The sequence below is a fragment of the Carex rostrata genome, chromosome 21 (assembly GCF_964058835.1).
Source record: "Carex rostrata chromosome 21, lpCarRost1.2, whole genome shotgun sequence".
NCBI lineage: Eukaryota > Viridiplantae > Streptophyta > Magnoliopsida > Poales > Cyperaceae > Carex > Carex rostrata.
The window spans coordinates 811047-883135 of NC_135938.1; the positions used below are offsets into that span (position 1 = coordinate 811047).

Below are 72089 nucleotides of genomic sequence, written 5' to 3' on the forward strand. Positions count from 1 at the left end.
TATGGCTGAGGATCTGTATGAATATAGAGCTGTTTTGAAGCCCAAAATGTGTGATATGTTGGCCCAAACTGCCAGGAATTTTGTCATAGATGCCTAACCAGCCCTTGTCGTACCAGTTGAGATAACACAATAGCCAGCAATTGCGGTTATGACTAAATTTGCCTCCACTTTGTTCAATGCAGAAATAGATAGTTTAGGTTTCTTACGCTTCCTGCATATTTCTGACGTTTTTGGAAAACCTAAAATTCGAATTGATATACTAAATATAGTGAAGAAGAGAGCGAACTCTGTAATGCTGGTACTGTTGCTTCTAAGTTTAAAGCATAAAAGCAGCACTGTAAAAGGTAGCTGATCTAGTGAGTTTATCATTGGCAAAAAAACCGTCATTAAACAAGTATTCATATGGTGGTCAATCTTAAAGGAAAAAAAAAACCTACAAGCACCAACACAAAAGGAATGTCCAATGCAGAAAGCAGCTCACTAGCTAAGCTGCCTATGGACCGTTTAATACATATTAAATAAAAATAAAAAGTTACTATGTACTGCCTGTTATTCATATACTCACACTACTCTAATAGTAAATGTATACAAATCAACTGATGTTAAGTTTGAAAGATGCGTCCGGACTCTCAGTTCCTTTCATAGAGTTTGTTTCAATATTGCTATGCTTCATTTGCATCTCCATTACCCAAATTGCTTGCATTCTCATTATGTTTTTGACCCAATTTTTCCTGCAACATTAAGAACAAAATAACAAAAGGATAATTCATCTATGCTGATAGGACACTAAAAGGTCATGCATATCACTACAAAATGATCTCACATGCCATTCGAAGTAGTTGGTAGTGTCTACACCCCTCTCCTAAAGTATGGTTCAAATCCAAGGAAGGTCCTACTATACTGAAGTATGTTTTGTTTTTCAAAAGAACTCTATAATAAAAAAGAAAAAGAAAAACCATTATTAAGTAATAATTCCAAAAACGATTTTTCTCTCCACAACAGAAGCAGAAGGGAAAATCACAGATCAACTGAGACTAAGCTAGCAAGCAAAGCAGGATCAGAAGGATCTAAGGCAATCTTTTTGGATACACAAGGTCTCCACCCAGTTATCAGCTTCTCGAGATTTTTTGGAATTCGAAACAATGTGATGGGCAAACAAGGGGAAGGTGGGAACAACACGTCTAGTGACGCCAAAAAAAGAATATGAGACTAGGCTTTATCTGATTACGTGGGGATTAAGCCATAAGATTAACTCACTGATTATCCTACGTTAAATAGTTTTAGGGACTGGACATCCCTGCCAACCATAAAACCTTCCCGCTGTAGTCCTGATTATCTGTTGGGATAGGCTTCTTAAAATGGTACATATTTCCTGTCTTATACTGTGGTATCAACATGCATTTTTTATAGGGATAGTCACCGGGTCATCACTAGTACATTGAAAGTCCAAGCAAGCTCACTAGGACAGAGAAAGAAATAGCTCAATACATTATAGCACATTGTTCTTGGGCATATAGCAGGCAAATCAGCCATTTCTACTCCACTACTACTGTATCATCCTCTTCCTGGTTTAGTCCTTTATCAATGCCGAGCCATGAAATCCTTACAGGGTTCAATGAAATTGGCCAGTGGTAGAAAGGGAATGACAAGAAATAGCTAGTTTTGCCAGTGTGAGGACTTTGCCGTGCTTTTTTCTATTTTTCCAAAAAAGTATTTAGAGCACCTCTTTTCTTACTCACAGATGAGGAGAGAAACAAGAATAGTATTTACAGACATCTTCTGAACTATAAGCATGAAAGTTCCTAAGATCATTTTCACGTCTTCCATGAGCATGATGTTTTCTATTTTAGTACAATTTTCATGATTTTTCTTCACTCTACATGTTATTTGACATTTTGCAGGGCACATGGTAATGCCAGCTAAAATTGAACTGGGTTCCCACTTGCAGCAGTACCTTCATTTAAATGTCCCATGTAAAGGGTGTAGGGAAATTAAAGGGTTTTATGTGACATAATGTTAAACAATGTTAGGTTCGGTAAGAAATAGTTTGATATTAGCTCGCCTTTATGCCCAAACCAAGTTGATGTTCAGCAGGTAAAAGGCTACTTCACAATTATTATCAACTGTCCTCTTTGAAGGGTGCCAAAAAGAAGTGCAATGTTGATGGGCTCATGAACTTGTTAAGATTGTTTCATTACTAACTAGCAAGTACAATAAATTAAATACCTTAAGAGCCTTGTTTTGTGCAAGTAATTCCTTTTGTTTCTTCTTGACCTTCTCAACCTCCTCTCTTAGACTTGCATTCTCCTCTCTTAAAGCATCTGCTCTTTGTGCAAGCTCTTCACACTCCACCTTATATATAGATATATAAAATAAACCATTGTGAAATATAGATGCAATCGCCATTGTCAAACAGGGTTAAAAATAAAGAATTATCCCATTCTTTTTTTCTTTTCTTTTTTAATTTACATCTCTCCTAAAGAGAAAAGGTACCTGTTTGCGCAACCTGGATCTTCGTGCAGACTCTCTGTTTGATTGCTTTCTCCTTTGCCTTTTTAGCTCTCTCTCATCCTAAAAATCATTTGGATTATTAATCATTTTAAACATGAATAATCCACCTCTCATTTTTCCTCAAAATAACAACAGAACTGTTCCAAGACCTGGATTGGAACGACAGTTGCTGAAGTTGCAGTTGTCGGCAATTTGGCTTGCACAGAAGTGGGAAAGGAACCTGCTGCATGAGTTCCAGACCAATAGTCCAGACCAATGTTTAAGTTTGTTGGAGGTATTGGTACAATTGTCCCTGCCACCTGATTGGCACCATTCTGAGTTGCATGTGATCGGCTTCCACTTTTAGAGGTCTCTGTGATAGAATTTCAATGCAATAGTTAAGTTAATTGCATAACTATACAAATTGTATTATTATTAGTGCTTGATACAGTCGCAAGAACATATTCATTATTTTTGTTATAGAACATAAAAAGGCTGTTTAGCCTACCTTCATTTGATTCTTGTCTTGCACTTGCTTTTGGTTGTGAATCCTGGAAATGTTCACAGTAGTTATTTTTAAAAGCTCGCTAACAATTATTTTTTGTTGGGGTTTTACAAAATGAACCTAAAGAGAAGGAGAACCTAAGTATCACACAATACAAAGTAGGATAAAAAAAAATGCAAATATGGGATAAGTTGATGCTGACATTATCAGAATTAGCATCGCTTCCTTCGCTTGAACTCTCACTTCCACTTTCACCACTGCAGAAAAAGGCAAAAAGAGGAAGAAAAAAAATACTTGTTACCTGACGCTGAGAGACAACCATGTAGGGTATACCAGAAACAAAATATTGCTTTCTAGCAATAAAATGATATCATATTAAAAAGAACTTGCTAAAATCCTTCTTATGTTCCAAAAAACACACAATTCCAAAAAAACATACTCTTTTAACTTTACCAGGCTAGACTCCTATAACCATGGAGAAAAACATTCATGGTATTAAAACCAGACTGGAAAGTATTATTCTCTCTTCTTATATTCTTTTCCCAACCATGATCTCCCCTCCACCCAAAATGTTGAGATATTGATGCATTTTTGCAAATAGCTAAATGCTCAAAACAATAAACTTTTTTATAATACATCAACCAGTTAGCTACCTATGCTCAATGACACCATTGCCAGAAGCTCCTGATGCTTTACCCGGTTCATTACTGTTCTTACCTATTATTTAGCAAAAACAACAAGAAAAATAATGCTAGAACTTTAATAGTAAACGTAGCACTAGAATTATAACAATAAGAGTATCTTAACAGTCTCCAAGTCGAGAAACTGAAATCCGTACAACTTACCATCAGCATCAGAACCACCAGGTGCAGCTGCAGCTCCCTACTCACATTTTTAAAAGGAAAATATTATTTATTTTATTTTCATAGGTGGCCTGCTTATTAACCTATTTCAAATGCTCGGTTTCTGCTGCAAGCTGTATCCGAGAATAAATGAAACAAAGGAACTATTCTTTCGTCCCGACCAGTAAATCCTAGAAAGGTTAATTAAGACTTACATTGCCATTTGTGTTTCCATTGGAAGGAGGCACAAAGGGGCTATAAGGACCTGTTCCCTGTAAAAGAAATGTTCTTTTACATATGCTGATGCAAAAATTAGGGAATGTCTCTGTTTATGTGTTTGGGTGTACTGTGTACATTTGCGTACCGGTGGCATGGATGGATGGGGGTACATCCCTCCCGGTGGATACATCATATATGGCGGTGGAGTCCCATATGGTGTCATCATAGGCTGGTAATAAAATTAATAAATCAAACCAGAAAATACATACACAAGAACCTATGAACAACCTATGACCACATTTAGAGATTTAATGAAGGAAAATTTGGTATCTGCACTCCAAACGAGCAATGAAACTGGAGAGTGACCTTGCTGTCCTTCTGAATGAGAAAAAGATCCATATGGTCCACCTTTTGATTGCGGAAACATATATTGTGGTTTTATCAACCCCGCAATAAACTTAGGGAATTTTTTATATACATCTCACAATATAAATAAGAAATTGAAATAAGTAATTCTTCTTTATCAAGCCCAATCAGATATGTTTCTTTCTGAAAGACGATTTATGTGTACAAAATATATAAAATTATTAAGTAGGTTAATGTAAATTGACAATAGTACTGTATAATGAACAAAAAGAGAGTTGAAGGAGCACAAACCTGAGCACCCCACATGTAAGGCACTGGGGAGTAGCCCTAACAATGTAAGAATAATAGCAAAAGTTAATTTATTCCACATCAATAAATGAAAAAGATAAATACATGTATACAACAATTGATAGGAAAAAGGTAGCTGATTTTTGTGAAAACCTGGAAGCTCGACCAATCAGGATAGACTGGTGTTGCAGGGGTGGATGCACTGGTTGCCTGAACAGGAGAAAAGGAAACAATTGCAACCTTACTATTGGGAATTGGGATTTTAAATATGAACATCAGATAAAATAAGACAACCTTTTTTTTTACTTTATAAAGGTTAAAGACGTGATGTTTGGTATCAATTTCTTAAACAAGGCCTCAAGTTCTCGTTACCTCCCGTGTTTTCATGGAAAAATAAAGATATAATGGGGGTAAAATTGATCTTCCCGCCATAAAAAAAAAACAATTTACTCATGAAGTGAATGAAACTTCAAATCAAGTCCACAATATTTTTTCACTTCCTTCTCTGGATATTCATAGGTTCTCAGGCAAGCAATCGAGCTCAAATTATGACTTTTATTATAAAAACAACATTCCTGAAGGCCTTATTTTGTGCTGAATCCTTGCCAAAACAAAGCTTTGTCTAATAATGAATAAACCACAGTGGTTATTCTTCAAATATTACCTAAGGATGGTTCAAATATACTTCTCAAGTAAGCTTTAAATCCATATGAACAGGTCCCAATGATCCTATCCTTTTAAACTTAGAACTGCTGGTACACAGTTTGTTTAGCAATTGAAGCAATTTCTAGGGTTGAATGCAATAAACTATAAATAAATAGGAAAAACAAAGCAGCTGAAGCTACTTACCTGAGATTGCGATGCCTTTGGGACCTTCGACTGATTTCCGGCCTCGCTGCTTCCCATAGAAAGAAGCCGCTCAAAAACCGATTAAATTTGAACCAAATTTCGAAAATTTTGGCGAGAAATTAGTGATGCGAGGGAAGGGAAGGGTTTTGCTATAACCTTTCTTTTTTGTGTGTCTGGGGGAACAACAGGCTGTAATAGATCGAACCAGTGAGTGAGAAATGAGAGAGGAAGCCGACCAAATGTTCGAGAGGGGAAAAGCTGTGGGGCCATGTTGTCATCGGCTTGATCTTGGTAGACCTTGTTCATTCAAACGAACCAGAGAGAGAGAAATAGAGAGGAAGCCGACGAAAGGTTCGAGAGGGGAATATATGTGGGGCCGTATTGTCATCGACTTGATCTTGCTAGACCTTGTTCATTCAAGTATTCAATACATACTTCAAAAAGTAACTTCCGAGTCCATTACTTAAATATTGCATAATAAGAGAGCTGAGCTGAGGAGGGTTGAAATTTCTATTCTTAAAATTTTAATAATTAAAATTTTAAAATTTAAAATTTATGTCATTTCATCTGCACACATAAAATATTTTATGATATTTAAATTTTATTTTAATTAGTATCTAGAGTTTGTACAAATTTATTGATGCAAGTACTTTATAAATGTTGATTTGAATTCTTGATTTTCGCTAAAATAAAATCAAAATGACACAAAATAATTTGCATATAAAAAAAAAACTATACATATTAGAGCATTTTCATTCCTGTAATTAAAAAAAATTGAATTTTTTTCAGATTAGAAATTTGACAAATCTTACGCATTAATTTCAGAATATTTCTGCTCTTGTAATTACAGTTTCACTGATATGGAAAAAAAATAATAATTTATGAAAATAGCAAAGATATCAATCTTTTCTAATTGTAAGAATGAAGATGCTCATACCACTTGTAAAACAATTATAAAGCTTGTGAATCATTGAGACAAATTACTAATTTAACAATCAATGCTCAATATTTCTAAAATCGAAATTGCAACTGCCACATCAGCATTTCTAATCTCATTGCAACAGGGATGGAGATGCTATGATAATTAGGGGTGTAAACAGATACGGATAATCCGCTCCGCATCCGGAAATTATTCTAATTTAGATTAAATGGATACAGATACATATATTTTTTGCATATGGTGAAATAATAGTGGATATGGATACAGATAATTTCATGAATGTGAATATAGAGTGAGTCTATGGTAATATACATATCACGATTTGGCACTGTGCTACGGTTCTATATTCGAGTTTTCAAATCCTAACGGTCGATCCGAACCGTTCATCTTGTTCTCCATATTAATATGTGTTTGGAGACGAAATTTTACATTTTTTGAAATTTTTTTACTATTTTTTTAGATTTATTGAAAATCACTGTTTTTGGATGGTCCAGAATTTTCAGATCAAGTGATTTTCTAAATATCTAAAAAAATAGTAAAAAAAATTCAAAAAATGTAAAATTTGGTCTCCAAACACATATTAATATGGAGAACAAGATGAACGGTTCGGATCGACCGTTAAGATTTGAAAACTCTAATATAGAGCCGTAGCACGGTAACAACCCGTGATATGCATATTACCATAGACTCACTCGTGAATATATATATCTGTATCCGCAATTATCCGAAATTGCTCCCAACCGGCTTCGACTTTACTGCTTAGGGTAGAAGTTGTTATATAATTATCATATATTCATTTCAGTCTTGTTTGTGAGATAAATGATAATACAATCCGGTTTCCAATTTAATCTATTTTTCACTGATGATGGTGATACAATAACGCTATTTTCTTTCCTTTTTACTCCCATTTCTTCACTCTTTATTATTTTCCATTCAAGACTTTAGCCCATGAATATAGTATGCTTTTAGTCTTTGTTAAATTAGTCTTAGCTAATGTTTCAAAGCACTTTGTGTCTTAAAGTATATAAAGCGCTATTGGAATCCACATTCGTAGATTATTTGCTCTGTATCCGTTTAAGGCGGATTTGATTTTAAATTTTGATATCATATCCATTTACTATTCGTATTCGTATTTGCTCATTGAAAGACGGATACGGATATGGTATTAGCATTATTTGCTCCGATCCACTCTGTTTACACCTCTATATGATATCTTACCATTTTATACTATTATTAATTTTTCGAACTTTTATTATAAAAATAATAAAAATAAAGGCATCCATGATAAATGGCCATACTTAAGCCATCTTCTCGAAATAATATAAAACTATACTAATGGTAACACATTGTTAATTATTTAATTTAAAGTTTTTTTCACGATCATTAGAAACAGAATATAATTTTAAAAACTCAAGTTTCTGACATGATCCTTATAGTTCATACTTTATGGTAAACAAAAATAATGTTTAATATATTTTTATTGTACATTGATATGATTACGATTCTTACTAAACGGATAATAATAATTCTCATCACATTATCAAATACTGCTTAGATTTCTATTAAACTTAATATTTATTATATAAATATGTCCAAAAAAAGTTATTTATTATATAACTTTTTTTTATAAATAACTTTTTGATAAATTATCTTTGAAAAAGTTATAAAAATATATCCAACAAAAAGTTATTTATTATATTAATTTTTTTAATCTTTGAAACCTAATATACATGAATTAAGAAATAAAAGTTATTTTTTATCTTTAGGTTAATATCTATGAGGAGGGATTACTTGACAATGATTATTTTGTCAATTTTGACAATATATATTTTTTTAATAAAGTTCAAATAAAACTGTAAACTAAAGGTAAATTTATAAGTATAATATTGGACATATAGATAATCTAGCAATCAAAATTTATATAATTTAAATATCATTTGATGATGCATCAAGGACCGTTAATTTGTATCATGGAAATTTTTTTCACTTGATGTACAATACAATATACATCGAATTTCACCAGTTTTTATAAACATGATATGCTGATAATATAAATGATGATTATAATATTAGATTTCAAATTTAAATTTAATTTTTAAAAATTATCAAAATAAAAAGTTGTTAAGTAAATCTCCTCAATATCTATTTGTCTATATAACGTCATGATTGATAGAAAATAACTATAGACTAGTTGTTCTCGCATAGCCCTTTGATTTAAATTATAATTGTTTTCTTCGTTTCGAAAAAATAATAATAATATCTATTTCAGAGTCAATTAATTTTTTATAATGATATTTTTTATAAAATAATTTTACTGTTAAGTAAATTTTGAATATAAATAAATAACTTTTTTAAATCTCAACATTCTTTATAATAGGAACGGATTTTTTTTAATGCCCACAATTAAAAAAAAATAACAAATATGCCTTCAATTTTCTGAAAATTCGAAAACTGCCCCAACCACTCCATAGTAGGGCGGCTCTCTCTCTCTCTCTTGAAAAATCTCAAAATCAAAACAATATCTTATTTTTTTTTATAAAACACTAAACTAAATCTCATCGATTGTCTTTTTTTAATAACATATTCTAGATTTGAATACCAAAAACATTAAACTAAATTTCAAAATGAAAATATTTATATGAATACATTTAAACTAAAAAAAAATGAAAATATAACAAAAAAACTCTAAATTTGATACTTTATACACTTAAATGAACAATGTCTAAGAAAAAGTATCACATATTATTAGTTACATAAATAACATTCTAAGTAAAAAATGGAAAAAAATAATAATAAAAAAGGCTCTAGATCTGAGACTTCATAGAGTTATATGAACAATGCCTAAAGAAGTACGGTAAAGGACAAAAAAAAAAAATTGAAAATTAGAAATGAAAAACTTGCTCAGAAACTGTAACTCAAGTTTTAAGGCTCTTCCCTTTATTTTATTTTTTGCAATTTTGAATTTCGAAAATAGCGTAGCGATCACCAACGCATGTATCTTCTCGCAAGTTTTCCGAAATGTGGCATTTGCTGAAATTGGACACTCAGTGCCGTTTTATAGTTGTTTGAAGTTTCATCGTCATTTTTCGCATTCTTAGTGAAGATATCGTCTTCTTACCTTATCCCTTGCACCTAGTCTCACCTGTTTACGAGATATGCCTTAGATAAATATATGTACAACATACATGTGCTTTAGGAATGAGAGAAATGACTTACAAAAAATAGATAAAGATGTATTATAATAGGAAGACAGCTTGATGACGTGGAAAATTATTATATTTCTTTTATCACACACATTATTCAATAAAACTATGTAATAATTGTTGGAGCATTCATATACATTCGTCTAAAAGAAGGATGTTCCTCATTTTTTTTAATTGAACTAATACAATATTTATGTTTTGTTTTGTCATTTAGTAAGAGTTTTACATTATCAATTTGATATTAATTATTAAAAAAATTAATTAATGAACAATTTCACTACTCAATTACTCCTAAATTTTAGTACAAAAGAAAAAAGAACCGCCCCACTGTGTGGTGGTCCTCTAGTAGGGCAGTTGGGACATTTTTTTTTGTAAATTTTAAAGTTAGAGGGCATTTTTGTTATTTTTTTAGGGCATTAAAAAAATCGGTAATAGGAAACAACAGTAAATCTTATGAAATTTCTATAAAAAACAAACATATATTTTATCTTAAATGAAAAAAGAGAGTGTGAGAAAATAAGCACTTGAATAACACTTACACTTATTGATGATTAAAATGGATGAGAATGTTGATGATTTACAATTAAAAAGGATGAGAATATTAATGATTTGATATAATTGAAAGTTTCTAAAATTAAATCCTTACATATAGATCAAGATATACACAAGTTAAGACTCGAAATCCGTCGTGTTTCTCACATACTCTGATTTGAATTATAATTTCCAGAGGTTAATATTTTGCGGTACAGAGTTCGGAGTACCAAAAGTACTTTGACATTCAGAAGTATATACATTCTCAACAGAATATCAATTCTAAAACTGAAACAAATCAACAAAGAGAAGAGAAAAAGAAAACAATCTCTAAATTTAGATTTATTTTATGCGAATTGAGATGGAGGCTCATGGAAAGCTGAAGGGACCGCCAATTTCCCCGTTGGCTCCTGCCGGCGGATTGATGGCTACCAATAGCAATGCAAGTGTTCCCGACAAAAGCCCTGCCCAGATAAAAACGATGCCCGGAGTTTTCCCTCGTTTTCCTGTGAGCCCTTTCATGAAAGGGTAAAAATGAGCTAGCACCCAACAACCGAGTGCTGATCCGCCGAGTATCTTCCCCCAACTCGGGTTCTTCTCATAGATTCCGTGGCTAATGCCAACAACTATTGCAGATGCATTCGCTGCTATAATGATGATCGGCACGATCAAGAGCGGAGTCCATTTTATGATATAAAACTCATATAGCTCGTCACTGTCGTCATCGTTTATGTTTTTTTGGTGGATCAGTTTGTTGCGAATTTCTATACCGAAGAATACTTTCAGCAATCCTTGAAACACCGCGGCAAAATGAGAGCTAGTACCTGTAATCATCCATAATTGCTCGTTTCGCCACCATTCATCTATGCTAATTCCTGACCATTTGATCTCAAGCCCCCCGAGTGCTGCTACAGTCAGTGCGAGGACTAGGAGGTATACCACAAGGGTGAGATTTATGCTCTTTATTATGAATTGGTTTGTAAATAGTGATAGAGCAGGGACAAAACAATATAACACAAGGAATATGGAGGTGAAAGGATAGATGCTTGCATTTATGTACGCAATCCGTTGGAGAAAATTCAGTCGAGGTCCAGCAACGAGTGCATTATTTCTTGAGAAGAATATCTCGATTGATCCAATTGCCCATTGGAGAAGCTGTATGCGCGCGTAAAGAAGTTGAATTATTTGTAGTTCTTTAGTATGAATACAAAAAATTTAGAATAGCTAGTCAATTGAAAATTTAATTACCTGGTGCAACTTATCAGTGAGGTTTAGAGGTGCAGTGCCCTGGAAGGCATTTGGTTTGGTCATATGATACACTGATCGCCAACCACGCGTATGCATCCGATACCCTGTGATAAGGTCTTGTGCAATTTTGTCGTACACCCAGCCAACACCTCGACCCCAGTCTGTATTTTCTTCAAACCAGCAAGAAATAACATCCATTGCTTCAGCAACTTTGGTTGTGGTTAGTGGCTCATAAAGAATGGTTACTAGACTTGATTCTGATCGCCTACTATTGTTTGATTGTTCACCACCAAACGGTATACTGTTCAGCTCGGTTTTTCTGATCGAATCACAGAAGCTAAATGAAGTTCCAAACATCCCTCTCCATGCCACACTGTTTAGAAATTCACCAGATGGCCGAAGAAGTTGTTGGCTTTCGCTCACTTGATTTTGGACAATACTTCTTCTGGGTAAGCAAAAACCACAAAAGGAACGGTTCTTTCTATATCGAGGAGGGTCAAAACCATATAAGGCAATGCGACGAAACATGCAACCAGAACCAACACATAGTGGCCCTTGATGACCATCTAAACCGCGCATGTTGATATCAAAGAAAACCTTGTTTTGGTTGTTGTAGCGGTCAGAAGGGTCAACCCCCTCGAACCGATGTGGAAATTGAACGAAAGCAATGCGATCACCTCGCCGATCCAACATGAAGCACACAGCCTCACGCAAGGCCTTGGAGTTGTAAACATAATGAGCGCAATCTAAATCTAGTATGAAAGTGCCGTTAGTCATGATGGCTGAGGAACGAAGGAGGGCATTCATTGCACCGGCTTTTTTGTTGTGGTCATAAAGTGGTCGCATCTCACGGGACACATAAACCAGCATAGGTAACCGCACATCTACCTCACTAAAATTGATTTGAACTCCACAATAACTACCATTTGCAGTTCCTTTTTGCGCCTTATTGCTTGGAGGCCTTATCATCACCTATTTTCCCAATTTATGAAGCCAATTAATTCGCTTGTCCACTTCATCAGAAACATGAAGATTGGTTAGAAAATAAAATAAGACCGACCTGTATGATGCCAGCATGGTCGTTTCGTGCCTGCTCCTTTGTTGGCTTAATCCACGTCCCGGCCCATTGAGTGTTATCTGCCATCCATGTCGCTTTTGATTTCATAATTTGGATTTCCACTTCATGTTCACCTAAATTTAACCGTCGTTCCATGTCTATGTGATCCATGAGAGCATTCAATTTTTTTGACCGTTTTTTTATTGCAGTGGATAGGCCATTGATCCGCACTTTGAACTCATCATACTCTCTCTTCACTCGCCGTCTATCTACCACAAAATCTCGGCGCAACTGAAAACAAGTACAATTTTGAGACATTAGATTATTGGAGCACCAATATAAAAAAAAAATGCATTTAACATAGTCCTTTTGTTCAGAGAAATAATTAAATTACCTTATCTTTGTATGGATCTCTCTTTAAATTGAAGTAGCTCTCAGGGTTTCTGGGCTCAATGTTGTGCTTTTTACAAAATGGTACCCATAATGTTGCAAAGTTTGCAGTCTCCGCCATTGCTTCATACGTCATAAGTGCACCGGCATCATCAGCGAGATAGCATGTAAGCTTCTCGGCAGGGTAGTCTGCAGCGAGTACTGAGAGGACACTGTTTGCAACAATTAGTGGTGGTTCTTTTTCTGGGTCAGCTGTGGAGAGGAACACATCAATACCAGGAAGTTTTGATCTCCCTGTAGGATTTCCCTGAGACTTTTTTTCATACTTTTCTTTTAGCGCAACAGTATCTGCCGTTCGATTTACTGGTGATAACTTTGTCAACTGATCAAGCAACCATGTGATTGAGAACCAAATCTCACAGATGACAGAAATACCCCACAACCATACAGCGTCAGTATTTACGTGCATGATTCGCCACATAATGAATAGAACCACCACGGCTATCCGGATAAGCACGATCAAACTAGTAAATACAAAGGTATCATTATTATTATTATTTTATGAAAGAAGGAAATTAATTTGTTGCCATCTGTATGTATAAAAATGAATCTGGCCAAGAAAATTCTATCACTTCCCCTTAAGTTCTTAATCAAAATTTAGCCCCAATTTTACCGTTACCTTAATTGTGAAATCTTAGATTTTGAAAGCTTTTGAGAGACATCAATTTACTCTTCCATCCTTAATCTATTCATAGTATACAGGCCAAAGAGGTGTGCACTGTGCTTCAAAATAATAATTATAAAAAATGCACTTCTATTCGGTTTTCCTTTTTTTTTTCTAAGAAAATCAGAACGTGCTTTGAAACATTAGTCATCAACCGAATTTTTGTAAGTTATATAAAAGAGAAATTAAATAGTGTCAGTGAAGGTAGAAAAGGCATAAATTATTTTCCCTTTGACAAGTTCCAATGAATTATATATATATATATATATTTTTTTTTTGGTTTTGTGTTATCACCTATTTAATATGAGAGCTACTATTTATTTTTATTTATTGTTTTTGTTTTGTTGGGTTTCTTGTTTCACTACATTCTAGCAATCTTTTTTTTTTTTATTACCAAACGGGTACTCCAAAAATCAAATATAAAAAAGGAAGTTTTAATTTTGGTTGAATTGTGCTATGCAATGCAAGAAATCAGAACCTCATTTCTTAATCAGAGCTCGTGTATTATAACTGCATGATAATATTATACGTTCAGATAAAATGCAAACTCTAAACCATAGGCTTTTGTGCAAGTTTTTTACGCAGATAATGAAAACCAGTAGTATATATGATAACATATATTATACCTGTATGCGCCTAGAACAGTGGCATCAACTTTTGATTTGCGAGTTAGCGGCCTATTGGATTTGTGACCGATCCACACTTCACTAGCCTCACTGACGCTGACTCCATCAGTTTGAGAAACCGATGCGCTGCTTGCTCTTGCTTTCTCCCTGACACTCGTCTGCTCAGACATGACACTCGCATTTCCTATCCCGCGATTTCTTTTATAACCTGCACGCGAATACAAAGACTCTGAATCGGTCTCTGTCACCTCAAAAGCATGTATCATAGAGGGCAACTCAGGTCGAGGATACCAAGCAGTTGTCTGCTCCATCACCTCCTCGGGATCTTTGAATTCGTAAGGCATGTTGCAACCAGGGCAAAGACAACATCCAGTGGGCCCGTTTGCTTCCTTCAAGCACGAGTTACAAATCTTGAATCCACACTCACACGGTACCTGTGGCATGGTGTTATTGCAACCTGGCATATAACACAGATTTGTGGTTATCTTTAGCCTTTCTTCCACCTTGCGTGGTAAGCCGTGTGCAACTGTGGCCTTTGTGAAACCACCAGTGATTATGGTGTTAGTAAGGAGCTCGCCATTGAGTCTTTGTTGGTCATCGAAAGGGACGGGTTCATTTAATGTTATGTTCATGTAGTGTGCATCATGAGGGGTTTCGCTGGGAGAGAAATCTTCGACTTGTATGAACCGCCTGCTAGACAAATAATCCAATCGGGCGGCATAGCCAATCGGACTGCTGGGTACACTTCTATCATCTATTGTTGATGACGATGCCATGAGTGAATGAATCTATCATGCACTGCAGTGCTCAATCTGCACACATTAGTTTGATTTCATGTTAACTGCCTTGTTAACTTGCGCAAGGATTTTATTATATTCTCTGCGCGGAAGGTCACGGGTTTTAAATTCCATATGAATTTTTCTGTGGATCTTTAAAAATTGGGAGGTTTGATCCCGTTTTACAAAAAAAAAAAAAAAAAAAAATCTTTGAAATTTTGGAACACCTTGATTTTGAAGTAACTAGTTGCATCTTAATATTTCTAATGATCCAACAAAACAGTTGAAAAAAATTTAGGATGAAATCACAAACAGGGTTTGGAAATTCAAGCTCTGTTCCAGTGAGCAGGGAATGTTGAATTTCCCTGGGATTGAATGTATGAAATTTGCATGAGGCAAATAAAAGGTGCATGAATGAAAGTTTTATTTGAATAAAAGATTGGAAAGCACTTACATTCAGAGGAAGAAAAAGAAATGAGGTGCCATGTAATTGAAAGGGAAACAAAGTTATATATAGTGTGCAACCTTCCAGTACATTGAATTAGAAAGGGTCATAGCCTATAGCTTATAGGTAAGGCCTTATAATTAAATTAATGAAGGAAGTAAAATTAATAAATTGCACAAAATGAGGTCAGTTGAGTATGAGAAGCACTAACACGGCACAAGACAGACAAATTCATGATAGTTAGTTTTAACTAAATTTCAATTTGTATATTACTTGTTCTTTTAGAATAATGATACAATACATATCCATACTGTTAAATAGCTGCTTAGGTATTTGGTCAAACCAGTGTTGTAAAATGCGGCCGCATGACCCGTATATATTTATGCAGTGGTCTTCCACATATAAAATCTCATGCAGTCAAGTTCATATAGTTTTGAATCTACGGACACATATAAGGTCTATGCGGACTTGAAAAAAGCCTAAAAATTATTTTGCGTTAGAGAAAATTAGAATCTATTATCTTTATAATATGATAAAGAGTACAAACTATTAGACTAAACAAGTCTTTAGATATAAATTAATTTTATTTTATCTATATTTATTTAACAAAGCATAGTAAAACGGTATATGTACTTCCACATACAAATCTACATATGTGGCCGCATACCGCACATGCAGTATGCAGTGGCCTTCCGCATGCATGAACAAAACCACATTTTACAACACTGGGTCAAACAAAGGAAATTGTGTGTGTGTGGGTGGGGGGGGGGGGGGGGGGGGTGGGGGTGGTGTAAATAACACTATTATTTTTCAAAGTCATGTTTAAGCAAGTATGCTATGTATTTCTACTGTTCTACATACATATAATCAAAAGGAAACTAATTGCCAGTTAATAAAGCAGTACATGGATCAGGTTGCAAATGTGAGAGAGATTGGATATATGTTGAATATACATAACAAAATCTTTTTACTTCATGGCAATAAAGTGGTATTTTTTTTTCCTTTCTTTTTTCTTGAAAAGAAAAAAAGACTATAGGCCTGTTTCCTAAAAAAAAACATTAAGATACATCAAGTTATTATTTTCATTTTCCTTATTTAGGCTATATATTCTTAACAGCTCTTATAAGCCTTGTACTGTATATATAAATCTTGTTGTATGGTATGTAAGGTTATTGAACAAATCATTCAATAAAGCTTTAATCAATTCAATTCAATAAATTTATTAATTTTGTAAATTTGATGAAATACTGTGTACAATCTACTAAGCATCGAATAGAAAATTTGGTTTTGATTTATCATTACACACGCCTATGAAATATTTGCATTTATTTTTCTTTTGCTTTAATAAAATGCAAGCAAATTGTCATATTTAAAAAAAAGAGAGAATAGAAATTGTCATATTCCAAAGAAATTTTGACAAATTCTGTAAAACAAAAATCCTTGTTTTAAAGCGTGGGGATCAGGTGCCAAGTCAATTTAACTGTCACAATCAGAACAGGAAGGTCGTTTAACAAGTAACCAAAGATAAGAAATTAAAAAAACAAAACAATGAGAAAATCGTAACTGTTTATAATGAAAAACAGCTTACGTTATATTTTCCTAAAAAAAAAAGATAAATCAGGTACATTTGAAGAATGAATTCTATACAAATTTTAAAATGAAGAAAATTAATCTGTACTTAATGAGACATGAATGATTTGCTCTAAACAATAATTAGCAATCTTAATTAACTGAAGTTGTCATATCTTGAGATAATTTGATTATTTAAATTTAAAAATGGGTGCGTTGTTTATGTCACTTCATTCTCAAGCCCTTCAGAACTGGTTTTCTAAGTGGTGTAAAAAATATTGAAAAAAAAAATGAATTTAATGTTTTGTACTTCATCGACGGTTTTAATATAGAATCCAAAGGTATTAAGAAATAATTAATTATGCTACATAGATAATGTTTTATAAAATATTTGTTTCCTTGGTCTATGCTCTATAGCTAAAATATATAAGATACAAGTAACATAAAATATTTCGTTGACGTGTCTACAAAGAAAGGGAATAGGTAAAATATAATATCACTTCTTTATAATAAAAAAAAGCAGGGTAAATGCCGTTTAATCCTAATTATCTAAACAATTACAATAGAAGTGATATGCTTAAAAGCACTTTTCTAAATTACTTAACAACCATTCAGAGCCAAACATGTATATTTTACCAAGATAATTGCAATACTAAATTACTCTCTACAAGATAAAAAATTAAGAAAGAGAATAGATAATCATTCCAACCAAAGTCACCTATTAAGCAAATTTAATAATTTGTTTTGGATAAAAGGAATATCGATAGTTATGTTGTACAAATATGCAGAATACACACAACCTTGAATGAATCCATTAACTAATGCAAATTAAAAATATAGTATATGAGCAATGAAGCAATTACCTTCAAGGAACCAATGATAATAAATCAATTAAATAATTGCTGAAATAGGTAAACTTACAAAAGTTTCACAAGTACAATAAATTCTTGACCTTCTCCATAAGATAAAATAGGTATTCTGGAGATCAGCAACAAAGATCTAATTTTTGGGTAGTTGCTGATCATCATTCTATACAAACATACTAAAACAAAGAAGAGATAACAACATCCTTGAGGAAAAGGAAATGAAAGAGAAATATATATATATATATATATCATATAAATAATCAATTGTAACCTCAAGTTAAGCTGAAGGGACCGCCGATTTGTGATTTGAAGTTCGGTGGGGGATCGATGGCAATGATAAGAAGCGCAATTGTGATTGATATAAGTCCTGCCCAGATATAAACAAGTGCCGGCGTTCTTCCTCTCCTCCCCATGAGACCTTTTATGAAAGGAAGATAATGTGACAAGACCCAAAAGCTGAGTAAGACACCACACAGTACCTGTCCCCAATTGGTGTGGCTCCCGTAAATTGCACGGCTGACACCAACTGCTATTGCAATCACATTTACTAACATGATGATGATTGGAGGAATCATGAGAGGTGTCAATTTCACGTGGTAGAGATCCGCAAACTCCTCCTCGTCATCTGCTGGTAATTCTTGCTTCACTGGTAGTTTTATCTCTATACCAAGAATGACCTTAAGCATCCCTTGAAAGACAGCAAATAAATGAGCACTGGTCCCACCAATCAACCACATTTGCTCAGTTTGCCACCATTCCTTGAGGGTGATACCTGACCACTTGATCTCTAGTCCGGCCACTGTGCAAAGAGTTATTGAGAGGGCAAGGAGGTAGACAAGGAATGGGAGGCTAAGTTTTTCAACTATAAATTGGTGAGTGAGAAGGGACAGGGCAGGCACCAAACAATACAAGAAAAGAAATATGGAGGTAAAAGGATAGATGGCGACATTCAAGTACGCAATGCGTTGAAGAAACTTCATCCTCGGGCCTGATAAAAGTGCATTACTACCTGAAAAGAATATCTCGATGGATCCAGCAGCCCATTGACGAAGCTATGCCAACAAAAAAAATAAAAAAAAATGTCAAAAGCTGGCAAAGTACTATAGAGTAATTTCACAAAAATTATACTGACAAATTTACAAACCTGGTGGAGACGATCAGTGAGGTTAATTGGTGTAGTACCACGGAAGCTGTCTGGTTTCGTGCTACAATAGACCGAGAACCATCCACGGTTATGCATGTTGTATCCAGTAATAACAGTGTAAGAAATTGAGCCATAAATCCATCCAACATTATTACCCCAATCTGTCTTGTTCTCGTACCAACACGACAAAACCTCAATTGCCTCAGCAAGCCTGTGTGCTGTCAGTGGCTCATAAGGAACAACTAGCAGTTCTGATCCACGACCACTCATAATAGGTGTGTACTCAGAGAGTGGTCGCCCATTTAATTCAGCTTCTTTGATGGAAGTAAGGAATACATTTGAGCTCCCAAATTTCCTTTGCCATGCTGGATCGTTTAGAACTTCCTCAGATGGCTGAAGAGGTTGTTCAGATTCACCAACCTCGTGCACAATTACGCGCCTTTTAGGGAAGCAACAATCAAGGAAGCTTGCCTTCTTTTTATGCCGAGGAGGGTCAAAGCCATACAAGGAAATGCGGCGAAACATGCAGCAGGTGCCAAGGTACTCAGGTCCTTGAATGCCATCTAGTGCATGCATGTTGATATCGAAGAAGACTCTATTAAGGTTGGCATAGCGATCAGAAGGATCGACACCCTCAAAGCGATGAGGGAACTGCACGAATGCCACATTGTCAGCACCACGATCCATCATAAAGCACATCCCCTCACGAAAGGCTTGGGAGTTGTAGATATAGTGATCACAATCCAAATCTACAACAAAAGGGCCATTAGATATGACGGCTGAACAGCGAAGCAGTGCGTTCATGGCACCAGCCTTTTTGTTGTGGTCGTAACCTGGGCGCATCTCCCGAGACAAATATATTAGCATTGGTAGTCGCACGTCAACTTCAGTGAAATCGAGCTGAACCCCACAGCCACCATCTGTGCTTCCATGTTGCGGCTCATTGCTTGGGGGCCTAACCATCACCTATAGTTTGTTTTAAGGAGGTTTTGTTAGTTTGTTAAGGATTAGATCATATCTCTCATTTAACTGGAATGGAGCTTTGTGCTTCCTAAAAAGAAACAACTAATTAAGATAATCAAGGAGCATTCTTGTATATCTACAATGTTCTATTCATATTCAGATTTTACCAGTTCAAAAAAACAAATTGTATCTAGACAAACCTGTATGATGCCGGGATGGTCACTCCTTGCATGTTCCTTTGTGGGTTTAATCCAAGTTCCAGACCAAGGAGTCTCATCGGCCATCCAAGTCGCCTTTAGTTTCTTTACTAGTCTCCCGACCTCAGTGTCTTCGCCTGGCTGTATCTGTTGTTGCATTATTGTTTGCTTAAGAGAATTTAATTTGTTTGATCGTTTTTTTATCACTTCAGGTAGTCCGTTGATCCGCACTTTGAACTCATCATACTCTCTTTTGACCAATCTACGGTCTCCCACAAAATCAGGCTTCACCTGCACATTCAAAAATATTACTCTTCTCATGTATAATCAACAAAAGGCATTCAAAAATTAAAGGTTCTCTGTATTTTTTGTCTTTGAGGAAGATGGCCCCAGCCAAAAGGTTCTCTAAGATATAAAAATTACCTTGTCTTTGTAAGGATCTCTTTTCAAGTTGAAGTAACTTTCTGGATTCCTTGGTTCAATTCCGTGCTTTCGGCAAAATGGAACCCACAATGTTGCAAAATTAGCTGTCTCTGCCAACATCTCATAAGTTAAAAGTGCACCGGCATCATCAGAAAGGTAGCATGTGAGCTTATCGGCAGGGTAGTCCGCAGCAAGTACAGAGAGGATTGTATTTGCAGTTACAAGTGGCGGTTCCTTTGATGGGTCAGCAGAATTCACAAACACATCAATGCCGGGGAGCTTGCACTGCCCGGCTGGATTAAAGTCACTCTTTGATTCAAATTTCTCCTTGAGTACGTAAGTATTAGCCACTCGATTAATTGGCGATAGTTTCGTAATCTGGTCAAGCAACCAAACAAATGAAAACCAAATCTCACATACGACAGATATAGCCCACAACCAGACAGCATCATTGTTGATGTGAAGAACTCTCCACATGATGAAGAAGGCAACTGCAGCTATTCGGACAAGCACGAGCAACCTGAAAAGCAAAACAATATTTGAGCGCGCATCTATTTTATGTCATAAGATAGACATAAGATTATAACATAAAAATATTGACAATCTGTTTATCTAAGAGTGCTTGCAATAAATAATTGATGACAAACTTGTTATGAATAGTCATTCAGACATTTCACCGAACATATTTCACCGAACATCTTGTGTGCACTACAGAACACACCGAAGTACATACAAAAGAAAGGGTACAGCACACCAGATTGTTCAATGAGGAACCTTTTCGCACTAACAGAAATTACATGTAGGACAACTTTTTCTGAAACTATTTCTTTTAATAAAATATAAATATTATGGGACAAGACAATTTGATCGTTTTTCCTCGGCCATGTTATTAATTGTGCATGGTTGATCATGGCAGAAGACAAAAAAAAACATTGGTGCATGTAATGGTCTCTTTCACAACCAAAATATACGATGCAAAATTGCAAATGTTATAGTCAGTAGTTACCTATATGCACTCAGAGTTGTCGAAGAGACTTTCGTCTTGCGAGCAAGGGGTCTCCATCTCTTGCCCCCGAGTCGTCCTTCGGGACCACCATAATGACTGGGAGTGTCGTCGATGCTATCCACAGAAACTGCACGAACTCTGACATTATTCTCCTTATCTTCCAGTACGACCCTCGCATTCCCCATCGCACGGTTCCTCCTATATCCCGCAACCGAGTACATCGACTCATTATCAAAGTCCATCGAAGTCGCAATGCTCGGAGTCGGTCTCCGGATTTTGTCAGGCCTCCTTTCATTTGTCCCCAGAAAGTCATTCAGGTTAGTGTTTCCATATGGCATCTGGCACCCCGGACACAGCTTTCCTCGCTCATGATTGATTGCATCAATGAAGCACGGTGCGCAAATTTTTAGTCTACATTGGCACGTATCCTTAGCCAAGGCCTTGTTGTTGCAGCCAGGTAGGTGACAAAGGTCAGGGGCATGCACAGGCCGCTCTTCCACCTTACGTGGCATACCATGCGCGCGAGTCTTTGTTGCAAAGCCACCAGTGAGCATGGTGTTCATGAGGTAGAGACCCTCGAGCCGCGCATGGTCATCCAGAGAGACCGGCGCGGGTACTTGTATGTTCACATACTCGCCATTGGAATTAGCCGAGTCTTCCACTGGTATAAATAGACCTGATTGTGGGTCCCGTCGGGCAATGTAGCCTGTCGAGTAGCTGGACTCGCTCCTGCTCCCGGTTTCTCCCGGCGGTGATGCCATGAGTCCAATCTAGGCTGCTCCTACGACAATCATTCCAAGTAAACAGTAATTAACTCACCGCTACACAAAATACTTTCAAAATTTTATGATATAAAAAAACGACATTAGACTCATGAGATTGCAGAATACTTACAAAATTATTTCACAAGTTTCAGAAAATATCCCTATTAGACGAATTGAAGAAGTTGTGATCGCAGGTATATATAGACAGGTACAAAATTCTCCGTGCAGACCATGAAAATACGTACTAATTATATTTCCCTTATGATAATTATGATAAAAAAAAAATAATCACAGGAGAAATAAAATATCGAACATGCAACTTCTGTTGATACATTATTAAGCAATGCTGTACAATTGCTGGCAGAGGTTATAAATTATTAATTGTTGTATTTACACTTGAACAACAGAAAACTATTAAATAAATATAAACTCCGGCCTGGCTTCTCATTTTGTGGCGCTATGATCTTTTAGACGTGCAAAGCATTAATTATAACTAGTTCAGTCTAAAGTTTGTCATTATTGTCTTTATTATTTTCTTTTCTTTTATTTCTTTTCTTCAGAGAGATGGTTCTTAGAAGCTCCAATTAAAGAACCGCTATTTTTTTTTTTTAATAAAGCACAATTTAATATTCACAAGAATTTTAATTTGAATTTTGACAAGCAAAGAAAAAGATAGAGCTTCCGTACTTGCTCCCCATTGAACCGATTCTGTATTCTACGAGATAACTGAAAGTTTCAATTTATCTTAAAACCGGGCCATATTTAATTCGGAGAATATTTGTAATGCACAGAAAATATTAATTGGAAATTCATTGTTTTTAGAGTAGTGCATCTTCAAAACTTTGAACGGTTATTTTTTTTTTTTCAACAATCAATTTCTTTTTTTTGAGAATCTTAGAGGATGTAAATTTCATTAAGAGTAAAGATTTTAGTCCCCTATTAGTCCCCCTAACAATCTAACTGTTCATACATAACTCTTCTTCCTTTTTTGTTCCCCACGTGGCCACCTACTTTTAAAAGAAATTGACTAGGCTCCCAGTTCAATCTTCTCTTAGAAAGAAAAATAAATAAAAAATTTAGCACAGCTCAAAATCCACCATATTCTTCTCTTCTACTGCTCGCCACCAGCTACCCACGCCGACGGTTGTGATGGCAACGAAGACCCACTCGCCTCACTCATCACTCTTCACGGCCCCCGCCTCTTCTCCGCCTTCACGGCCTTCCCATGGTGCACCGTCGAGATCCGGCGAGGAGATCCGGTGTGATCCGGCACAATCTTACATCGTCTCCGATGAGATCTGGCGGGAAGAGTGTGGTGCACCGTCGGAGGGGGTCCATGCTAGCCCAGTGAAAGTTGTCAGTGTAACATATGAATACTTCATTAGTTACATATGAATATTTTATTAGTTAGATATAAATGCTTCATTTGTTAGATATGAATATTTCATTTTGTTAGATATAAATGTTTTATTTGTACATTAATTAGATATGAATACTTCATTTGTCAGATATGAATACTTCACACCTTCAAGTATGAACAGTGTTAGTGTCATGTATGAATATTTACTATAAAAAAGACTTTAAGTGAATTGAAGAGGTCTTAGAATAGAGGTCCCAGAAGAGGTGTCTGATTTTGAATTGTATAAATTATTTCGTACATGTATGAATACTTCATTAGTTAGATATGAAAATGTCAACATATGAATACTTCATTTGTTAGATATAAATATTTCATTATTTAGATATGAATACTTCATTTTATATATATGAACACTTCATTGTATAAATTCACTGTAGTAGTTTTCAATCTTGGCAAATGTCGCTTTCAGACTGTCGCGGTCCCCAATCTAGGCTGTCAAACGTCGTTACTGGTCCCCAAGATTAATGGTCCCCTCAAGTTTGTGTTTACATATGACGAATATTATAGATAATAAGTATGAATACTATAAATTCGTAGGTATGAATACTATACATTTTGACGATGAATAAAATCGCATTAACCCTACTCATTGGCAGTAGTTACCACATGCGCGTCAATTAGTGGTCCCCCATTGTACTTTTTTTTTGTCTTTTAGCGTGAAGAACAGATAGAGGACTGAATAGGGGATACCGTTAGTCGTTCCCTTTCATTAAACCCACCACAAAGCTGACTATGTGTTGTATTGAAAATTCTTTTGAGTATAAAGGTACTTTGGCAAAAATATAGATATATAAAACAATAGTATTAAATTAAAAAAAAAATACTGGTACATCATGAGACACATAATCAAGAGGATCTGAAACGAATCTGAGTATTGCATTTTAATCGGTGATCGATGCTTAGCAATTTAGTCTTGCTAGCCAATATCACCTTGTTTGGATGGAGAGTAGAGGGGAGGGAATGGAAAAAAAAAAAAAAAATATCAAATCGTGTTTGGTTGACAAAATTATGTCGGAGGTGAAGGGTACAAGAGGTGGAAGGTTTAATCTTGTATCATTGTAATCAATAGAATCGGTTTCTCTCTCAATTTAAAGTGTCACTGATAGAAATAAATTTTGTCTCAATTTTTTTAGAAAAAATAATACAAATGTCCAACTATATATTTTACCTATATAAATCTCATACAAGTTTTTTTGCCACAAACCTACAACAGTCACCAAGTTTCTTATCAATCTTCTAAATTTTAATCAACCAAACAAGAAATAAAACAAAATTGAAAGTTAAATTTATTTTTTCTCATTAATAATTTAAATACGAAGAAGTTGAATATGTTAATATTCCTTTCTATCTATTCCATTCTCTTCTATTCTTCACCTCCTCTTCCTTCCTCTACTCTCCATCCAAACAAGGTGTTAAAGTATATATTACTTGTATAATTAATAAGAGGTGCAGTTCTGTGGTCTGTTTGGAAAAAGAAATAACATTATTTTCAATAGTACCAATCCATTATCGGTTAAAGCTTTAGGTATCAAGATTATAGCACTTGTTTTCTTTTTTGTGTCAGACTAGATATAGCAACTCTTTAACTTAACATTAATTCTACTTTTTGATATTAAGGATATACCAGAACAGATAACTCTGAAACAGGAAATTATGGTGATTTTTCTGGAGTTTGGCCTTTTCTTGGCCATGGCAGAGTCAATACTACCCTTGGTCTAATGTATGAAAAAGAGATTCCAAGAATTAATAATAACTCTGACTGACAAGCTTCTTTTGAGTTCTATATATAGTTTCAGTATTTTGGATTTGTTATTGAACTTGTATGTCTGATTGAACTGCTTAATTTGTTTTGTATTCTGTACTTCAGCTTTGCTAGAGTCTTATAAGTAAATGTTCATTGTAAGTGGTTGCTGGTACAATGTAAGAATTTAGCTGTAGGAGTCGATACCACTTTCTGGTATCTCTTTCCAGCTTGTGATTTTAATATGAAATCAGTGGTTATGTCCACTTTTATTTATTTTTAAAAAAAGAAAAAATTGTTGTGGTACAAATAAAATTTAGTAACGATATGAGAATTACGTACAAGTTAAATTCATTATTCAGACAAAGTATTTGGTTTAGTGATAAAAAAACAATACCTTTCGTGTGAAAAATAGTAAAATTAAAATTTGAATGCAAAATATTTTATGAATATTAAATAAAAGTTTGTACACTTCACCTCCACCTTTTAATAAAATATATAGTAAATTATATTAAAACGGAGATAAAAGACTTTTAATTCTCAACATGTGCTAAAAAGTTTCATAAAAAAATGTACAAATATTTTTTCCCACAAAAAAAGGGCAAGAAGTATATATATGTCGGTTGTGACATGTTGCCACGATACTTTAGATTTGATTCTGGTGGCAATTGAATCAAAAGACAAGCCAAAATTAATTCGGACCAGTTAGCACGATCGATGCTCTCAGCTACCAACAATCCTACATAATTTAGTAGGACAAAAATATAATGCACATTGTAATCATAATGTAAAGTCAAAATGACCAAACTTTTAAATTTAATTGTACGAGATCTGCCGTTTTCTTTTTCTTTTCTTTTTTTTCTTTTTTCTGTTCGGCAACAAGGGAACAAGCTTTCTTAAGCCTTAATCTGTTTTCTTTAGCTTCTTTAATCACTTAATCTTGCCAAGCACTAGTTCCTTAGTGCGGATTAAGATTACTTTCTTTAATCTCATTTTGTCCGGATCTTAAGGCATCTCTACCCCTTCCTTTAGCATTCTTAGTTTTCATCTATAAATTAAAACAACCAAACATCAATTAGTGCTCCTTAAGCTCTTAATCCTTCAATCCCTTGTCGCCGAACGGCCTGAATAATACTTGTACATATATTTTTTAGAACTATAAATTTAAAGAACTGTTTCTTATTGTTTTGTGAGACTCAATAATGTTTTTCTTAGTAGATGTTGCAAGTCAAACCGTCAAACTATTTAATATTAATAGGAGATTTTATCGATATTTTAAATTTGTAATTTTTTACATAAAAGATATTGTCTTTATCACTGTATTAAAATTGATTATGACACAACTTAGTTATCTACAATGTACATTTGAAGAGTTGATTATGAACAGAATTTGACTCAATTTATAGTGAAATAGTTTGGTGTTTAAATATACATGGTGACTCAATTGCTTCAATAACCAAATTTTTTTTATTTAATATTATGCACAAATATTTTTTGTTATTTATATCTAATATCATACACAAATGTTTAAACTAGCATAATATATATTTATTTAGTCTTGCATCAAGTATTTGTGTATGACAATAGATATAAATATCCAGTACTGTAAATAATAATAATAATTAATAGTAATAATAATAATAATAATAATAGTAATAAATAAATAAATAATAGAATGGAACATGGATACTGCAACTCAATTAACAGAAAGTTCGAAACAAAACACTTATTAATATTCATTTGATTGGTCAAAATTTCTTTAACTATTTCATTATTATAAATAACGAAGCAAAACATGAATAATAAAATAAAATAATCAAAGTGAATAATAGAAAGTTAGAAACACTTAATATGATTAATGAAACAACATGAATAATAATAAATGCCAAGTTTTATAATTACTTTGTTTTATATATTATTCACGTTGATTATCTTTTATTCTTATTATTTAATTTGTGTGTTTTATTATTCACATTGTATGTCTCTAGGTGCAAACGGATCGGATATGGATCGGATAGTGGTAAAATCATACTTGTATTCGATTTTATTTTTCGGATACAGATATGGATCGGATATTAGACGGATATGGGTACGAATCGGATATTAAACACATATGGATATAATAGTGAATAACATAATTTTTTTTCATAATATATATATATATATATATATTATTCGGATACGGATAATTAAAATTTAAAATCATATCCGTATCGTCATGGATATTTGGATATCAGATATCCGTATCTAATTTTCGGATACGGTTTTGGATACAGTCGGATAATATCCAACCCGTTTGTACCCCTATATGTCTCTGTCGAAGTTCGACGGAGCTTTGACTTATTAATTATTCAATTTGATTGCATTATTTGATTAATTCATGTTAATTACTTTGTTGTTCACATTGTGTGGTTTATTGTGTTATTTGATTAATTACTTTGATTTCATTATTTGATTATTCAATGCAGTTGTTAATATATGGAGTTGGAAATGTTCAAATTTAAACTGAAAAAACTATTTTAATTTAAGGTATCAAGTTTCTTACAGTTATTAATATGGAGTTGGATCATATCAGATATACTATGGATTCTGATTTCAATGAAATCAGTGGTATATACACTATTTTTCAAAAAAAATATATATATATATATGGAGTTGGAAATGCTTTATACATAGTAATAGATTCATTCAAACACATTAATAAATAAAGGGCATTAATTTAATGGATTTCTCTGTATACATCAAGCAATATAACGTCAGCCAATATTTTTTAATAATGTAGCTTGTGTTATAGGAACACTGACCAAATCAATATGGCTGATTTTAATTGTAATAAAAAAAATGATATGAGAAAAGAAAAACTCAGTCAAACCAAGTTTTAAAAATAAAAATACTAACTAACAAATTAAGATGTTCCTTGCAAATGCGCATGCACGATGTTCGTTGCATATATATTTTTTCATGTCATTTATAATTAATTATTTTAATTGAAGAAAATATTTGAAAAAGCAAAAATGTGGATTGCTACTAATGAGCTTGAACGTCCCCACTAAGTTTGAATTATTCTCTTTCCTACTTTTGTTGTTATTATTATATACAAATAAATTATTTGGTCTGTGAACTGTGATAGAAGAAAATCAAATTATTACTTTGTGAAAATACGGGCTATTAAGAAACTACTATAATTATTACTTTGTGAAAATTAACCAGTAATAGGCTGGTACATTGTAGACATGAAATTCATAAATAGGAATGTCAATTCTATTGTGTTGTGATTTAGATTACTTGTCGTGTTGTCATTAAAATCATCAATATTGTCATGGTACACGAGTGATCACAACACATTATATAATTACGTTGTGATCAAATGTGTAACTATCTTTTTTTAACTTTAAGTTAGTTTAAGTAAGAAAAAAAAATCAGAAAAAGTGAAAAATTAAGGAAAATTTTGAAAAATAAAGAAATAATGTTGTACAAAAATTTATGTATAAAACAATCAATTATTATTTGGAAATTGAAATATTATTTGAGATAAATAATGACATAAATTTTGAGTTATTTTGATTATTTTTTATGGTGTGTGTCGTACTGTGATTAGACCAATTTACGTGTCGTGGTATTTTTCCAAAAGTGATCATAATATGTGAGTCACGTCACGTGACTGGCATGTGCGTCGTGCCTTGTCGTGTCAGAATTATTCCGTACCATGATGTACATATCCGGTCATGGTGTGACTTTCTCTATTTAAGATTTTGTTTTGTTAGGTGTTCATAATCAAATCATTACCTGGCTCAAATTTTTTAATGCTAAATGAATGGTTTTCTTGTTGGTAATGAGCCAGCACGGTACCATATAGTTGCTTAATTTTGCACCGTACTGGTACCAGACATTTTCTAATCTTGTCTCAGTCTAATTAGCTGGTATTTGCATCAAGCACGTTTGATATATATATAAACAGAACTCCACATCTGAAATTTGTGAGCTTCACTAAAATCAGAAGCAGAATCAGATTTACTATGCTCATGGTTATTATTTAAAAAATGATTATCTTATTGGATGACATGGTAAAAATGAAATTATTATACCGTCTTTCATTTGAGTAACAGTTTGTCTTTGTTGTGTTTAGTAACACTTGTTTGTCTTTTTCTTTATTTTTAGCATTTTTTCTTAATGCTTTTCTTTGTTTTGTTTAGCTTGTTATTTTCTTTATATATTTTTTTATAAAAAGAGATATATAAAGCTCTGTTTTTACCATTCCGTTTGATATATAAAGCTTTGTTTCATGTTATTTTCAACCAAATATTTTAACCATTAATTTTATGCTTCCATTTTCTTGAACTTACAAAACTCGTCTAACTGCGATCGATGTGTTTAAGAGTCAGAGCAACCAAATCTCTTCAAGTAAATAAGCAGATAACAATCCATAAAAATAAAATGAACAAAGAGAAGAAAATGGACAAAAATTTACAAAACAAAAGTAAAATGCAACAAGAGGGTGAAACAATTATCAGTAAACTTACATGTTTAATTTGAGACAAGAAATAAATTAAACTGTAGTGCATGCATAAAGAATTACAAAATGGCAAAATAATCTATGCTTTAAAAACAATCTACACAATGGTAACAATTGATAAGAAAGAAATAAATAAATAATCTATGCTTTAATTAAGGTCTCAAGGGAAATCGAATGAGCCGCCAATTTGCCACTGGTTGTTTGACGGCGGATTGATACCGACAACAAGCAGAGCGATGGTGACGGAGATAAGGCCGGACCAGATAAAAACAATGGTGGGTGTTCTGCCTTTCCTCCCCATCAATCCTTTGGCGAAAGGGAACAAGTGTGCCAGTACCCAAAAACTGAAAAATGTTCCACCCAATAATTTGCCCCAGTTCTTATGTTTCTGGTAGATGGCTCTGCTAATTCCGACGGCAATTGCAATTATGTTAGTCATCATGATGGTGATTGGTGGAATCATGAGGAATGTCCATTTTATGACATAGAGATCAGCAAACTCATCTTCATCATCTTCGTTAGACGCCTTTGAGGTCAAGGTGAATGAGATCTCTATACCAGCAATCACTTTTAATATTCCCTGAAAAACAGCAGTTAAATGTGCACTCGTACCACCAATCATCCAGAACTGCTCATTGCGCCACCATTCTTCAAGTGTGATGCCTGACCACTTTATCTCAAGGAGCGCTAGCACGCATAGAGTGCCTGTGATGATTAGAAGGTAAACGATGAACGATATGCTTAGGGTTTGTACTATGAATTGGCCTGTGAAGAGGGAGAGAGCTGGGATGAAGCAATAGACCAGAAGAAAGATGGAGGTGAAAGGATAAATGCCAACATTAAGGTATGCAATGCGCTGCAGGAAGTTTAGTCGGGACCCTCCAAGAAATGCGTTATTGCGTGAAAAAAATATCTCCACTGATCCTGTGGCCCATCGGAGTACCTATATATGAAACCAGAGTTCAGTACTGATGTCAAATTAATTAGTACAAGTTGCTAAAAGTAGAAAATAATGTATTAATGTCAGAATATTCCCGACCTGGTGCAGTCTATCAGTGAGATTGATTGGTGCACTACCACGGAATGCATCTCTTTTGGTGAGGCAATACACTGAGCGCCATCCACGGGTATGCATCTTATAACCGGTGACCACATCTTCTGTAACCGAACCGTAAACCCATCCAACACTGAGACCCCAATCTGTTTTATCTTCATACCAACATGAAATAACACCAATGGCTTCAGCCACCATGTCCTTTGTGAGGGGCTCACGAGGAGCAATTAAAGCTAATGGCTCCCGACCATTTTTTACCGATGGATGATCAGCAAGTGGACGTCCGTTATATTCAGCAACTAGGATTGAGTCAAGAAAGTAGTTTGAGTTGCCAAACTTTTTAGGCCATGTTGACATGCCAGGTAGTTCTTCAGATGGCCGAAGTGGCAGTTCGGATTCATCTATCTCACGTGATCTCGATCGGCTTCTTGGCTTGCAACAACCGCGTGATTTCTTTTGGCGAGGTGGGTCAAAACCATACAAGGCAATGCGACGGAACATGCAGCCAGTGCCTACATATTCTGGTCCCTGAAGACCATCGAGTGCACGCATATTGATGTCAAAGAAAACCCTGTTGTGATTAGAATAACGGTCAGAAGGGTCAATACCCTCAAAGCGTTGTGGGAACTGGATGAAAGCAACACGATCACCACCTCTATCCATCATAAAGCACATGGCCTCACGGAAGGCTTGAGAGTTGTTTACATAGTGATCACAATCCAAATTGAGAATAAATGGGCCATTAGACATGATGGCTGATGAGCGAACCAAAGCATTCATGGCACCAGCCTTCTTGTTGTGGTCATAACCGGGTCGCTTCTCACGAGATACATAAACTAGCATTGGAACTCTTACATCCACCATACTGAAGTCGAATGGAACCTTACTATCTTCTCGGTTTCCAAATTGTGGTTCGTTATGTGCCGGTTTTATCAACACCTTCAGTCAATTTAGAGATTCATGAGTTTACTGTGCAACAATCGAGTATGATATATATTTGTATGAATTTGGAAATTAAATTATGACACGCACCTGTACGATACCAGCATGGTCACCCTTTTTATGGTCGGTTGTGGGGTTTATCCATGTTCCAGCCCAGTGAGTCCTGTCTGCCATCCAAGTTGCCTTAACAGGCTTAAATAGTTTGGGCATCTCATGATCATCATCTTCCAAGTTCATCCGGCGCTGCCTTGCCTGATCTTCTACTGCATTAAATGTGTCTGATCGCCGCTTGATTGCATTTGGGAGGCCATTAACACGCACTTTGAATTCATCGTACTCCCTCTTCACCCGCCGCCTGTCTTTCACAAAGTCCGGCCTCACCTATAATTAATTCCAGTGATTAATATTAAATTCAAAATTAACTGATCATCTCTTATGTTATGACTGATTGAACATTTATAAACATTAATTGTACCTTGTCTTTGAAAGGATCCTTCTTTAGATTGAAGTAGGACTCAGGGTTCCTCGGCTCAATATTGTGCTTTCTACAAAATGGGATCCAGTTATTTGCAAAAACAGCTGCCTCTGCCAAAGCCTCATAAGTTAAAAGAGAACCACCGTCATCAGACACATAGCAAGCAAGCTTCTCTACTGGATAATCGGCAGCAAGGATTGAAAGAATGGTATTTGCAGTGACAAGTACGGGTTCTTTATCTGGGTCGGCGGTAGATACATATATATCTATGCCAGGAAGGTCTGATATGCCCTTGGGGTTTTTGTCACTCTTGGTTTCAAATTTCTCCTTCAGAACAACAAGATTGGTTGCTCGATCAATCGGAGATAGTTTCGGCAACTGGTCAAGTAACCAAGAAATAGCGAACCAAATCTCGCACACAACTGACATACCCCACAACCAGACAGCGTCGTGGTTGACGTGGATAATTCGCCACATGAGGAAGAGGATAAGCGCAGCTAGACGAAGAACCACGAATAATCTGAAAGCACAATAAGTAAAAGTGAATCAATTTTCATCGAATAACTTTCAATTACATAATTAAAATAACTCTTCAAACACTTTACAAATATTCTCAAATTGAATATTAGGTATTATTATTTTTCCGAATTTGGTGATTCAATATGAAAATTGTAAAACTAAAAAAAAAAATCAAGAAGTGGTTGCAATAGTCATGCATCAACACAAATGACAGCAAAATCACTAGAAAAAGGACATAATTCGACTATCAATATACCTGTATGGACTCAAAATAGCTGAAGGAACGCTTATTTTGCGACTGAGAGGCCTCCATGTCTTACCGGTGAGCCGTGTATCTGCACTATAATCGCTAGTACCATCGATACTCCCACCAGGAGGACCACCTCCATAGGTCGCGCCTTCAGCAAAAGGGCTGTCCTCTGGCAGCACGCTGGCATTTCCGTAGCCATTGGAATTCCTCCTGAAACCTCCAGTCGACAAATATGAATCTGCATCCCAATCCCCACTGTGCGATCGGGGCTTTGACCTCTCGTCATTTGGCGACATCTCTGTTGCATGGCCTGTCTCTGTTCTCCTGGCCTGTAACTCCTCAACATCAGTGATTGGTGCACGTGTGTTGGGGAGGTACTCACCCTCGAGCCGTGAAATATCATCCATAGAGGCCGGTGCAGTCAATGGGAGGCCTCCTGTGTGATTGCGCCGGGCTGCATAACTCGATGGATAGCCCCCCTCGCTCCTTGCTTCCGAGTTCCGCTCCATAATTTGGCCGGGATTGATCTACACATGAAGAACAGTTAATTAATCAATCAACATAAGTTCACAACTAATATTGGTGATCTGAGATAAATAATCTAGCTAGCTCTCATTGCGTTGATTTTAATCAAATTGATCACACGTAGAAATTATATATTGAATTGAACATGGAAGTTCTTACAAATGATTTGATTACTGGGAGTCTTCAGAGGTGCAAGTTGAGAGGCATATTAGGATTTAGAGGAAGAGAGACTTAGAAGAATAGCACTACCATTAATTTTATTATCCCCATAGAATTATAAGAGAGAGAACGGTCAATTGTGTAACGGAATCAATAACACGGGATGTAAATTAATTTCAAAAGGAACTAATTGGACAAGTAAGAAATTATACAAGTAACTTTCATTAAGAAATGGGCAATTATATAGGATAAAATAAAATTCCGGTTACACATGCACAATAAAAAAGAAGGGTAGAGACTTTAACAGAGTACTCTTGGCTTCATGCAGCGCAAGGACTATAGAATCGAAAGAACACTGCATGTGGTTCATGCGCTGCAGGAAGACAAATTTACTCTGTTAACATCTTTACCCGGAAATTAACTCTGCTTTTCACAGAGAGTTGCAGCTTAATTCCAAGCATTTCATTCTTTCAAAAAGCAATATGTACTTGGCATAGTCAGCTTAAAAGAGATTACAGAATATATTCTTACAAATGTTGAGAAAGAGCTCTGTTAGACGAATTGAAGAAGTGGCATAGTCAGAATTATAGTACTTGGCAAAGATATCAAGTTGTGGTTGCAAGTATATATAGACAGACAGGTCTTGTTTATTATTCTTTTACTTTTAATATGCATGGTTGGTACCTTCAATTGGGAAAGACCTTACAATATTAATTATAATTGTGATGATGAATTACAACTGTAACCCAATAGAGGTTTTTATTTATTTATTGTCCAATTGAAATTACTGTGGATGCAACTTTTCATGATGAAATATATTATGTATATTCTGAACAACCTGGAAGAGGTCAGATTATGGTTGTTTGACCTTTGTATAACAGAGACAGAGGTATATTTGTAATTAGCAAAATAATTTTCCTGTGTTCTTTGTTAACTAAAAGAAAATGATTGATATTGTTGTCTTTTGTTTTTTTCTTTTCTTTATAAAAAAAGGCTTCCCTGAAATCACAATAAATCAAGTCGCCAAAAGAAGGTGCGGATTCAAGATTTTCGTCACGGAGCAAAAAAATATCAATTCAGATTTAAATAGCTAATCGGATTTCAACTCATTAACTATATTCAGACAAATGTACATAATTTGGATAATTGAGACATAGTAATTGATAATTGTCAAAATGTGTTTGGTCAAAATTAAAACGCATGACAGTTATCAACAATTATTTAAAATTGAGATGGACAAAAATAATTATTCAAGTTAGTATTTATTCTGAAATATATAAGTGTGCATTCTGACATAATTGAGTTTGCAGTAAAAATAGATGATTGTGTAAAAATATGTTGTATTGAAATATTTTCAACAAAAGTGTACCTAGAGTCAAGCATAACAAGAAGTTACTAAGGAATCTGTGTATTGCATTCTAACTGGAGATGATTAGCAATTTAGTTAGAATTCTATGGCCAAAATCTTTTTATTTATTTATTTAAGTTTTGGAGGTCAAAATTAATTTTCCTTTAGTTAATTCCGTCCTTTTGTAACGTAACTTTCTTGGCGATCTAGTTTTGGTTACCATGATCATTTCTTTTAATCTAATAGCTAGAAAGTGGCTCAATATATTCCAATATATATATATATGAAGAAATGCTAATATATGTGCTACACATAACATAGGGAGCCTCCGTGCAACGGCTCAATATTTGAGTTTTTAAAATCCTAACAGTCGATCCGAATCGTTTAACATGATCTCTATATGTATATGTACTTACAAATCAAATTTTATATTTTTTTAGAATTTTTTTTACTATTTTTTTAGATAGGTAGACAATCACTTAATCTGAACGAATTTTCAGATCAAGTGATTTCCTACCTATCTAAAAAAATAGTAAAAAAAATTCTAAAAAAATATAAAATTTGATTTGTAAGTATATATATACATATAGAGATCATGTTGAACGGTTTGGATCGACTGTTAGAATTTTGAAAATTCAAATATTGAGCCGTTGCACGGAGGCCCTCTATACTACGCGTAGCACTGTATCCAACTCCTATACACACACACACATGCATGTGTGTGTTACAAAAATATTTTCAAAAGAAGCTAACAACAATATAAGGTCGGTGCATGGTGACATGTTGCCACGATACTTTCAGTTGCAATTGAACAAAAAAAGATGCGAACTTTCAGTTGAACTCGTTACCACGATGCTCTTTGCTACCACTATTCCGTGCTAAATTTAAACACGATAACAAAATGTATCTAATCATACTTTGGAGTCAACTAGACAAATTTAATTGTACATGACTTGCCAAGCATTAATGTTGTACCTTCTTTTTCTCCTATTGGTGACATTTAGAATTGTTTAGTCCGAAAACGTGTAATTGTTCCTATATATATTTTAGGTCATACTCTTGCACATTAAAAGATTTTATAAGAGGCTTATTGTTTGATTAAAAAAAAGTGTTATGTGTATATATTAAAGTTACTCATATGGAATAGTTGTAGAATATATGTTTGAATATTTAATCAACGGAGTGACTAATGTGCATTCTTATTTTTTCGTTTTCAAAATCCAAAAAGGCGATTTAAACCGTTAGATGTGATCTCTATATTAAAATGTTCTTGGAGTCCAAATTTTACATTTTTCTGAATTTTTTTTACTATTTATTAAGCCACTTTGAAAATCGCTGATCCAACGGTGGCTTCTGATTTTACTGTTTTTTTAAGCCACCGTTGGATCAGCGATTTTCAAAGTGGCTTAATAAATAGTAAAAAATAGTTTTATTTTGACTTATTAAGTTTTAAATTTTGAGTTATTAAAGGTTTAAAAGATGGAGGTATGGTGGAGGCACAAAAAATGAAGGCATTTAATTTGAACCCTCCTTTATATTATATGTATGTAATGTAACCACTTTAATATATATTATGTATGCAAATTTCTTAATGTTACCACTATCATTAGTTGTCATATGACAATAGAAAACATTAACTTTCAAGAAAAATCTTTGATTCAGTCTTAATTAATTTGCGAGTTTTTGGTATTCCTGTTAACACAACTTTCTTAAATCAATATTCTAAACCGAGGCCTCAATTAACAAATATGATGGGATTGTGGATCTTATTTTACATCATGATCAATGATTCATGTATTACAAACGTTTGTACATCTAATTCGTCTGCTTCAATACAATTGACAAAATCTTCATTTTTTGGTAATGCTCATGACGTAGTTTAAGATTTAATATATAATATTATAATTTTCTGTTATAGAGTATTGCATTGGAAACATTGATATAGAAAAGTTGTGGCTTGTGACACTTTGATTTTGGAAATTAAATATATTTGAGTTTGTGATATTTTGCTCCTTAATTATTAGTCAAATGCTTTACCGCCAAATTAATACACCACTAGCAACATTTTAACATTTAATATTTCAAGTACTCTGAAAAAATTGGTGCTGAGGGCGAACACAATGTGGTCTAATTTTTCAATTTTTGTAACTTAATTTTGCTTTTAAGAATGACACACATCATCTATTTTTGTTTCTTTATTGTCCTTCGAATAAGATAATTGCAAAAAAAAAAAAAAAAAAATTGCATGTCATCTTATTTATGCACTTGAAAAAGGTTAGGATATTTATTTCTGTATAAAGAAAAAAGGAAATTGATATATGATGAGGGATCCATTTACATCTTTTTTTTGGTAACACCGAATTACATCTAAATTTTCAAAATTTTTAGAGTCCAAACAATCGATCCAAATCGTTCAACGTGATGTATATATTAAAATGTGCTTGCATATCAAATTGTATATTTTTAATTTTTTGTATTATTTATTAAGTATTTTACAAAATCGTTGTTTTCAGACTATTGAAATTTTGTATCCCCTCTTAATAAATAGTAAAAAAAATTCAAAAAAAATATAAATTTTGATTTGCAAGCACATTTTAATATATACATCATGTTGAACGGTTTATATTGACTGTTTAGACTTTAAAAATATAAAATGTAATCCGGTGTCATAAAAAAAAAAGTGTAAGTGGATTTCTCCTCTTGATATATTGATAATCAGAACCGTGACAACCAAAAATATTTTTCAAAATAAACATTGATATATTTTCTATAGTTTAGATAGTTTGTATACGAAACTTTATGTGGTTTGAGAATCATTTGGCCCTTGATCAGATGCCGATAAAATTGTATCGTCAACTTCTTAAGTTGCTCAATAGATTTCCAATTAATTTCCATGTTACATTTTTTAAAACCAATCTATCTAAATTATAAAAAATCATCTGTAATTTTTTTTATTCTAATAATAATTTACTTAGCTCCTATTGATTGTCAAATAACTTTACTAATGCTAAATTTATCCTCTGTCATAATTTATTCACTATAATTTAATTTGTCATACAAAATCCACTAAACTAACTTCAATTATATTACTAATTACTTCTATATATCATAAGTAATGGTGTCATGGTGTGCATTTTTTTTCCTTGACATAAAGAGTTTTTTTTTTTTTCTTGACAATAGATGGTGATGTTAAGCACTCCATTGATATATAAATGAAATAGGAGTGTGACTAATATGCATTCGGTAGCACTTCGGCCGAAGTGCTACCGATTCATTTTCTAATTTTTAAAGTTCAAATGATCGATCCAAACCGTTAGATGTCATCTCCATATTAAAATGTGCTTGAAGACCAAATTTTACATTTTTTGGAATTTTTTTACTATTTATTAAGCCACTTTGAAAATCGTTGATCCAACGGTAGCTTACCAAACAATAAAAATCAGAAGCTACCGTTGGATCAGCAATTTTCAAAGTGGCTTAATAAATAGTAAAAAAATTTCAAAAAATGTAAAATTTGGTCTCCAAGCACATTTTAATATGGAGATGACATTTAACGGTTTGGATCGATCATTTGGATTTTAAAAATCAAAAAATGAATCGGTAGCACTTCGACCAAAGTGCTACCAAATGCATATTAGTCACACTCAATGAAATAGATACAAATAAATTTGATCGGAAGGGATTAAAATTTTTAAAAAATATATATATTGAAAATTAAATCGAAGTTCATTCATCAACTTGTGAGCGAAGCTGATGTCACGTTCAAATTTGAACAGGGCAAAACTAGAAAATTTTGATTGGTAGGCCGGTTGAAACTTAAAATGCAATGTATAATATATGATAAGTGAAATTTGAGCCAAAGTTTTGACAATCATGAAGTTAAATTCTAACCACTGCGTTCCAAGTAAATATTTGAAATTTTATAAGAGGAAATAGACGATACATATAAAGACTTAAAAAAATTAAATTAAATTAATTTTCAATATACATAATTAAAATTTTAAAATTATAAGAGTAGTTAAACACCTCTATGAACTATGCCTAATTAAGAGTATACCGCATTTAGCGTAATTTAAGCCCTTTTTTATTCAATATTACCAGTTTACCACGTATTGCATATTAAATATAAACACTTCTCAAGTGCAAATAAATTAAGAGTGCTAAATATGAGATGGAGAAAAACAAATCCCAATGATCATTTATTTTATTTTTGTAAATACACGCGTGGCAACGCCATATCATCAACATATATATGATACCTTTTTAATGTTTTATTATATTAACATATATATATATACTCTACAAAACATACAAAACATGTTGCTTGATTGGGTCATAGGCCTAAAGAGCATATTGTTTGGTAGCCAGTTGCATTAATTAATTCATCAATCTGACAATCTTCCATGACGTGCATTCCATATATATATATATGTTTCAAGGAATTAATACTAACATTAAAATTTAAAAACTAACTGAAATATAGCAAGGAAAATTGCGGAAAGGTCCAACGAGAGGAGTATATATATAATGCTGCAAAAATTCTTACTTTTAAGTTTAAGATTTACAGCATTTTTTTTTTTTTGTGAAAAAATTAACAGCGGTGTCAAGGGCCTTCAGCGAAAGAAAAAAAATTCAGTTTGGTGGGCTCAGTTCTTAGTCCAGTTTGATTCAGTGTCTTTTTTAGAACTTTTGAGTGATGACTGTCCTAACCCAGTTGATTCAGTTTTCCGATCTGATTTTGATTCAATGTCTTCTATGATGAAGTCTGCCAGCAGAACAACTATGCACACAGAGGAAACCACCAATAGACTCCTATCATTTCCATCAAGCAATTACAATTGTACCCACATGATCGATGCACATACCACTGTGTGTTTTTAACTTGTTTATAGCTGAGTATTTTTTAAGATATTTTTTTGTCTAATTTTATGTAACAACTGATTTGTAACTCTTTAAATTAATAAAATCACTTACAGTTTTACTGCCAAAAAAGAAAAATTCAGTTTGGTGGGCTCAGATTTTCTTATGTAACAACTGGTTTGTAACTCTATGCCTGCTGTGCTCTCAAATTAAACCATGGAGAGGTGTAAGAAGAGGGCTCTGGGCTCAAATGGTTTTATTTCAAACTTTATAAATTTTGCACTCGATCAGTAGGAATCTCTCTCGTAGCATCTATCAAGTTTAATTTCTCAAAAAAAAATTGCACTTGGAGATGTTTGACGAATTTGTAATTTTTGCATTTTCCCAATTTCGAGGTTTAATAGGAATACATTTACACAGCAGCTAGCGTCTCCAAAAGTAGAGTAGAGGTGCAGTTTCCATTGTTGTTTGGCATAATCCTCCGCTTCTCGCCAACTATTACAAAGATATATAATTAGGCACCAATTTAATCAACAATAAGGTATTGCCCTCATGTCAATTAATTCTCTATTTCATTACTGTGCGTGGTAATTAAAAGGGATATTTCTCTTCAAACAACACTGCGCGCTGTGGTGAAGAGCTGACAGAAGTTGCTTAATTTACCGATTATTACCAACAAAATCATAATTAATTATTGTTTCACATGATATTACCACTAGTATCTGCTTGTAATGTTTTCTTTCTAAGTACTACAATTTAATACATCTGTTTTGCTGATATATCTAAAAAATGACTTTAATTAGTATACTTGATACTATTCTGCCCTGTGATGATACCTCATACATTACATAAATTTTAGATATATGACATGATTTCTAAAAAGCATCAGCCTGATATCGTGAATAACACCCTTATTTGAGGGCTGTGAAAGAAAGATGAAATTGTCTAAAGGGTGTGAGTCTGAGGTCGTGACTTAGAATACTTTTATAAATGGATTACGCATGCAAGATAGTCAATTCAATTCAACTGAATTCTGATCCTCTCTGTACGAACTCGCGATCTCAGGCGCGAATTGTTTCTCTCTGAGGCGGAGTATCTTTTTTGAGTTTCAACGGAGGCAGGAGCTGAATGGAGTAGGCGAAACTTTGAAGTGCTTAATTATCTTGACTGGGCCGTATTATTTTTGGGCCAGGGTTAGGCACCAGACTAAATTAGGGGTAGGCACATGTACATGTACATGTACAGAACTGTACTCAAATTCAAATGCCTACCCCTAGCCCCCTAGGCCTTTAAGGAAACCCTTTTCCTGTTCAATCTGTTGTAAGTGTTCTTTCACTAAACACAGCTGCCATTTGGATCGTTTCTGGTGTAAGTGTTGTTCCAATCTTTGGATAATCAACCGTAATATTTTTTGGGACTCAGTGTTCTTTTTAACTCAGACAGACCCGATATTTTTTTCGGCAAAATTTCTACTGTGCCCATCTAAACTTTTTAAAATAATCTATTTCTCCATCAAAACATTACAATATCCATTATCCCCATACAAATTGAACATTCTTTCTTCTATACCATTTTCACCGAAATTTTTATTAATACCCAAAAATATAATGAAATTACCGAATCTACTCAGTTTTTGAATGGATTTCAAAAAAATGCCCCTTCCAGTTACTAGATAACCGGACTCAGACTATCTTTCCACTAAGCCAGTCCCCGGATGGCCGGATGCATGAAAAATACCCGGTTACTCAGTAACCGAAAATTACCCCTATGTCCGGTTACTCAGCAACCAGACTCATTATTTTAATTGTAAAGCAGGTGGAAAGGTGGAAAGCTGTGCCGGTTAGCAGATGTAATTTTGGAGCATTTTTTTTGTTTTTTTTGTTTCTTTTACAAAACAGAAATTTCTTAAATTTTTTATTTTTTGTATTGAAATATTAGAAATATTGAATATATTTCTTTGAAATTATATGGAATACAATATAATTTTAAAAAAATAAAAACTTTAAATTATTTAATGATTGATATTCAAAAAGAATTCTCAAAATAGTTACAACTTTTTAGAAATTAAATGTACTAGAAGGATCACAATATTTTTTGTATTTACCTAGAAGTGATTTTTGAACCGGGATCAATAAGTCAGAATCTAATCATTTTTATTTCTTTTTCCAATAATACATAAAGAAATATATTAATTTTTCTTATAGCCGCGAAAAATCCGACCTGAAAAATGTTGATCCGGATTATTTGTTGCATTCTTTCTAATAAATCAAATTATATTGTATTCCATCTATTTTCAAAGAAATATATTCAACATTTCTAATATTTCAATACAAAAAATTAAAAAAAAATTGTTTTATAAAAAAAAACGCTCCAAAAATTGCATCCGCTAACCAGCACAGTTTCCACCTTTCCTGCGTTATAATTAAAATAGTGAGTCCGGTTACTGAGTAACCGGATATAGGGGTAATTTTCGGTTACTGAGTAACCGGTTATTTTTCATGCATCTGGGGACTGGATCAGCGGAAAGATAGTCTGAGTCCGGTTATCTAGTAACCGGAAGGGGCATTTTTTGAAATCCATTCAAAAACTGAGTAGATTTGGTAATTTTATTATATTTTTGGGTATTAATAAAAATTTCAGCCCTTTTAACTATTTAACATTTTATTATGGAAAATTTTCTAGTGTGTTCATCTAAATATTTGAAATAGCCAATTTCTCTATCCAAGCACCACAATATCCAATATATACATACAAATTTAATATTATTTCTTCTATACCCTTTTAACTATTTAAGATTTTATTTAATTATTTAATTATTTTAAAAATTAATGTTTTCTATTGAAATATTATTTTTTATATTTCTTAAAAAATAGATGAAGTAATATAAATTGAATTTATCAGAAAAATTCTGACAAATAATCCGGATCAATATTTTTCAAGCAGAACTTTTTGCAGCTCTAAATATATATATATATTTTAGTTTGTTATTGAAAATATAATATTTTAAGAAATAGTATATTACAGTTTAACCTTGAATACTATTTATTCTGTCTCAAATACATAATATTATTGTAGGAAATAAAAGTAAAGGCGGCTTGAATACAGTATTTTGAATACTCATTTAATTATTGAACTTTTCGCTTCTATTTATTCAAGGACATGATACTGGCATGGGATTATCCTTTAAAATAAAAGTAAAGGTGGTTACAGTATTTTGTCTGGTAGCAATTAAATGAGTCAAGAGTAAATTCAAATAAGAACTTTTCAGTACAGGAGTGTGTGACAGATTTTTCTCAAAAAACAAGGTACAAGGAAAAAGAGAAAAAGACTAATTAGTCATACCTTATTCCAGCCAACTCAGGCGCGCATTGATTATAGTAGAATGGGGAACCCTTTCTTTAGTACCAACTATGATATTTTTCCTAGATGGAATAAAAAAATTCAATTCCATAGAACTAAGAAAAAAAAATTAATTCCATAGAAAAAACAAAAAAAAAATAATTTCCATAGAAGAACGAAAATAAAATTATTTAACAATCAAAGATCTCGTCACTCATATGTTAAATATTTTTTTTTAAAGAAAGAGTTCTAGTTTTGATTATAGTAGAATGGGGAATTATTTCTTTAGTACCAACTAGGATAATTTTTTTCTTGCCTTGCTGCATGGTACTGGAATATATAGTCCTCTAAACTTTAAAGTAAGCAGGTGTAAAAATATTGTTACAATATTTGTTTGGTAGTGACATTTATCAGTTTCTTGACGATTTGGTTGTATCCATTTGTACTGGGAGATATATATATATATATATATAGAGAGAGAGAGAGAGAGAGAGATAGGCTAATGTGCTTTCAGTAGCATATGGGCCGAAATACACACGGTCCAAATTTGAAATTTTAAAATTCAAAAAGTTGATCTGAACCGTTCATCTTGTTCTCCATATTAATATGTGCTTGGAGACCAAATTTTACATTTTTCTGAATTTTTTTACTATTTCTTAAGCCACTTTGAAAATCGCTAATCCAACGATTTTACTGTTTTGTTAAGCTACTGTTGGATCAGCAATTTTCAAAGTGACTTAATAAATAGTAAAAAAATTCAGAAAAATGTAAAATTTGGTCTCCAAACACATATTAATATGGAGAACAAGATGAACGGTTCAGATCGACTTTTTGAATTTTGAAATTTCAAATTTGGACCGTGTGCATTTCGACCCATATGCTATCGAAAGCACATTAGCCTATCTCTCTCTATATATATATAGAGAGAGAGAGATGGGCTATGGTACATTTGAGTGAAAGGCGGAGGAGAGAGGAATTCGCGTGCGCCTGTGCCATTTGAGTGAAAGGCGGAAGAGAATTGAGTGAAATCGCGCCAGAGGAGGGAAGGGAAAAAGATAAGGATAGCGCAGGGGGGCCATTATTATTTGAGCTTTGAGATTTGTGCATAACTTATTTGAACGGTTTTGACTTTTCAACAAGTCACGCAAAATATGAGATATCTCAGAGGATGAGAATTCGGTGCCGGACCCGAAATTTTTATTCAAATGGGTTTAAATCCCTTCCTTTCATCAATTCAAAAATCAAAGTGTAGGATGAGTTCAAGATTCGTGTTGGGATTAAATCCAATGGTCCAAGCAATCCAGAGCTTAATATGTATTCATTTAATTTATTAAAAATCTGTTTTCGTCCAAATTTCGAATCGAAGATTCTTAACAATTTATAATGTCGTACGAGTATTATTACGTGTTTATAATTTGATTTTTAGATCCGACTAATTAAATTTAAAGTAGTATATATATATATATAGAGAGAGAGAGGAGGGTTCAAATGCACCCAAATGCACCCTATTTTTTTCCTTTGTTTTCAAAGTCCGAATAGTCAATCCGAACCGTTAGATGCGATCTATATATTAAGATGTGCTTGGAGACCAAATTTTACATTTTTTGGAATTTTTTTACTATTTATTAAGATGTCCAGAAAATGCAAAATCAGTGATTTTCAAAGTGGCTTAATAAATGGTAAAAAAATTCCAAAAAATGCAAAATTTGGTCTGCAAGCACATCTTAATATATAGATCGTATCTAACAGTTCGGATTGACTATTCGGACTTTGAAAACGAAGAAATATAATTTGAAAGATAGGGTGCATTTGGGTGCACAAAAATTTGGATGCATTTGAACCCTCCTCATATATATATATATATAATTACCAAATCAATTTATAATTCCTAATTTAATTACTCTTAGTTAGAATTCAATTATTTATTTATTTACATGATTTGATTTATTTCCTTTCTTAGTTTCACGATTGCAACGAATTTTAGATTTACCGAATATTTACACTTTATTTATGGTGCTATATTTTATCTTATGTTTTTAACCTCCAATTTTTAATGTACGAATTTAATTTATTTATATTTCTAAATTTTAGATTCATTTTATGTTACTCAGATAAATCTGATCGTTCGTTAATCTAATAAAAAATTTAATTAGGCGAAATGATCAACTTAATAATTAAATCATGTTTTAAAATTTTGGAATATAACACTTAATTAACATAGTTTTTTTTTACAAATTATTTTTATCAATTTTTTCCTATTTTTTGGCTACAAAACAAGGCTTCTGCCAAAAATATCCGAGTTATTGATCCGATTCTTCCGATTCCGGCCGATTCATCAGATTCTGACTCGGCGGTCAAAAATCCGATTCCGATTCCGATTTTGATTTTTTGAACCATGGTTTTACTGATCTTTTTTCCTTATCTCTTTGTGATTACCATCCAAATCAAAACCTGCTGCTTGATTTGAGTACCATCCAAATTGCATGGTTTCAATTATATCTTTCTGGTTTCTTAGTTGTGACTCTCACTCTCCGAGGGTTAAAATAAGCTTTGATTATGGCTTTAAACGGTACATCCATATGGTTTTGATAGTAGCTGGTACACAAACTGAGATGCATGCTTACTGGTATGGTTTTTATCCTCAACATTTTGATAGTAGCTGTTCATTTTTTTTATCCTCAACATCGACTTTACTAGGATCAATAAAAAATAGGAAGTTCTCCTTCACTGTCACCGACTTCTATGATCTTGATAAGATTTCTAAATTTTATTGCGGCCATCTTTTTCTTTATTGATACAAATCATGTGTTTGCTTCATAAAAGTAGACCAGGTTTTATGTGATGCCCTACTTGATATGAATATTGGCATGTAAATTGAAACTACTGAAAATAAATTTCAAGGCCAAGCAAAGGTTTTCTAAGAAAGTTTGGAATGATTTAATTTCTTCTCTTAAATCCATATTGGTTTGACATCTATGCTGGCTGTTCTTTGGAGTATAGTATGTATAGGCTGCACCTATTTCCTTGAGCTATGTATAGGCTGCAACCTATTTCTTTTGAGTATGGTTTGCCAGAATGGATTCTTATAGAAAAGAAAAAAATAAAACTCTGAAAAACTGACAGGCAATATGGCACAGGTGAAAACCTGGATAGGAAAATCACTACAATTTTTGAGCCTTAGTTAGAAAACCCCACATCCGCCAAAGGTATATTTATAGAAAAAAAAAAGAGAGAGAAAAGCAAAGTAGTAACTCACAACCCCTAATAAACCAGCATGCTATGCCTAAAGACAGAGAAAAGAAAATGAAGCAAAAAGGTAGGATCAATGAGGGGGTTTCTTGGAGTATCAAAAGATTATCTATTGTTTTTCCTTTTTGACGCATTTCTCATTTTAGCTTGCTGATCCGTTTCCTTCCGCTTCAATGCATTTTCAACGAAGTTGTATAAACTCCACTGAGCAATCACTGCACAAACAATAGCAGGCAAATGGAAGTTTGGTTTGAAATATCAGTGTGCACAGCACTGGGATATAGATCTAGTTATGGTCCCTCACATGCATGTAGATAGAGGAAATATATATGGGCAAACTCAAATTAAGGAGCAATCAAGGAAAAATAAAAAACTTGAAATGAAATGAAATGAGATGGAGGTTATAATTATATTACCTCCTTTCCTCTGTATCTCAATTGCGGATTCTTGTCTCCTTTCCTACGTACTTATGCAACTCATGGTTAAGAAGAAAATAAGGTACTTCATAACAATTGATTTGAAACTACAGTACCAAATAAATATTACAGTCCATTGCTCCATCCAAATACAGTTAACACCGAATAATAATTAATGTTACAAAACCCCTACAGTAGCAAATAATTATTACAAATACAATGTTTCAAATTAAAAGTATCATCAATTCAAATTACAGTCCATTGCTCCATCCAGATTAATACAACACCGAGTAATTGATTAGTCTTACAAAACCTACAGTACCAAATAAATATTACAAATACGATTGTTTCAAATTAAAATATATACCGTCCATTACTCCATCACCAAATACACTTACTTAAAAAGTTTAAACTTGAAAATAACAATTAATCCTTGAAAATAACAATTAATCCATCACCATTAATAAGTCATTCACATTGGCCTTAGAAGAAGATCTTAGTCATGAGACTATCTTTGATAATAAATTCATACGCAGCTGCCGCAAACTTACAGTTGCAAGTTTCGTTTTGTCGTCTCTTTTCTTCTCTTTTATGTCTCTCTTTTACTTGTTTTGTTTTTGACTTTTTGTTTAAATAAAAGAGAGACATAAAAGAGAAGAAAAGAGACGACAAAACGAAACTTGCAACTGTAAGTTTGCGGCAGCTGCGTATGAATTTATTATCAAAGATAGTCTCATATGACTAAGATCTTCTTCTAAGGCCAACGTGAAGGACTTATTAATGGGCCAGTCATCATCTTTGAAAAGAATTGTTCTGATAACCGATGCACCACCAAACACTACTTGGTGCAAATTTTTCACGATCTCATCTAAAACAATATTAAACATACATAATGGGTCTGTTAGGTGCGTGCATCTTGCGGAGGAGTACGGTTATGGAGGCTTGTATATCTTCGTTGAGGTGAGCGCCATGATGATTGAAGGTGTTCAGATTATTTAAAATCGAAGCAGGTTGCATGGGTTAACGCAAGTAGTTGTTGTTCATTTTCATTGACCATTAAATGGATGAATAATGAGTGAGGAGTGAGGAGTGAGGAGTGAGTGGGATTGGACTCAACTCAATATATATAGAGAGAAACGTAACGGTGTCCTGACTTTAAACTTTAAAGGCTTAATTGATAATTAACCTTTTCCAGTTTAATTTCCTCCCTTTTGAAGATTAATTATCTTTAGTTTCTAGTTCCCCATTCCCACCTGACACCAATTAAGGTCAACCACCTTAATTAATTATTTTCCATCCCCCCCCTTTCTCAGTAATCAGAATTAGGTCACTCATTTATGGGTTTTATATCAATTTTGTCCCTATTAGTATTGGCGTTCAAATTTTTTTAATTTGTAGCAGGTAGCATAATATCTTTTGGTATAGGCAAAAAATCAATACATTGTAGTACACTAGTCTCCACATACCAGTCATGGCAAAAACAGATATTGTTTACTAATTTTCTCTTTTAACAATCAAACACAACACTTTATAGTTTATACACTCAAATAGAAAAAGAAGACCTGTGAAAAACATATTGTGCAGACCACGTAACCCAAAGGCACATGACCCATCCCCATGCCATACGTGGCATTGGCATTCTCTCTCCACACTGGGACTCACCTAATCCATTTAGACCCAAAACTAGAAAAACGCTTTCAAAGCTCGGCTGAAAAAGAGAATGCCAATATGCAGGAGATTAATTACACCAATTATGGCCAACCACTCTCTCTCTCAACGAGGACCGAAATATTAATTTTTCGGCCGTTAAACAACTTCATCTTAAACTCTTTCTCTTTTTTTTTAAGACTTAGACTTATTTAATGTTTCATTTAATTTATATCTGATTATTTGAAAGATTTTATGTATATCTGTTAATTATTTTTAATCTTTTTTAATGTAAGTTACTTTATTATATATATATAATTTCTTAGGTCACTCATTTATGGTTTTATGTCAATTCTGTCTCTATTGGCGTTCAAAAAAATTTTGGTAGCAGGTAGCATATTTTTTTTCGTACATGCAAATCAATACATATCCTAGTACAATGTATCTTTTCTTTTGGTTTAAAGCCTGTAGGCAAGTACAATGTATCTTTGGTACATTAAAGGTGAGATATGGCTACGGTGCTATGGGTTGTATAGAGGGTTACGTTGATACAGCTCAATATTTGAGTTTTTGAAATTCTAACGGTTAATCCGAACTGTTCATCTTGTTCTCCATATTAATATGTGTTTGGAAATCAAATTTTATATTTTTTGAAAAATTTTTACTATTTTTTTAGATAGGTAGAAAATCAAATATCTGAATGGTGCAGAATTTTTTAGATCAACTGATTTTCTACTTATCTAAAAAAATAGTAAAAAAATTTCAAAAAATATAAAATTTGATCTCCAAACACATATTAATATGGAGAACAAGATGAATGGTTCGAATCAACCGTTAGAATTTTAAAAACTTGAATATTGAGCTGTAGCACCGTAGTCCTCTATGCAACCCATAGCACCGTAGTCTTACCCTTAAAAGGTGATTATATCTTTTTGGTTTTGGAGCTTCGTTATTTAATTTATCCTGTGAAAAAGATGGGAATCTCTGCCTTTGGAAAGATATATTGTCATCTTGTGTTACATATATACATGGTTTAACTTTAAATGGTGAGATTGATCAAGTTTGTCTTTTTGTTTTTTTGGACATTTCAAGTTTGTCATATGTAATATACAAACACAGAAAGCAAATGATATTTATTTAAGTTATTTATTTGTAATTATCTTTTAATGTAAGTTACTTTATTATATATATAATTGCTTAGGTTATTCATTTATGGTTTTATATGAATTTTGTTCAAATTTATTTTGGTAGCAGGTAGCATATATATCTTTTGATAGATTGTAGTACATATAAGTCCCACAAGCACAAGAGAGCTGTGTTGTCATTATTAAGAAGTACGTACACATATTTCCGAGATGAACGGTCAGATTTAATTCGCTCCATTTTCTTGAGGATGGCCACTTGCGCCAAGAGATATAATTCTTGCTGATTCGCAATGGTCAAGTGGCTCAATTGTACAAGTGAAACCATGCACCAAAGACAAATGTCACTACCAAACAAATTAATATTGTAACAACCTCTGATTGTGGCAGACGGTATGGTTCATTTTCACTTCGGACTTGATCTGTTGTACAAATTAATGAATACCAAACAAACATCACTGTTTATTTCTTACTAATCTTCTGACTGAACGTACCTAGCTCTTCCTTCACACTATTCATTTTCTTCATTATTTGCCCAATACTCTCTCCAACTTTTGGATATATATCCCACTTCTCAACTTACATTTTTCTCGCAAACTATGGAGAGAGACCATTTCCATTTTCCAGAGCACATGGAAGGTCCAGCTAGCCCTGCATGCCTTGGTGCACCAGAATCATGTCTAGGAGAAGAGAAACAAACAAGTTTCACATGGAGCCTTATAGATGTCTGCAAAGCTACCCCATGAAGGCCCAGACAGCAACTCAAAAGTAGAGCAACTGGAGCACTTTTTCAAAGAAAGAACAAAAAGGGTCTATTAATGTGGGTGATTTCTCAATACTAATACGCATACAAAATGACCTTTAATGTGGGACAAATTGCATTAATTCACCACATATATATATATATATATATAGCAGTTCCAATTGAAGAGCCCATTAAGAATTGTCAGGACAGAGTTCTTAAAGAGACCAACACTAATCAAAAATTCATAACAGCCAACATCGATTCAATTCTCAATCCTCGGCCCCTTTAAAATTCTAAAACATTGCCAACCAAAAATTCATAACACACCACTGACACCAGCTAGCACAAGCAAACTCCAAATTTTTATTAATAGAAAATTAATTAAATAAATATCATAACGGAGAACGAATCTTAGGTTTTCTTGAGATATAGAGAAAATATAATAATTGGTACTAGTTGGTGCTAAAGAAAGGATTTCCCTCCTACTATAATAAAAAATTCAGACTGTTCCTTTTCTAGGACAAGACCTGGCACTGTGGTCTGTGGCAGCGTTCTTTACTTCTTCTCGTCCACCATGTTAACTAATGGAGATGTCCAGTGTCAAAGTTCAATCCTCTCCAGTCAGATAGAACCAACCTGACTTAGGATACGAACATCGATCTCAGTAACGTGATTGGTTGCATTAACCAATTAATTAACTATATCATATGATTTGTTTCGCCAAATATGTTCTCTCGTCCTCTGTAGTATAATAGAATGATACACGTACTGGAGGCACTGCTGGTCTATGAAGTCTTCACTTTGCTAGTGTAAAAAAGAAATTTCCTCATTTCATCTTGGAAAAGAAAGCAAAGTTGGTCAAATATACATGACATCCAACCAAACTATAAAAAAAATAATAATAAAAAAAAAATAACTATACTATCGTCAAGTACCTCAACTTCTTTAATTATTACTATTAACAGGCTATTTGGAACATAATTTTTATTAATAGAAATTATTTGAAAATAATATAAGGTAAAAATGGGTTCTCTTTAGATTTTGATCTCGCAAAAGCAATCGAAAACTTTTTCGGCTCCTCTACAAATTACTTGTATTCCGAGGTTTATGAGGCACAAGATTTAAAAGTTATCCTAACACATTATTAGTATTGGCGTTCAATTTTATTTTTGTAGCAGGTAGCATATATAATATCTTTTGGTATAGGCAAAAAATCAATACATTGTAGTACACTCTCCACGTACCAGTCCTGGCAAAAACAGATATTGTTTACTAATTTCTCTTTTAACAATCAAACACAACACTTTAATTATATATACACTCAAATAGAAAAAGAAGACCTGTGAAAAACATATTGTGCAGACCACGTAACCCAAAGGCACATGACCCAACCCCATGCCATATGGAGTGCGTATCCTCTGAGATATCTCAACTTTTGCGTGACCGACGTGTCCGGTGCCTATTTGGTGGTGATGTAGGGGGTTTTGAGATTCGTGCAAAACGTATTTAAACGGTTGGAATTTTCCATAAAGTCACGCAAAGTTTGAGATACCTCAGAGGATACTAATTCATGCCATACGTGGCATTGGCAATCTCTCTCCACATTGGGACCCACCTAATCCATTTAGACCCAAAACTAGAAAAAGGCTTTCAAAGCTCGGCTGAAAAAGAGAATGCCAATATGCAGGAGATTAATTACACCAATTATGGGCCAACCACTCTCTCTCAACAAGGACCGAAATTTAGAAAAACACTTTGCTATTGGTTGAAATTGTTATCCGCCATCGGGATCCGAACCGTTGCCTATTGCCCAGTGGCAGAGCCACAGTGTTTTCAATGGGTCTTGCCTACCTCTGAATTTGATTCTACCTACCTCTGAATTTAATTCGGAGTAGCGATTGTTTTAGTTCATATTTCAAAGATGGTTTGCGAGTCGTTTAATCTAATTAGGAAAGAAGGGTATTTTTAAATCTTGGTTCAATTCGGAGTAGCGATTCCCCTCCACTTAGTTAATACCAATTGTTTCAGAAATTACAAGTAATTGTTTTAGTAGTTTTGGTATCAATTAGTAATTTATTAAAAATTACAACCGATTCGATTGACAGAGATACAATTTGGTAGATGGGCGGAGATGGGAAGAGAATTATCGAGGCGATTCAAATCCAAACCCGTTAAAAAAAAATATTTGAACCCGATTTCTGCCCACCCCTAACTCAAATCCTGACTACGCCACTGCTATTGCCTCGATAGAAAATTTGTACCCATACGTCATCGGTATGAGCCGATGGCATTCAGCTCCAACACAATCAGTATGGGAGCAACGCTGGTTTGCAAAGTTAGGGCTATGCAGATTTTGTGATGTAGCTAGCTATATATTTTTGTTGTTTTTATCTGTTTATTGTTTTTTGTTTTTGACAGTATTGTAATTCCTTTATTACATTTGTAACAGTTACTATTTATTAATACAAGAACTCTTGACAGTTCTGTCAAGTTTCTTTAAAAAAAAATAAAAAAATTAGAGACCGATGAAAATATTAATTTTTCGGCCGTTAAACAACTTCATCTTGAACTCTTTCTCTTCTTTTTTTAAGACTTAGACTTATTTAATGTTTCATTTAATTTATATCTGATTATTGAAAGATTTTATGTATATCTGTTAATTTATTTTTAATCTTTTTTAATGTAAGTTACTTTATTATATATAATTGCTTAGGTCACTCATTTATGGTTTTATGTCAATTCTGTCTCTATTGGCGTTCAAAAAAAATTTGGTAGCTGGTAGCATATTTTTTCGTAAATGCAAATCAATACATGCATATCCTAGTACGTACAATGTATCTTTTCTTTTGGTTTAAAGCCTGTTGGCGAGTACAATGTATCTTTCGTACATTAAAGGTGGGGTAATTAGGCTACGGTGCTATGGGTTGCATAGAGAACTATAGTGCTACGGCTTAATATTCGATTTTTCAAAATCTTAACAGTCAATCCGAACTATTCATCTTGTTCTTCATATTAATATGTGTTTGGAGACCAAATTTTATATTTTTTTGAAAATTTTTTACTATTTTTTTAGATAGGTAGAAAATCAAATATCTGAATGGTACAGAATTTTTTAGATCAACTGATTTTCTACCTATCTAAAAAATAGTAAAAAAATTACAAAAAATATAAAATTTGGTCTCCAAACACATATTAATATGGAGAACAAGATGAACGGTTCGGATCAACCGTTAGAATTTTAAAACTTGAATATTGAGCCGTAGCACCGTAGTCCTCTATGCAACCTATAGCACCGTAGTCTTACCCTTAAAAGGTGATTGTATTTGGAGACCAAATTTTATATTTTTTGAAAAAAAATTTACTATTTTTTTAGATAGGTATTGATTTTCTACCTATCTTTTTGGTTTTGGAGCTTTATCATTTAATTTATCCTGTGAAAAAGATGGGAATCTCTGCCTTTGGAAAGATATATTGTCATCTTGTGTTACATATATACATGGTTTAACTTTAAATGGTGAGATTGAAGTTTGTCTTTTTGTTTTTTTGGACATTTCAAGTTTGTCATACGTAATATACAAACACAGAGAGCAAATGATATTTATTTAAGTTATTTATTTTTAATTATCTTTTAATGTCAGTTACTTTATTATTATATATAATTGCTTAGGTTATTCATTTATGGTTTTATATGAATTTTGTCTTTATTAGCGTTCAAATTTAATTACTTTGGTAGCAGGTAGCATATCTTTTGGTACATTGTAGTAGATATAATATAAGTCCCACAAGCACAAGAGAGCTGTGTTCTCATTATTAAGAAGTACGTACGTACACATATTTCCGAGATGAACGGACAGATTTCGCTCCATTTTCTTGAGGATGGCCACTTTGTCTTTAATTTCTTGATGACACGTGTAATGCTCCATTATACTGCGACTAATGAGTTATTCTACCTACAGCATTATTTTTAATACAAATTACATGTTCAATCGTATTAATTGATAGTTTTGTTTTGAAAAAAATATATATAGTACAAATGAACATGAGTCGTACGACGACCCTGTGTCTCTGGAGCAAGACCAAGAATCCTCTCGTCATATATAGTTATGAGCTGCATGTGATAATATATATATAATTAGCACGATTAATTTAATTTGGATGAGAAATTAAGTACCATCTGAGGGCCAGCGCCGAGAGATAGAATTCTTGCTGATTCGCAATGGTCAAGTGACTCAGTTGTACAAGTGAAACCATGCACCAAAGACAAATGTCACTACCAAACAAATTAATATTGTAACAACCTCTGACTTGTGGCAGACGGTATATACGGTTCCTTTTCACTTCAGACTCTGTTCTGTTGTACAAATTAATGAATAGCAAACAAACATCATTGATTTCCTTTATTTCTTACTGATCATCTTCTGACTGAACGTACCTAGCTCTTCCTTCACACTATTTTCTTCATTATTTACCCAATACTCTCTCCAACTTTTAGATATATATATATCCCACTTCTCAACTTACATTATCTACCCAATACTCTCTCCAGAGCACATGGTCCAGCCATACCCCCGTGAACCAGAGCACAAGCTCCAGCCCTGCATGCCTTGGTGCACCAGAATCATGTCTAGGAGAAGAGAAACAAACAGGTTTTACATAGAGCATTATATCTCATATAATTGTCCACATGATTTGCTTATAGAGAAGAACTCTCTTGAGGCATACTGGCTTACGCATGACTCCAAAAAAAAAAAAAATTCATCTGACATAGCGCACATGGGTAACTGATAAAAGCAACTATTAGTGGCAACTCTTGTAATATTTCTTAAACCAAAAGGGTAGTTTATCGAAAGAAAAAAAGTCTGGGAGTTTGAATAAAACGCAAGGAGCAACGAATCATTCGACCAAAACGCAATCTAAACGGAAAATTCGTAAAATAAGCGAATAATTCGTGAATAAATCGTTAAATATGCGAATTTCCATTCTTTACGCTGTTTGATTCGCTGAGTGCCCGTTTCCGAAATATTCGCGAATAACTCGCGAACATTGTTACGGTGCTATGAAGTCTTCACTTTGCTAGTGTAAAAAAGAAATTTCCTCATTTCATCTTGGAAAAGAAAGCAAAGTTGGTATTTTACTGTTTTGTCAAATATACATGACATCCAACCAAACTATAAAAAAAAATAACTATACTATCGTCAAGTACCTCAACTTCTTTAATTATTACTATTAACAGGCTATTTGGAACATAATTTTTATTAATAGAAATTATTTGAAAATAATATAAGGTAAAAATGGATTCTCTTTAGATTTTGATATCTCGCAAAAGCAATCGAAAACTTTTTCGGCTCCTCTACAAATAATATTTGTTTTCAATTCTTTCAATGAGATATATAAAAAATTTGCATACATTTTATCAATAATTATCTTATATTATTTTGATAGAGCTATTTTGGCTCACACAGTGCATGACCAATAAGGACAAAATGAAAAGGATAAACAATTGGGGAAATTTTGTTTGCAAGAACTACATGGCGCTTGTTAATTAAATTATGACATTTAAATAGAAACGCAAGGGGAAAGGGGACCAGTAGCAATTCACCAACTTGTTGTTAGTAAGAACTGTTGAATCGAGTAGTCCAAAACTCTATGAAATTTTTACTTTATTATTAGAGAAATCAACACATTAGAACTGACTAATTATTGAAGAGGCTGCCATGCATTTAGTGAAGTTGAAAGTACAAGTTAACAAAATTACCTCCCAGACTGGTAATTGAAGAGGTGTTGTATACGTAACGTCTGTATCATTAATTATTATATCCCATATCACTCAAGTCCTTTTATTCGAATGCAGATATGCATATTATGGATCCATTTCTCAATTTTCCAAGTTGAAACAAATGATTCATTGAAGGTGGTCTCCATATGAGAATGTACGTATTTGAAGACCAAATTTGACATTTTTTAGATTTTTTTTACTACTTTTTAGATTACTTGCATCGCAGGAGGAAAATTTAATTAGGCTCACACACTCGGAAAGAAAATCAAACTCAAGCAAAAATCCATCTAAACTATTATGTAATGCATGAGGTATCATCACTGGGCAGAATAGTATCAAGTATACTAAAGTCATTTTTTAGATATATCAGCAAACACATGTATTAAAATGTAGTACTTAAAAAGAAAACATTACAAGTAGATATCAGTGGTACGTAATATCATGTGGAACAATAATTATGATTTTGTTCATAATAATCGGTATGTAAACAAACTAAAAATACACAGTGGTATGTGTATCTTACAGACACAATTCTAGTCATCTTTGCTTGATAAAAATGATAGGAGTTTAGTGGTGGTTTTTTCTGTGTGCATAGTTGTTCTGCTGACAGACTTTACCGTAGAAGGTACTGAATAATATCAGACCGGAAACTGAATCAACCGGGTTATGACAATCACCACTCAGCAGTTCCAAGAGAGACACTGAATTAAATCGGATCAGGAACTGAATCAACTATATAGACCAGAACATCCACCACTCAGAGGTCTCATTGAAGAGCCACTAGTGCATAAAGTAGAAAAAGGAGAGAAGAGGAGTAGAAGAAAGAAAGCACATAAAACAAACCCAATATAAACAACATATAAAGTAAGTAACTATATGTATAACTCGTTCCACTCACTCTTCCATTGCTCAAGAGAAGATAAGAAAAAATGAACCGCTGGTAATGGAAACAAACTAAAAACACAAGAGAGGCACTGAATTCCATTGCTCAAGAGAAGATAAGAAAAAATGAACCGCTGGGTTAGGACAGTCACCACTCAGCAGTTCCAAGAGAGGCACTGAATTAAATTGGACCAAGAACTAAATCAAATAGACCGGATCAGCCACTACTCAGAGATCTCAATGAAGAACCACTAGTGCATAAAGCAGAAAAAGAAGAGAAGAGGAGTAAAAGAAAGAAACCACATAAAACAAACTCAACATAAACAACATATAAAGTAAGTAACTATGTGTACAACTCGTTCCACTCACTCTTCCATTGACAAAAAGGATAATAAAAGCTCAAGAGAAGATAAGAAGAAACGAACAGCTGGTAATGGAGAATAAAAACTTCCAAAAAAATCCTAAACCCTAAACCTCTGACTGTGGCAGACGGTACGGTTCCTTTTCACTTCAGACTCTGTTCTGTTGTACAAATTAATGAATACCAAACAAACATCACTGATTTCCTTTATTTCTTACTGATCTTCTGACTGAACGTACCTAGCTCTTCCTTCACACTATTTTCTTCATTATTTACCCAATACTCTCTCCAACTTTTGGATATATCAATGATTTTCAAAAACAGTGATTTTCAAACAAACATCACTATTTTCTTCACACTATTCTAAAAATTCTGGACCATTCAAAAACAGTGATTTTCAATAAATCTAAAAACATAGTAAAAAAATTTAAAAAAATGTAAAATTTGGTCTCCAAACACATATTAATATGGAGGACAAGATAAACGGTTCGGATCAATCGTTGGAATTTGAAAACTCAAATATAGAACCGTAGCACAGTAACAAATCGTAATATGCATAGTACGTACCATAGACTTACCCTATATATATATCCCACTTCTCAACTTACATTATCTACCCAATACTCTCTCCAGAGCACATGGTCCAGCCATACCCCCGTGAACCAGAGCACAAGCTCCAGCCCTGCATGCCTTGGTGCACCAGAATCATGTCTAGGAGAAACAAACAGGTTTCACATGGAGCATTATATCTGATATAATTGTCCACATGATTTGCTTATAGAGAAGAACTCTGTAGAGGCATACTGACTTACGCATGACTCAAAAAAAAAAAAAAAACTTTCATCTGACACAGCGCACATGGGTAACTGATAAAATGAGAGAAAAGGAGTAGAAGAAAGAAAGCACATAAAACAAATCCAACGTAAACAATATATAAAGTAAGTAATTATATGTAGAACTCGTTTCACTCACTCTTTCATTGCCAAAGAGGAGAATAAAAGCTTAAGAGAAGATAAGAAAAAACAAACCGTTGGGAATGAAGAATAAAACTCTCAAAAGGACGATGCGAAGAGTGATAACCAAATCCACTAAGTAGAAGAACCAAAACATGGTTACCAAATCTGCTAGATGGGAGCACTAACTCGAACGACGATGGAGGAATGAGCAGTGCCCAGATCCTTTTTTTTTTTTTTTTTTTTTTGGGAAACTTGATAGATGCAATCAGAGAGATTCCTACTGAATTGTCACTTGCGCAATTCATCAAACATCTCTGAGTGCAAAATTTATAAAGTGCGATGAGTAAGCTCTTCTTCCTAAATTTGAGCCGGGCTGGGCCGGATTTAGCCGTTTAAGGGTGAAGTTTGAAATAAAACCATTTGAGCCCAGAGCCCTCTTCTTACACCTCTCCATGGTTTAATTTGAGAGCACAGCAGGCATAGAGCCCAACGTTTTCTTACACCTCTCCATGGTTTGAGAGCACAGCAGGCATAGAGCCCAACGTTTCTCCAAATCCGATTATATTCCCAATTCAATTTATAAGAATGGGACAATAATTGTTTGTCGTATCAAAACAGTTTCACTGTACATTTCTTTAACAGACGGATTTGGAGTGATAATTTTTTTTTTCAAACATTTACTATTGCTAAAATGTCTTTTCATAGTCTTTCTTATAGTTTCTTCTTAATTTATGATCCTGGAATTTATCTCTAACGTATCTGTAATTTTCGGTCCTTTTTTTCATAATTATAAAAAAAATCTGAGCCCACCAAACTGAATTTTTCTTTTTTGGCAGTAAAACTGTAGGTGATTTTATTAATTTAAAGAATTACAAATCAGTTGTTACATAAAATTAGACAAAAAAAATATCTTAAAAAATACTCAGCTATAAACAAGCTAAAAACACACAGTGGTATGTACATCGATCATGTGGATACAATTGTAATTGCTTGATGGAAATGATAGAAGTCTATTGGTGGTTTCCTCTGTGTGCATAGTTGTTCTGCTGGCAGACTTCATCATAGAAGGCATTGAATCAAAATCAGACCGGAAACTGAATCAACTGAGTTAGGACAGTCACCACTCAAAAGTTCTAAAAAAGACACTAAATCAAACTGAACTAAGAACTGAGCCCACCAAACTTAATTTTTTTTTCTTTCGTTGAAGGCTCTTGACACCGCTGTTAATTTTTTCACAAAAAAAAAAATGCTGTAAATCTTAAACTTAAAAGTAAGAATTTTTGCAGCATTATATATATACTCCTCTCGTTGGACCTTTCCTCAATTTTCCTTGCTATATTTCAGTTAGTTTTTAAATTTTAATGTTAGTATTAATTCCTTGAAACATATATATGGAATGCACGTCATGGAAGATTGTCAGATTGATGAATTAATTAATGCAACTGGCTACCAAACAATATGCTCTTTAGGCCTATGACCCAATCAAGCAACATGTTTTGTATGTTTTGTAGAGTATATATATATATATGTTAATATAATAAATCATTAAAAAGGTATCATATATATGTTGATGATATGGCGTTGCCACGCGTGTATTTACAAAAATAAAATAAATGATCATTGGGATTTGTTTTTCTCCATCTCATATTTAGCACTCTTTATTTGCACTTGAGAAGTATTTATATTTTTTTTATAGGTTAGATAGATTATTTATAAAAAATGTAACTTGGAAATTAATTGGTAATCTATATATTGAGCACCTTAAAAAGATGATACAATATTATTGGCACTTGATCGAGGGCCCAATGATTCTCAAACCGCATAAAATTTGGCATACAAACTATCTAAATTAACTACAGAAATAATATCTATGTTGATCTTGATAAATATTTTTGGTTGTCACGGTTATGATTGTCAATATATCAATTTCCTTATTTATTTATACAAAAATAAATATCTTAACCTTTTACAAGTGCATAAATAAAATGACATGCAATTTTTTTTTTTTTTGGTATGCTATTTTTTTTCAATTATCTTATTCGAAGGACAATAATAAAGAAACAACAATAGATGATGTGTGTCATTCTTGAAGGCAAAATTAACTTACAAATATTGAAAAATTAGACCAATTTTTTCAGAGTACTTGAAATATTAAATGTTAAAATGTTGCTAGTGGTGTATTAATTCGGCCGTCAAGCATTTGACTAATAATTAAGGAGCAAAATATCACAAACTCAAATTTATTTAATTTCCATAATCAAAGTGTCACAAGCCACAACTTCTCTATATCAATGTTTCCAATATTCTATAACAGAAAATTAAAGAAAAATGTTTTCTATTGTCATGTGACAACTAATGATAGTGATAACATTAAGAAATTTGCATACATAATATATATTAAAGTGGTTACATTGCAGAACATTAAATTAAGAAAAATGTTATTCTTCTTAATTATGACCTAATTAAATGTACATACATGTTGTCCATCCAACAAAAATATAATGTTATGCTGTACACAATACATCACATTGACAGCGGGAACATTTAATAAGGAGCATATATATATATTTTTTAAAGCCGAAATTTACTTAATACATATATGTGTTCCGAGTTTGTGTAACTTATTTTAAAAATAATTTAAATTTGTTCAACTAGTATGGATATTTGTAACTTAAAAATAATTTACAACTTCACATACCTTCAAATTGAAGTGGCTTAATAAATAGTAAAAAAATTTCCAAAAATGTAAAATTTAGTCTCCAAGCATATTTCAATATAGAGAACATGCATGTTGGAAGGTTCGAATCGGTTGTTTGAATTTTCAAAATAAAAATATAGCGTGGAGTACATACGTGTTTTACTCCATGGCTTACCCAAGCCAACCTATATATATATACACACACAAGCTTGATTTATTACAAAATAATCAATTATATTTGGATCTCAAACCAAAAAAGTTAAAAAATATATATATAATCTTACTAAATGTTTGCAAAAGTTATAAAACTATATTTAAAGTCTGATTCTTTATGTTCGTAATAAGCAAGCGATTATTTTCGAAATAAATTTAAGCCAACCCAAAGTCTGCATTGGAGCATAAATGCATTTTATTTAATTTTTTTTTTAAATCTTCTCTTTAGAAAATTCTATAATTTCTGGACTATGCAAGGCTAAAAACGGAGCGAATTCGGAGCGGATAATGCTAAATATTAAATTTGTATATGTCTTTCAATGAGCGAATAATAGTAAATGGATGTCAAAATTTAAAATCAAACTCACTTTATACGGATATGGACACAAAGTAGATAATTCACGAATACATATTTAAATACATATACGAAACAAATAATTGAGTTATATGAACTTTAAAATACAAATATTAATTAACAAAATTCAAGTATAAAAATGAATGAATAATTGAATATAAAACCCTGATATAATTTGTAAAAAGAAATTAATCTATTGGAATACAGTAAAAAAACTAATTAATGATATTTATCAATACAAAATATGTGGAGATACAAAAACGAATCTTGATATATCATCTCTCACTCTAATTATATATCACCGTGAAAAACAGTAAAATAAGAGGATGAGCGAACTGGGCTCGATCCAATATCATTTTAATAATTTAAAACAGAGCTCGGCCCAATATCCACACTTTGTAACATTTAAGTGGGGGAGAGAGTATATAAGCTAAAGGCTTCTAGCTAGAGATACAACGAATCACATATTATATGTTTGTATCCGAATCTCAAAAATTAGATATAAATATTCGTGCAGATACGATATGGTTTTACATTTTAATTATCTGTATTTCAACATTAGATATAAATCATATAGTTTAATATATATTATACGGATATCTGATATGTATTCATTTAATATACGATTTATATTCATATATGTATCCATGGGGCGTGTGGTGTATCATTCATAAACTTTTTAATAACTTTGAAGAACCTTGACACGAAAGACTCCAATTTGCATCCTCTCGCTAGAGTGGAAAAAACGTGCCGTGTCGTGACTAACATGCCGTGATTTTAGTTTCGTGCCGTGCTGTACCGTGACCAAGTGAACAGTGACCCGTGTCATGCCGTACCGTGACTAAAATGTCAAGGAGTGATCACAGCACATGAATTGTCACGGCACGCGAGTCACGCCGTGACTCGCGTGCCGTGTCCAAACATAACTAGTCATGTTTCTCATATTTAACTATTTTTTCATAATTTAAGTTAGTTTCTTCAAGATTCACCATTTGATTAAGACCTAACGGTTCTAATTACACATGACTCGCATGATTACGTGCCGTGCCGTGCTATGACCGGATCTTTCACTTGCCGTGCCGTAACCAAAATGTCAAGGAGTGATCACGGCACGCGAGTCACGATACGGAACAGTAACACGTACCGTATCGTTTCGTGACGGAACCGGCTCCGCCGTGCCATTTTTCCCACACTACCTCTCGCCAACGGGCTTCAAATAAAAAAAATTCGCATCCTCTGAGAAACTCATATTTTGTGTGACATTTTGGAATATATCAACCGTTCACGTTCTACACGAATCTCAAAGCTCAACAATCTTGGCTGGGTCAGACGCAGATTATTGGAGAGTGTTTTAACAGTCTATTTCTGAATTTTGCAGTTTTATATAAATTTATAGTTTCAGTTTGAGTTTATCCTTCTCTGAAATTTTATTTGTCCTTCTCTGAATTTTTGGTTTGTAATTAAAGTTAAATGTATGGTTAAAATTATGATATTGAAAATTAAAAATCAAAGCATTGAAAATTAAAAATTAGAGCATTTTTTTAATCTAGTATCCAATTAGCAAATGAAATTAAATTTCATTAACTATTTAAATCCGATTCATTATTTTTTTATCTCTCTAACAAAAATTCTGAATATGTTCCTAACTCTTGCGCTATCTTTGAATAGACACCGAACACGTCGGTCATGCAAAATGTGAAATATCTCATAGGATACGCACACATAGACTCCTGCGAGCCAAAAAAAAAAACACACGAAATAAAAACAAAAAAAACAAACTAAATAAAAACTACACAGGAGATGAACAGGTCAATGGTCATCTTAGAAGAGAGGAAAGGAGGATTAATAGGTCAATGTTAGTGGCCATCTTAGAAGCAGTGTAGTAAAATACAATCTATGTGATCGTATATGCAGCCGCATACGTGTATTCAATTATAATCCACATAGAAATTTGTATACGGTTAATATATGTAGTTCCGCATATGTGGCATCATATTACCTCATACTTGTTTGTATGATACTGAATATTACCGAATATTTAGTCGCATATTCGATCGCATATTCAACCATATATTTGGCCGCATATTCAGCCGCCACAGCCAAAAATAATAAACATAACCAACAACTAATAAATGTATACATGAGGAAGAGTATTCAACTATGTGCAACTATGCATCGTAACAACCGTGGCTCCACTTGAGAGTACACAGGTCTAGTGCTATGTAATTGTAAGCTGGGGATTTAAGATAACATGTAAATGCTATCACTTAATTTGATGTGTCTATAAAGTAAAATACAGTCAAAACCGACTGCATTAGAGTGCACAGTAAAAATGATATACAATCAAAATTGACCAAATATTTTTTAGTAATCAGACGAGTATATTTAAGTACAAACAACCAAAGAGTAAAAAAATAAAAAATTTACTAAATGGTTACAAAATTTATCAAACTATATCCAATATTTGACTCCGTAATAAGTAAACAAAAATTAATGAAATAAGTTTAAAAACCAACATAACATTTGTAGTGGAACATACATGCATTTTAAAATTTTCAAACTTCGATAATCCCTGAACTCTACAAAAAAAACATCTCTACACAGTAAGATCTCTGAGTTTTAAATTTTAAATATAACTACACAGGACCAAACTAATAAATGAGCATCATGAAATAAAAAATAAATAAATGAGCACCATATGATGAATAGTGGTCGAGTACACAACTGCCATTGTTACCATCATGTGATGAATTGTAGCACACGGTAGCTATATTAAATAAGAAGCTGTAATAAACCAAGCACGGACAAGGGTACTTGCTTCTCCAAACAATATTTAGAAAATCAAATTACATGTTTCAGCCTACTTGAAATTTTTTTTAGTTAGTTTCATAAACAGTACATTTTGAGGACATGATTTTTTATGTTTTAATAATTTATTTAAAAATCTTCAAAGCACTATAACTAGCACATATGTTAATAAATAAAAAAAGAACTAGAGTAAATTACTAATCTCCAAAGAAAACATACCAAATTAAGGTTGACTGGGATTATTACTTTTGATTGCTTATTATATAATACTATTTAATTAAGTTAGAATTATTACAACTCTTATCATAATTTTCCTCATGAATTACATTTAGTTTTTTTTCATTCTACTATTTTTGTTAATTTGCTACCTTTGAACTTGACTTTGTTATTTTCAATTCCATAGGTGAAATTGAAAAAAAAATTCAATTCTATAGATAGAATAAAAAAAATTAATTCCATAGAAGTAAGCAAAAAACAATTAATTCCATAGAAAAAATAAAATTAGCAGTAAAAAATGAGATTAAAAGTAATATAATTAGCACATTTATGCATACTAAAAATATATAGTCTAGTCATGTCATTGCTGCAATTTTTCAGCTTTTTATCCTCTTGAAATTCACCTAAAAATAATACAAATTTCTGAAATGAACAAGGAGTAACGAATCCAGCTGCTGTGTTTTCACTTCCTCTTGGTGATAAACATGATTAAGATGTGTAAAATAGTCATTAAAATTAAGAAAAACCTTCTAAGCACCTGTATGCATAGTTTCAATTTTGTTCATGCAATATAATCATTATAATTCAGTCATTTTCACAGCTTTTTGTCTAACACTAGACAAATATGTTTAACTTTGTTCAAAACAGGTTCAGCTGTGAGACATGGCATTTAGCAGCAGTTTGAGCACGTTCTTGAGCTTCAAGAACTTCACTTATAAATAGTCTCCTACATCCTCACTTCATCTCCATGGTTGGCTAGGGCATCCAAAGCACAAAAAAAAGAGCAAAAACGTTGAGAATTCAACTTGGGAAAAAAAAAAACAGCAAGGAAAAAAAATGTTTTCCACAAACTTGTTATGTAGAGATCATCACGGCGTTCTAACAACGAGAATGAAGATCATTGTTACTTGAAAAATTTTGATTAATTTCCACTTTCTTTTAGTTATTTTTTTTCTTCCCTTCTTTTTTATTATTGTTATGTTTGTTTATCTCATTTTGTAACATTTATTATCGTTGAAATAAAAATTTGAAAGCTAGAATTAATAGAGACCAATTTATCGGGTGGATGTGGTGCCTAATACCTTCCACATTCATAACCAAGACACGAACCTAGCTATTATCCATGGGCGTAAAAAAATTAGATTGTGTATTTTTCGTTGCATTACGGGTGGCGACTCCAAATAATTTGGTGTATACACTTAAAAGGTTGAGTCGAGCGTCGGTTTCGTAGCACGGTAGCTACAACAACTTTCTCCAAAACTTGCCAAAATAGGCTAAAAACACGTTTGTGATAAATAATTCGAAAAAATTGCTACTTTGTATACGTTTTTTCGTTATTTTCGTACTTAAAAGTAGTGATTTTCGCTATATAATTTGGTGTCATCAGTCACCTCCAACAAATTGGGAATTACAAAATAAACAATTGTGTTTCACCGATGATGTATATGTTGTTAAGTCAAAATTAATATTCTATCACCTTACTCTCTGAATTTCGAAACATGCATGCAAAGTACATAAAACAAAAGTTTGAAGTGACAATATATTTTCTCATATCACTAAAAGTTAAAAAAAAGTCCTCAAAATTTTGAAGCAACAAAATTTTGAAGTGAATTATTTTTTGTTACATAGTCCGCTATACTCATATCACCATAAAACAAATGGATGTGAAGTATTTTTTGAGTTAAAAAAAAAGGTTTTGAAACATACATACAGAGTACTCATATCATTGTAAAACAAATGAATGTGAATTATTTTTTGCTAGATAATAACAAGTGTTTGTGAGATTTTTGAGGAATCTAATAATTGAATTGGGACATGACACAAGATGTTATATCACCTTTTTAAATGAGAAAAGAAAATATACGTGGTTGGTAATTTATGTGCAATGTTTTTTATTTGAATTGTTTATATTTGTCATCTATACGATGCAAACTGTTAATAAAAAAAAATGAAGCTCAAGATTGCACAAGCCATCAATTTTATGCGCTGCATCATTCCACATGGAATTAAGGATCTGATTTTTTTCCTATGTAATAAATATTTTCAGATAATTCATCTATTTTTCTAAATTATCTTAATAAATTTCTATAAATAAAAAAGATGTTTACGTAACCTCCAACAAATCGAGAATTACAAAAGTAACGGTCGTGTTTAGCCGATGATCCATGTGTTGTCATATTTCAAGCTGCCATCAAAATTTGTGGAATAATTTGGTTAGCTTTTATAACACTAATTGACAAAGCTTGATTAAATTCAACAGATTAATGTTTCATAAGGTGAGTGCAATTAGTGCAAAGGTGATCAATTTAATATAGGAACTAATCAACAAGTACCATGTTTTGTAGAATTAACAATGACACTGATATATAAATATAATAAATGATTATATCAATTTTAAGCCAGGAGTTAAATATGATGCATTATAATATGAGCGCCCCTAACATTTTTTATGTATCATATCATAATACGCCTCACAATGTTGCACTATGGTGGATAGAAAAATTAAACTTTCTATTATCAATGATTAAAAGAGAAAAAAGACTTAATTTGTGTTAAAGTTCAGATTAATACATCGGCTTAGGTTTCTTTTTTAATTTGTATGAGCAACACCTGATTGGTAAAGCATCCTCAGAAGTTGGCAAGAGCAGTGTTAGAAGATGTAAAGAATGTATAAAGGCAAGTTGTTTATGTTCAAAGCTTCTTGATGCGCATCAAGATTTATGAGCACTTGATCCGCACAAATCTTAAAGTTGTTTGTGCAAACCTTAATTAGTATCAGATGGCTATGACCTGGCATCGAACCGCCCCAATTTCCAACCCTAAAGCATGCTCTAACATCAATGGAGAAGTCTAGCAAAGCATATCATGGAAGAAGTTTCTAAGCATCCAATGGGTGAAAAATCAAATAATATCACATTTTAATTGCATATACCCCCAACAAACCTCCATACATGTTCTCTTATACAACCCCATACCTTCATCCAGACTCTAATTATTACAAATAACAAACACCTAAAAAGGAAAATGTTAGGCTACACCCCATATCTAAGAGAGAACTCTATACATCTTTAGTTTGTTCCATGACGCCCCTCTCCGCAGCAGGTACAAGAACAGCAGCAGCAGTAACCTTTACAAAAACACCCACAAAGGCATTTTTTTAGAAAGGTACAAGGCCATGTTACACATCTCCAACTAAAACACCGGCACGAGCAATTGGGTTTTCTAAACCGAAATTTGCAGCAGCAGTTAGCTGTAAAAGTTGTAGTACTGCTTGTACTAATTTTGTTTTTGCTACTGATTTTCCGAACATTATGATTTCTTGGTTTGGAGATATTTAGGGTTTGCTTGATCTTTTTGAGCCGAGTAGCTGTTGTGATGCTCTCCATTTCGCGAAGGAATTTGCTGACATGACGGATAAAGTCAGGGTACAGTTCAAGATTACAGTGACCACCTCCTTTTACCCAGAGGGGCTCATATGGATCCTTGGCTCGTTTGTAGAGTCCATTTCCATGTACCCAATTCACCACATCATCCTCAGTTCCCTATTAAGAAAATGTATAAAAAAAATATAAAAAAAAAAAAAAAAAAATGCTCATATTCTACTCATGGACTCTTTTACTTTGGCAAACGTATCAACCAGTTAATAATTTTTTTTATCCTGATACCGTGGTGTTGGTTATTTCTGGCACAGGTCAGGTACAGGCCAATAGGCCTTTTTTTTTTTCTCCTTCTATATGTTCTAGGGAGTTATGATGACATGCGCATTTTGTAATTAAACATTTAGTTGAGCCAACACCCCTCCACCAAGAGAAAACGCATATAAACCGTCAACGCTACTTGAACTAGTGGTTTGTTTATCTGTTTGTCCATATCAACTCTAGAGTTCAAGCCTTCAATAAAACAAGACAAAAGACAACAAAAAAATAAGAAGGATACCACAAGTAATTTAAACAAACAAATGGTCCCCAAAAAAATAATTCAATTCATTTTTTGGTCCCAAAGCATCAGCAGTTTCATTTTTACTCCTAAACATCTTCCCCTGTTCAATTTGGATCCGTACCATCACTTTCCAATACAAACATTGATAGAGAAGATATCCCCACCAAAATGAAATCATTTCATGTTGGTACCTACTAGGACCTCTGTCACCTCTTTGATATAGGATCAAATAACAAAAATAAAGGATATCAAACTGCTCAGGGACCAAACTGGAAATTTCAAAAGTTTTAGCAAAAAAAGAGAAGGAAAACAGGTGCTCAGTGGAGGACCATTAGCTAGTTTTGTTGAGGTCAACAAAGCATATATGTACCAACGACTTGTGATCTAGACAGGTTTGGATCAGTATCGCTTGTGCAGCTGGTACAGGGTGGTATGCTATTTACTGATCTCAAGTGTTGGTGTTAGTAATAAATAAACTTACATGTATGACAAGAACAGGGCACTTCACCTTCTTTATTTTGTCAACGTTCTGCATTAAAAAAATATATATATCAATATATCATGTTCTAGTGATTGATCAGTTTTTTTTTTTTTTTTTTCATTTCATTTTGCAGTTATCTGTTATACAAAGCATAGGTATGCACCACCGTGGCCTGCTACATGTCATTGGGCTTAACTATTCAGGGATTTATATTGGGCCTATAGGTTATTAGCTGATAATCTCTTTCTGCTCTAACAGGATTACAAATTATTACATAAATTATTTGAAGTGCAAATTCAATAAATTTCGGTAAGAAAAAATTAAAAATATCCAGAAACAGTACCCCTATTCGGTCAACCCTAATTACGCACATAGGTGCAAACTTGTGAATTAAAGCCACTAGAAATAGCTAACCTTGTAAATGTCAAAGCACAAAGTGAAATTGACTTGACAAACGACACGAATGCCCGATAAAATGGCACTATGGAGCACCACGCCACGTAACCGAGGAAGACGTGAAGCCAGGTGTAGGGTGGGTCCGCTTCCAACCGATTGACCATAGAGTATCATATCTTCTTGGCTCACACCATACTCTGTCTGTAGACACTGGTACACTGCCTCGATATCTGCATATGTATTTGCCTCACTTGGCTTACCACTAGATGCACCATAGCCTGAATAGTCATATCTGTTTGCAAATTGAAGTAGAGAAGGAGAACTATTACTGGTAACGATATCATATATGACAAACAAAAGACTTGTGGCTTGGAAATTATTATACTAGAAATCAAGCAAGTGCAGTTGCATGTGATGTACATACAAAGAAAAAATAATAAGTAAAGCTGCATCATGCATAAAAATATTACTTGTGGTGGTGGGGGAGGTGGGGGCAACAAAACTACCAACATAATCTTTATGTATGATCCAAATTAAATAACTGTTATGCACTAAAAAAATATTATCCTTCTTAGCTAAATCCAAACTTCTGGCCAAGTATCAGGGAATATAATTCAAACCCACCTATTACCAATGCGATTAGTGATGCAGCTCCTTGTCTTTTTTATTACATGCTTGTAAGAATAAAATACAATAGGATCTAGAACAGGCCCGGCCTTGTTCCAGCGTATTTCACTCGAGGTTGATAAAAATTTAAATAAGCCTAGTATTTTGTCGTGAATTAAGGCTGTGGCTAACAATTCCTTTTGATGAATTGAGATTATTGCAAATCAAACCTTATGAACCTATTAACAGTAATTGAAAAGGAGAGCTGTAAACTAGCTAAATTTTGATAAACCTAACTTCAACCCAGAGTTTGAAGTTGTAATTTTACACAGCGAGTGGTCAAAAAAGAGATTTGTTCACATACCCCCCCTAGAAACCATTCCTTCTGTTAACCTTGCAGTTTCTTCTGAAATCTTAGTTTTTACTTTTTACACTAAGAAGGGAAACCAGAACAAAAGGGAAACCAGAAGAAAATTTCTCCCCTTTGCTCTTTGTTTTTCTCATAAATTAGTGATGGGATTGAAAAACAAACAAAAAAAAATACTAACCCGATCAAATTGATCCTCAAATTAATCTTGAGCTGGACAAAGAGATCATACAACTGGCCCAGATCAGCAGCATTTCCATGCGAATAAAGTACTGTAAGCCTAGCAAGTGGATTTCTCAAGTAGAAAGCCACAATCTTGTTACCCCTTTTAGTATCAAGCAGAAGTACATCCAGAAACGGGTCTCGTGGGACCCGCGAGGCAGTGACTCGGCCTGTGTTTTCATCTTTCTTCACTGTATATGTGGCCGGTACAGGAGGGAAGAACGCAAACTTTGCAGCAAGGTTAGAAATGGTGCATGGATTATCCGAACAGAGCATTTGGGGTTCCGGTTTTCGCCCAAATTCATAGGTTGGGATAAAATTCTCATAGGAAAAGTGGGATTTTAAATTGTCAAGCCATGCTTGAGTCAAATTTGGGGGGTTAGTTGGATTTTCTATGAAATGATAGTTGAAAAGACAGGCAAAATTTATTGGATTTGAAGGAATTTTTGGGCTTTCGTAGGTCTTGATAGAGAAATTAGAGAGGATTTGACAGGTGATTGTTGCAAAAGTTTGTTTCTTTTCGGAGATATCAGGTTTTAAGGAGGGTTTTAGAAAAGAGGTAGGTTGATTAGCGGAGAAGTCTTTTGGACGAGATATAGCTAAGATTTTAGGCTTTTCTTTTTTATGAGATGATAAGAGAAGAGATTGTCTAAGCTCTAGTTCTTACAAAATCTCTCTGTGCGGATCGAGTGAGAATCGAATCGGAGAGAGACAGAGAGAGAGAGAGAGGTGTATGACTGTGAGACCTGAAACTCTTTTACCTCAAAAAATATAAACAACTGAAACGCTTGTACTAAGATCTTCTTATTATAAATTATGTGGCGCATACTTGTATGGTAAGTCCTGTGTCTTATGACTGTTACGTGTAATATAGTGTTCGGAGCCCTGTAACATGACTCGCCATACCTATTTGTTCTTAGTTTCTGCCTCATGTTAGGCTCCGCTTGGGTACTTGAATAGGAATTTGGTCTTTTCCTCCCTGTACGGGACGTGTGAGAGGAGCACTTCTATGCATACCCAATTTGTACCCAGTTAGCT

At 33.4% G+C, this 72089-nt stretch overlaps 5 protein-coding genes across 5 annotated transcripts; all 5 read right to left on the reverse strand.

Moving 5' to 3' along the window:
- Positions 1-338: 338 nt before the first annotated feature.
- On the reverse strand, positions 339-5750 carry LOC144573314 (bZIP transcription factor 1-B-like). The gene is made up of 13 exons (XM_078323062.1): positions 5560-5750; positions 4864-4920; positions 4714-4749; positions 4202-4285; positions 4053-4109; positions 3841-3877; positions 3649-3712; positions 3198-3252; positions 2999-3041; positions 2661-2863; positions 2494-2571; positions 2227-2352; positions 339-731 (listed from the first exon to the last, which is right to left on the reverse strand). Exons 1-13 carry the CDS (start codon positions 5614-5616, stop codon positions 663-665), a joined length of 966 nt encoding a protein of 321 aa, XP_078179188.1. The 5' UTR covers positions 5617-5750; the 3' UTR covers positions 339-662.
- A 4657-nt stretch (positions 5751-10407) lies between these two features.
- LOC144573599 (cellulose synthase-like protein D2) lies at positions 10408-15425 on the reverse strand. Its single transcript, XM_078323383.1, has 5 exons — positions 14279-15425; positions 12933-13452; positions 12542-12829; positions 11482-12453; positions 10408-11388 (listed from the first exon to the last, which is right to left on the reverse strand). The coding sequence occupies exons 1-5, from the start codon at positions 15052-15054 to the stop codon at positions 10603-10605; spliced, it is 3342 nt and encodes a 1113-aa protein (XP_078179509.1). The 5' UTR covers positions 15055-15425; the 3' UTR covers positions 10408-10602.
- A 2528-nt stretch (positions 15426-17953) lies between these two features.
- Positions 17954-22428, reverse strand: LOC144573634 (cellulose synthase-like protein D2). Its single transcript, XM_078323412.1, has 6 exons — positions 21668-22428; positions 21383-21444; positions 20662-21212; positions 20242-20529; positions 19079-20044; positions 17954-18986 (listed from the first exon to the last, which is right to left on the reverse strand). Exons 1-6 carry the CDS (start codon positions 22426-22428, stop codon positions 18207-18209), a joined length of 3408 nt encoding a protein of 1135 aa, XP_078179538.1. The 3' UTR covers positions 17954-18206.
- Positions 22429-30075: 7647 nt separating this feature from the next.
- Positions 30076-33866, reverse strand: LOC144573474 (cellulose synthase-like protein D2). Its single transcript, XM_078323255.1, has 5 exons — positions 33352-33866; positions 32577-33096; positions 32192-32482; positions 31145-32098; positions 30076-31048 (listed from the first exon to the last, which is right to left on the reverse strand). The coding sequence occupies exons 1-5, from the start codon at positions 33852-33854 to the stop codon at positions 30266-30268; spliced, it is 3051 nt and encodes a 1016-aa protein (XP_078179381.1). The 5' UTR covers positions 33855-33866; the 3' UTR covers positions 30076-30265.
- A 34056-nt stretch (positions 33867-67922) lies between these two features.
- On the reverse strand, positions 67923-71788 carry LOC144573473 (uncharacterized). The gene is made up of 4 exons (XM_078323253.1): positions 71011-71788; positions 69875-70148; positions 69461-69508; positions 67923-68582 (listed from the first exon to the last, which is right to left on the reverse strand). Exons 1-4 carry the CDS (start codon positions 71325-71327, stop codon positions 68109-68111), a joined length of 1113 nt encoding a protein of 370 aa, XP_078179379.1. The 5' UTR covers positions 71328-71788; the 3' UTR covers positions 67923-68108.
- Between the last annotated feature and the right edge of the window lie 301 nt (positions 71789-72089).

Coding starts and splice junctions, on each gene's coding strand:
- LOC144573314 (XM_078323062.1), bottom strand. CDS start 5,616: ATGGGAAGCAGCGAGGCCGGAAATCAGTCGAAGGTCCCAAAGGCATCG. Junction 4,110..4,201: donor CCCATCCATCCATGCCACCG/GTACGCAAATGT, acceptor TTTCTTTTACAG/GGAACAGGTCCTTATAGCCC. Junction 2,572..2,660: donor CAACTGTCGTTCCAATCCAG/GTCTTGGAACAG, acceptor AATGATTTTTAG/GATGAGAGAGAGCTAAAAAG.
- LOC144573599 (XM_078323383.1), bottom strand. CDS start 15,054: ATGGCATCGTCATCAACAATAGATGATAGAAGTGTACCCAGCAGTCCG. Junction 12,830..12,932: donor GAGATCCATACAAAGATAAG/GTAATTTAATTA, acceptor ACTTGTTTTCAG/TTGCGCCGAGATTTTGTGGT. Junction 12,454..12,541: donor ACCATGCTGGCATCATACAG/GTCGGTCTTATT, acceptor TTGGGAAAATAG/GTGATGATAAGGCCTCCAAG.
- LOC144573634 (XM_078323412.1), bottom strand. CDS start 22,428: ATGGCATCACCGCCGGGAGAAACCGGGAGCAGGAGCGAGTCCAGCTAC. Junction 20,530..20,661: donor GAGATCCTTACAAAGACAAG/GTAATTTTTATA, acceptor TTGAATGTGCAG/GTGAAGCCTGATTTTGTGGG. Junction 20,045..20,241: donor ACCATCCCGGCATCATACAG/GTTTGTCTAGAT, acceptor AACAAACTATAG/GTGATGGTTAGGCCCCCAAG.
- LOC144573474 (XM_078323255.1), bottom strand. CDS start 33,854: ATGGAGCGGAACTCGGAAGCAAGGAGCGAGGGGGGCTATCCATCGAGT. Junction 33,097..33,351: donor GCTATTTTGAGTCCATACAG/GTATATTGATAG, acceptor TTGTGCTTTCAG/ATTATTCGTGGTTCTTCGTC. Junction 32,483..32,576: donor AGGATCCTTTCAAAGACAAG/GTACAATTAATG, acceptor AATTAATTATAG/GTGAGGCCGGACTTTGTGAA.
- LOC144573473 (XM_078323253.1), bottom strand. CDS start 71,327: ATGCTCTGTTCGGATAATCCATGCACCATTTCTAACCTTGCTGCAAAG. Junction 69,509..69,874: donor TGTGCTTTGACATTTACAAG/GTTAGCTATTTC, acceptor TTTTTAATGCAG/AACGTTGACAAAATAAAGAA. Junction 68,583..69,460: donor GCCCTGTTCTTGTCATACAT/GTAAGTTTATTT, acceptor TTTTCTTAATAG/GGAACTGAGGATGATGTGGT.